This window comes from Panicum virgatum, chromosome 2K (assembly GCF_016808335.1).
Source record: "Panicum virgatum strain AP13 chromosome 2K, P.virgatum_v5, whole genome shotgun sequence".
NCBI lineage: Eukaryota > Viridiplantae > Streptophyta > Magnoliopsida > Poales > Poaceae > Panicum > Panicum virgatum.
Window position 1 is genome coordinate 53,579,924 of NC_053137.1, and position 60,948 is coordinate 53,640,871.

Here is a 60,948-nt window from a genome sequence, read left to right on the forward strand (position 1 = left end):
CCAATTCTAAACATATTAGAGATGTAAAAGTCAGTTTCATAAATAGTATGTTTGAAATGACAAAACAGATAAAAATCACATAATTATTTAGGAAAGAACTTTTTCTAGATATGCTAGCAGCTAAAAAAAAGTTATAGCATGAGAAGAAACTGCACTTATGGTAAGGTTGTCTAGAAAAAAATAATACGGTTCTACTAGCAGCCATAAACTTACGATTTATGATGATGCTTGTTGATTAAAATTGTGAGAATAAAACAAGTTTTTCATTTGAAAAGTTTACCAGTCTTTGTCATGTCAAGGCGTGAAACACGGGCAACATGGTATGATCCTCTTGTACTTAGTTCCTGAACACTGAACCTACATAGACCTTCAAGAACAACAATGTATGTGACCCTTCCACTTGGCTTCTCTACCCCTCTGGAAAGGTGTAAAGCTCTAGCAGCAACTCCCCTGAACATGGAGGGCAAAGAAAAGTTAAGCCTAGATTGAAACAAAAAAATGGATAAGGTGTATCAGAATAGATAAAAGATGCATAATATAAGTTATCTATAAGCCATCATATTTCATCTTATTATGTAATCGTAGGTTGAACGTAGCTTAAGTTGTAGCTGGAAATGGCAAATGTCCAGAGTTCAACTAATCTTTTGTAGGAGGAAGTAGGTTGAGCACACATAAACATGGTGTTAACCTATGATTAATTGTGCATGAGTGGAATGGAATGCACCCTCATATGATTAAACTTGTTAACAAAAACTGCAAAAAGTTCCTGGGACAGATAACCATGTGAAGAATATTGCTCACTGCCAATCCATTCAGTCAATTTACTTTATCATAGACCACTGCAGGATAATAAAGAAACAACAATTGGCCTCCATCTAAATGCAGCATAACACCACATAGTAATATCTACCAACAGTCAAACGTGTTCATAACCTAGTTCACGATAAAATACATGGATCAGATAAGCAAAGATGCTGATGTCACACACTTGCTGTGCCAGTGAATGGGCTCCTTCCCATTCTTTGTGTCCTGCTTTGATGTCTCCACCGGAGAAACGCCAGCCTTACTGCTTCCCTCACCTGAATCACTGCCCACACCTGCAAAAGTAATAACAAATTAGTAAGTAAATGTATGTCCACAGTGCCCACCACTTCGCACATATAGCAAAATTCGAAGCTTTAGCGTATATCTCACCAGGAGACAGCAACGATCCAACAGCTCCAGCCTCCAAGTCCCGCACAGGAAGTACCCCGATCAGGCCCTTCTCCTCCTTCTGCCAGAGCTCTTGCTCCACTAGCTTCACACTGTAGAGCAAAACAATCACGAAGATGAAGTCAGAATCAAAGTCCAAAACAACCCGCACTTTCCCCTCTCCGTGTGAGTCGATACATTACAATAATACAGTAAGCTGCCTCCCAAAAGAAGCTCAACTACAAGTGACCAAACTGCACCTAGAAAAGTCGGGCACTAACCGAAAGGTGGAAAGCTGGACGCAGAATCTGTCAGTCTCAAAACCAAACTTGAATTCAACGAGAAAACTGAAAGCCCAAACTTGAATTCAACGAGAGCATGCAACAAGGAACTATAAATTTGTCCTCTCTCAAACCAGAAAACCAAATTCTACTTAATTCACATACTGCTCCAAAATTGAAGCATAACAAGCCGCAAATTCGTAGCAAGAGGAGTTAATTAGAAGCCACACCTGACACGTGCCTAATAAACAGTTCCGACGGGGAGAAAACCTAACGAGTTTAAAACGAAGTCCCTGAACTGAAAACCATGCGCCCAATACGCTGAGGGAACAGAGCGAATTAAGCCCAAAACAAAACTCGAATCCCACGCCGCGGCTGATCGGGCGTCTCTAGAAGCTCTCGACGGTTGGTGCCGGCGCGGGCTTTGCGCGCTCACCTGCTGGGGTTGGTGCAGCGGATCCGCACGATGGCGCCCGGCAGGAGCACCTTGTTGCGGAACGGCAGTATGGCGAGTCGGCCGGGCAGCTCCACCGGCGAGTCCGCCATGGCGGGCACTCGAATCGCGTCGAAGTCGAGGTGGGTGGGGAGGCGCACCGGCGTACGGCAGAGCAGAATAAAAAAAAACTGAAGAAAAATTGGAGAGTAAGAGGCGAAAGGTAGGAGATGACGAGGATATTTATGGGACCCTCCGAGCCGAGCTCTATTCATCAGGCTGGGTCAAGGGTTGCTTTGCGGTGCTGGTGGTGGGCCCGGCCGGCGGGCAAGGAGCCCTCCGGGTGCGAGTCGTTAGGCTCTCCGCAGTGGACTCTGGATCGCGCTCTCTACACGTTTTAGAGTTCCTTTTACCGCAAAAAAGTGCTGCAGCGGCACTCTATAAGGCGCTCTCCATCGTTGCGTGCGGGATTTCCGCGCGCCAAAGCTGGCGCGGTAGCGGCCGCTCTCTACCGGCGACGTGGCGTGGGGCCCGCCTCCGTCCGTTGCTCCCGAGCATCCCTCCCGCGCTCGCCCATGGCCGCCCCCGCCGCCGCGGCCGCTCCGCCACGCCGAGCTCGCCCGCGCGGGGCTCGCCCGCACCGCGGCGGAGCGGAGCTCGCCACGGCGGCGCTGCTCGCTCGCCTGCGGGCCGCTGCAGCGCCGAGCTCGCCCGCGCGGGGGACGGGGCGGCGAGCTCGGCGCCCACCCAAGGCAGTGAGCCGGGGAGGAGGGGCCGCCGGGAGGGGAGGGGCTCGGCGCCCACCCAAGGCCGTGGCGGCGCGGAGGGAGGGGCGCGGCGAGGAGGCCGAGGAGGAGGGGCCAGGGCGGAGTAGCCGGAGAGAGGGAGAGGGAAGACGACCGCCGGTAGCCGGCCCTGCTCGCCTCGCCATGGCCGCTCGGAGGGGTGCCGCCCGGCCGCCGCGAGGCCCGCCGCCCCGGCCCCACGCCAGCCGTGCCGGGCGCCGAGGCCATGGGAGGAGGCGGGAGGAGCGACGAGGAGGGGCGAGGAGGGAGGACCGGGGCGCGGGGAGGCGAAGGGGCCTTCGGTGCGGCGCGTTCCCCGCCAGGCCCACCGCTCGCCGGCTCGAGATGGAGGGGAGGGTGGGCGGCGCGCGGATCCGGGGAGGGAGCTCCACCGAGCCATGGCCGCCTCCGCGCCTGCCTCGCCGGTGCGCGCGGGCCTTCGCCTTCGCCCGCCATGGCCCGCAAGGCCCGCCGCAGCTCGCGGCGGAGGGAGAGCGGAGGGAGGAAGGGAGGGGGAGGAAGGCCGCCGGAACGGAGGGAGGAAGGGAGGGGGAGGAAGGCCGCCGCAGCTCGCGGCGGAGGGAGAGCGGAGGGAGGAAGGGAGGGGGAGGAAGGCCGCCGGAACGGAGGGAGGAAGGGAGGGGGAGGAAGGCCGCCGCAGCTCGCGGTGGAGGGAGAGCGGAGCTCGCCTGCGGGCCGCTGCGGCGCCGAGCTCGCCCGTGCGGGGGGAGCAAGGCCGCCGCGCCATGGCCGCGAGGGAGCAAGGGCTCGCAGGGGAGGGGGAAGGGGGGGAGGGGAGCAAGGCCGCCTCGCCATGGCCGCCGGCGGAGGCCGGGGGAGGAGGGGCGCGGTGGCGGAGGGAGAGAGGAGGGGGAGAGAGAGGCTGCGGGGGAGAGAGCGGGGAGGGAGGGCGGGGTAAAAAAAGGAAAAAAAAATACGACATGTGGGTCCCACGTTGTGGTAGTTGGTATAGAGAGTGATATAGAGAGTGAATGAACGCGGAGAAACTGAATATAGAGAGGAGAATCTCGATGACTAGGCAGGAATATTCCTTTTAGAGAGTGAATTTAGAGAGTGACGAGTGCGGAGAGCCTTAGGCCGGCAGGGGGGGTGGTGCTGGCGGTGGCGGTGGCGGGCCCGGATGTCAGCGAAGGGCGTCGACTCGCGCGTGGACGTGGCGCGCTGGTGGAGTGGAGAACTGGAGATAAGGGTTGGCGCCGCGGGATCGGCTGCGGGGAGGCAACGACGTGGCCGGGACGTTGTCGCGTTGGATTGGCTGAAAAGTGGACTGTTCGTCTGGGGTGCTGACGTGGAGGATAACTGGTGGACTAGGGTTCGTGTGCGGTGTTCCGCCAGCTCATATCGACAATTCGTGTGGTGCGGGTTCGTTCAGACCGCCGTAACGGTTGGGAAACGGCACGGGTGCCGGGCGGGGCTCAGGCGGCAGATCAGGGCCGTACGTTGGTGGGCGATCGGAAGGACGGCACGGATCTTTAAAGCGTGCACGTGGACCGGTTGCTTTGCCATCCTTTTTTTTTTTTGAGATTACCTTCTTGGTGCCATGTGGACCATGTGATCTGAAACGTACAGATTGGATCGTCCCTTACTAGAGTTTGAGCAAGAGCAATCAGGGCCTCAGGCTTATCTCAGCTGGAAATCGATGGGGAAGGACAGTGACATTGTACCATAATTTTAGAAAGTGGTCGAGGTGGCATTCTTACCACTTTTAGAAAAAAAAAACCCAAGTACTTAGTTCAAGGTATAAAGTTTTAGGGTGTATTGAATATATGGCGCACATTTGGAGTATTAAATTTAGACTAATAATAAAATTAAGTATAAAATTCGCCAATAAACCACGAGGTAAATTTATTAAGATTAATTAATATGTCACTAGCACATATTTACTGTAGCACTACATTATCAAAGTATGGACTAATTAGACTTAAAAAAATTAGCTCATAAAGTAGTCGTAATGTGTGCAATTAGTTATTTTTTGATCTATATTTAATAGACCACACATGTGTCTAAACATCCGATATGATGGGGTAAAGTTTTGGAAAGGAAAGAAACAAATCAAATACTGCATTGTCGAGAGAGATTTTTTCACGTGAAACAGAAGTCGAACTCTCCAGCGGTGGATTCATAGCCGCAAGTCCCACCAATGGACTATCTCGAGCAGTGGGTTCATAGCCGCACGTCCCACCAATGGACTAACAGCCCCCGCATTCTTACCACTTCGATCGGAAGATCTCATCAAACACTGGGATAAAACATTAAAACATATGTTTTATAAAAAAAGTAGGGAAGTTTCCCTTGTTGAAAAACACACACTAAAATGCAAGGTGGGCAAAAAAATTGTTACTCATTGCATATTAATCTCTATCTCTACTATTTTTAAAACAAGCAATATTTTCTTAATCCGTCAATCGGAATCCGAATAAATCAATCAGAACCCTAATCGGAACGCGGACAACCAATGCTTCGCGCGCTTATATGTGAGAACACAAAGTTGATAGTATCACTATGCTAGTGTATGTGTGTAAAAGGGAAAACATTGGTCTTGCCCTAAATACAAAATATTATTACACACAAGTTAGTTATTTTATTACTATAACCCCTAAGTTGAGTAAAATACACATTCGCATCACCCCCGCTTACAATTTCATTCTCGCTTCGCATAAAAGGATTAACCTCCAGGTTGGAATGCATTTGACACTTGGGTTTATATGTTGGTGAATCTTACCCTCAACTAGTAAGGTGTGACAACTTCTCACACATATCATGCCACTCACACACGGGTCACTAGTGGGCTCGAATACATCCTAGATCTGGATGCCACAATTACGAGTCTTGAAAAACTTTGGACTTCAGCGGGGCACCTAGCTGAAAGGATCTCAGATGTCGCCTAGAGGGGGAGTAAATAGGCGTTTTAACAAATTCTGCAAATTACAACACTTAAAACAAATTGTCAGCACACTGACCGGTCAGGCAGACCGGTCAGACCGATCAAACACTTAGATGCTGAACAAACAGACCAACCGATCAGACCAGTTGGGATGACCGATCAGGCCGGTCACTTGCAGAACCTGCACAAATATCAGAGTTTCTCCCCTCCTCGAGCTCTAGCACTAAAACAACTTGATGTAGTGTTCCTGCAGGTGATTATAAATATATTGCAAGTCCCTGCAAACACAGAAACAACACACCAAAGTAGATCGATGCGGAATTATAAAACAAATGCTAGAACTCAAAATAGTGAGGCAAACCACAAGAGAGACAAAAGAATTTGTTTCCCGAAGTTCAGATTTACCACCGTGAATCCTACGTCTCCGTTGAGGAACTCGTTGGGTGTGAGTCTCTTTCAACTCGATCCCTTGAGTTGGATCTCTTTCAACCACTTCCCCGATTCCACTATCTTGATGCTTTCCACCAAGGGGGCAAGATCACGCCCGCACAGACTTACCACTGCTCACCACAACGTTGGGAGCTAACCGGTGATGCCTAGCCGTCTAGGAGGCAATCCTCCAAGAGTAACAAATGCAAACTTTGAAAGCTTTGACGAATCTCGAGTGCTCAAGTTATGGTTGCTCACTTGCTGCTCAAAATGGAGCTCTCACAATGCTCACCAATCTCACACTTGCTCAATCTCTCAACCCAATGCAAAGATATGCAATCAAAATGGCTTAACTCACAAAGAGTGTTGGGGAGAGGTAGCTGGTAAAGAAAATACTTCTAAGAGCTCAAGAAAGGTCAGGGAACCAGCAGCCCACGCAAGAGGGGCTGAGGGGTATAAATACCCCACTTCTAAAATCTAGCCGTTGTAACTGTCAGTTCAGGTCTGACCGGTCTGAGGGACCGGTCTGACCGGTCTGGGCCAGAGAAGTCCAAATCCAAGTTAATGAGCTCTACTTGGTCCACCAAGTCTATACTTGATCATCCAAGTAGCACAAAGTTAGTTCTCAGGAATTTTCTCTTAGGATTCTCACTTGGGGTGACCTATGAGCACTTTTGACCATGTCAATCAATCAATGTTGCATCCCTCTTGATAGTACGGAGTACCTATACTCAAGATTAAATATCAAACACAATTTAACCACTTGAATCTTGAATCATTTCAGATTTGCCATACTTTGATTTTCTTCAACTTTGGGATTCTAACATTGCACAACCTTCTTTTGAGCAAATCCATACTTGAGCTAGTGACTTAGAGTTCCAAATCATCTTGCAAAACTGTCCTTGAATACTCAAGTCACTCCAATAAAATATTTGATGCATTCCATTGCTCCTCTCAATCAAGGCTTGGATATGATACTTCGAAAACCCCCACGGATACTAACACTTCACCTTAGCATTTGCACACATGGTAAGCCATCGCTTCACCAAAACTTGCTTAGTCTCTCGCACTAGTCATCTCGATTGGCTTCTTTATTACTTACCCTTGCCATGTTGAGCTAAACTTTGCACATCAATAATGAATTCCATATTTTATTCATATATCTTCATTTCTTTGTCTTTGTAATCATGAGCTTTTGATCCTTAAGACAAGACATGCTTTACTTTGACAAGCCATATTTAGAAACCACCAAGTAATACATGAGCACTTGTTTCTATCTTTCCTTCATGATGTGCTTGTCTTACTTCGTAACCATGATTGATAATTTTAAGCATTGCAAGCTTCACAATATAAGATCAATATGTAGCACATAAGTGTATGTCTTCTCTTTTTGTTTAACTCCATGAAGCCTTGCAATAATACCTTCAATAATTTTATATCACAAATATTCTTCAAATATGTCAAGTTATAAATAGAAACCATATATCAACATTGCATGAACACTTGTTTCTAATTTCTTATCACAACATGCTTGACTTTGTTTAATAAGCTCTCTTTTATTTGATCCCTTGATTCATGAGTCAATACATAAATTGATACAAAAATAAATCCATGCTCATGATATCTCAAATAAAGCGTTAGTCCTTTAATCATGTTGTCATTCAATTCACCAAAACCCATTAGGGACTTAGATGCACTTTCACCAGCGCTTGCTCTTGATTTTTGGGGCGAGGGACACATCATTTGTTTGTTTTCGCTGGAAAATTTAGCTCTGCCAATGCACCAAACTCGTGCCTCCTCTTTTCTTTGTACGTGTGTGTGGGGGTGGGGGGAGCTTGGCACACATTTGTTTGTGCTGAATGAATTTTTCATCATGCTTCTTCTGATGAAGACTAGGCCCGATCTTCCGAGAGGTAAAGGTACGTTCGATTGGTGGAGAACTCGACATTGACGATCCAGTTTCAAATCAGCAAGATTCGAACCCTGCAACCGCCACACCACTGCTTCGTTGGTTATCAACCAAACATAACTTGATTGACCTTGCCGAGAAGACTTTTCTGCAAGCGAATCGAAGGACACAAGCAAGAAGATGTAAACACACAATCTGATATTGCAAATATAGATGAAGCGAATCACAAGAGGGGTTCAAGAACTCAATTCCAAAGGACTAATCGACACAGTGGAGGAAATCAAGAACGAGGGCCTTAGATCACAGTAAAAGGACTTGTCGCCACAATTACAATGAATCAATCAAAATTTCAAAGCTGAAAACTTGAATTAAACAAAACCCGAATCTAAACAGCGGTGGCTACTGAGTTTTAATGACTAGGGGCGAGTTAGGGTTGGGGCGAGCTGAGGAGGGGGCGCCCACAACATGGGCTAAGAGCGCGACACATACAAAACCTGAAAAGGCCCAAAACAGATGACACAACACCTTTCCGTGGTCTCACAGAATGATCCACAAGGCTTCTGGAGCTAGGACTAGAACCAAAAGAAGTGTCTCATCGTCATCTAGGGGTGGGCATTTAAAACCCGAAAAAACCAAACCGAACCAAACCGAACCGAATAGACCGAAATGTCGGTCTATTCGGGTTCTCGGGTTCGGGTTCGGTCCACACTTATGGTTTAATTCGGGGTACGGGTTCGGGTTCGGTTCCTAGCCTCCAAAACCCGAATAGACCGAATAACCCGAAATTCATTCAAACTCTTGGTATGCCATGATATCTTATGTGATTTTTGAACTTATTAGCTAATAGTTGTTATCTCATCTTAATATTTGTATGTCTATTTCATTATGCTATTTTTTCATAGTTACTTATCGCTATTACTCGTACTTCTATTTAACTATTCATTGCATATATTTTGATTGAAGATGAGAGTGTGTTTATTATTCGGTTAATTCGGTGGACCGAATAGACCGAACCGAAATATTCGGTCTATTCGGGTTCGGTTCCTAATTTTGTCTTTAAAATTTTGGTTCTCATTTTTTGAAACCCGAAATTCGCAAAACCCGAATAGACCGAACCGAAATACCCGAATAGACCGAATGCCCACCCCTGTCGTCATCTTTCCAACGCATCCAAGATCACCTCATTTGGACGCCGTATGAGGGAGTTATCACCGAAACCATGCATGGATGTTGGCTGAATTCGAGACGAACGCGATGACTGAGTTGGTGACGATTTGTAACTTGGGAAAGACCATGGCATGAGCGTGCCCAGCATGACGATGTCCTCATCATCTCCGTATCTCCTAGAAAACCAGGATAAGGAATTGAGGATTTATCGTATGATTTTTAGCAAGGTTCCTTCTGAAGTTAATGTGGAGAAAAAGAAAAGGTTTTTGTATTTGGCTTTTATATGTGTTTATTTATACTCTGCTTGTCTAGTTTGTCGATCATGGATTGAAGCCGAAACAAATAGACCCTACCTGCAGCTTGGGTGAGTAAGATTATTCAAGGTAACCTAGATCAAAATCTGAAAAAGGTGGAGGAGGATAAATAAACGCATATAAAAGCCGCGTATAGTATAAATAAAACAAATGGATTGAAGTCGTTTTATTATGAAACCGAACAAGCCGCGTATAGTTGAATTTGAGAACAAAACGCTTGCTTGATTCATCCAGAAGACTAGAACGTTTAAAATCCACATAATCTAAATTTAGAACCAATATATACGCACATCTAGCTTAGTACCTCACTCACGACAACCATCTAACCAAAAACAAGTGCAACACCTTAACGTACACAACACTTCACAGACCGACTCTGAACCCAGCCGGAGTCGTCGTCGGACCCTTCGTCCCTACGTATTCAGGATTCACACGTGCAAAGGGTCTAGCCGTCGCCGAACAAGGTGATGATACTTGGGGACGGGATCGGACAAAAAAGCGCACAGCGAGGACGCGTCAGCCGGCACGCACCAGACTGTGCGTCCAATCAATCAGCCGGCGAGAAAGATTGGTGTGTTTATTGGTGTGTTTAGTTCGCTTAAAGTTGCGAAAAAATTGTCGTAGCACGTTTCGATTTTATTTGCTAACTATTGTCTAACCATAGAATAATTAGTCTTAAAAGATTTGTCTCGTCATTTACAACCAAATTGTGCAATTAGTTATATTTTTTAACTACATTTAATACTCCATACATATATCGTAAGATTCGATGTGATGTGCGTCAGTGAAAAATTTTGGGAATTTTTCACGGAACTAAACATGATGATGCGCTTTGCTGCCGTCATCCAATAATCGTGGCCGTAGCATCACTCTACAGTCTACACTATCCGCGCTTGATGAACTTCGCATTGTTCAGACGGCTGCTGGGCAGCGATATAAAAATACGCGATGCCTTGGATGGCCACTGGCTCCACATCAGTACGTGCCAGCTTGGCAGGCATGTCGACGGAGACTTTACCTGACCGGCGGCTCTAAAATATTACAGCACGAGCTCCATGGCCGCGCGACGACTCCAGCAAGTCGACGGCTGGTCATAGCCTCCTCCGGTAGCACAATCATGCCTGCTTGTCTTAGGGGAAAAAGACTTGAAGCTGAGGGTAAGATCTACCAGATGCAGCCATGCAGCGACTCGCATCACATACAAAATGGTATGTGGCAGAATCAAAGACTTCAGACTGCGAACGCCATCGCCGCCGCCGTACTGGGAAATTCCACCCAAATTCAGGGGAAGAAAACGCGAGCAACAATTTGAATGCACGGCCACAAACAAGAGCAGCGCACGCGACGACACAAGTGGTGTGGGTACGATTAGGCAATCATGTGACGCAACTAGCAGAGGCGGTTCATCGACATTATTGGAACAGTCGACGAGAAGCCGATGGGCTTCTGCCACTTGACGGACCCGAAAGCGAAGTTCATCAAGCGCGGATAGTGTAGACTGTAGAGTGATGCTACGGCCACGATTATTGGATGACGGCAGCAAAGCGCATCATCATGTTTAAAGCATGCATGACGGTAGATGCATCAGCGACATCCATTCACTTCGTTGTCCCTAGCTAGGCCCGGCCCTCGCCACGGTCCATGGCCGCCGGCCATCATGGCCCTGTCCTGGCACCGGAGCATCTCACCTTCGCGGCACAGGTGGTCCTGAAACTCCTCCTGGAAAGTGGAAGTCTCATCAAAGTTCTGTAACTACTGATGAACAGGAAAAACACACAAAAGGAACACCCCAAAAATGGGACAAAACTTTTTCTTATGGTACGCGACTGTGCGAGGTTGTTAGGCTTTCAATGCACAGCTCGGAGTGCACAGCTTGTTAGGCTTAGAGCAAGTATTATGACATGCAGAGAGCCGGTGAAATGTCGACGTTGAAGAGAGAAGGTATGAGATAGAAGGCAACGGGCGAGCGGCGAAACACCAGCATTCAGAGCGCGCGGATGACTATTTGGGCCCGCCAGCGCCGCTCCCTCCGTTGTCAATTAGCTGCCGTCGCATTCGTGAAATAAGTGAAGCCAGAGCTGATGAATAAAAAATGCAGCACCTAGCTGAGCTGGAGCTCGTTTTTGCCGGCAAGCAGACGACGTTATAAGCCTTACTCTTATTGATTTTTCCTTGGAAAATGGTGATAAAATCAAGTCCTTGGTTTGGTATATTTTTATAATTCTTTTTGGATGATTTGGCATGTGACATGACGCGATGAGGCGAGAAACCGACTCAGCATCATGTCAAAGATCAGCATGTGTGCTTAGCAGTACAAAAAGCTAGTGATAAATTATGATCTCATGCAGATTCCGGTCATCAAATTTTCGACCATCAGTTATTTCTCAACTCTAATCTGTGTTACACGACATGATTACCGAGTCATTGCCACCATGGTACCCATACAGTACACTTTACCTAAAAACAAATATCATTAGCTCAGTGTGAATGATGCCAAACTCCTAGAAAATTTACTTGGCGTCATGCCTAATAAACCAAAATAATTTGAAGGATTGTGAACCGTAACAATTGACAAATGGCCCTTTGCTGGAAGGAACAGGAAAATGCGGTGCAGGTTCCTGCAGTCCTGCATGCACCCTTGTACGATATGCAGCCAAGTCACGTATTTATATTATTCCTGAATCCTGATACGATGCATACATCACTCATGTCTGGCTTATCTGCAAGACTCACTTCTACTGCAGTCTCCCGCTCGGCCGCTTGTCTCCAAGAATGATGTCCGATCTACCTTTCTTTCAGTTTCGTTAATCAAGTTCCTCAACTTTTGGAAATCTTCGATCAACTATACTAGGAGGGCAACCATGAAGTTTAAACAACAAACTTAGTAGAACACTGTCGTGGTGTGCAAATCCATAGCCGGAGTGCCGTAGTGCACCCGCCTAAACCCAGAGGGTGAGTACTCGGGGGTTATCTAGGATTAGCCCAATTTCGGTGGAAGAACGCGATGAACACAGCAGGTTTAGAGTGGTTCGGGCCGCCGGAGCGTAATACCCTACGTCCACTGTGTGTTGTATTGCTTGTGCTCTCAAGAGGTTGAGAACAGGGTTGCTCGGAGTGAATCCGAGCTTGTGTTGTGTCTGGCTTCCCTTGGCTTGGAGAGTCTCTAGAGTGTGCAGCGAGCGCCTCCCCAACGATGTAGTATAAGAATAACATACTGTACAGATATTATGGCGTTGCAGGCGACGGAGATCTAATGACTGGATTTCCTTGCTTTGCCCGTGGGAATCTTCCGTCCGGCATAGTCATGCCCTGTCTTGTCGAAACGGCGCCAGGGAGTAGCTTGCGGCGTTGCCTGCCGCGTAGCTGAACGGGCCATGTAGCTTGCGGCGTAGGCGGTATGATGAAAAGATGTCGTGATGTCGTATCCATTTAATGCGGCAGACGGGCTCTGCGCGGATGCGGCACATGCGGCTGCACTGTGTATCTTGGTAATATGCGGTCTACAGTGAGGCCTGACAAAGGCTGCCCCGCGTGCCGCGGCGGCAGAGCACGCCTCAACCACCCGCATTGAATGCGGTGGGTGGGCGAGTCTTCCAGCGAAAGACTCGCGCCCGCGCCTGTGGGACACGTGGCGCCCCCGGACCCCGCCCCGGCGGTATATTGGTTCTACGCGCGTGGGAGGTCCGGACGGACGCGGGGAGGTCCCGGACCCCTATGGGGGGTCCGCGCCCTCGGCTGTTGGCGCGGAGCTTCCCCTCCTCAAGGATACGTGGCGTCACCGGACCCGTCCCAGAGCGGGGAGCGGGTCCGGGGTCGTTGGCCCGGTGAGGTAAGATCCTGACCCGTGAGGCCCGGCCGCTCCGCCCCTTAGGGCGTAGTTACGGATGACTACGCGAGTCCTGCCTTGCTGCAGTAGGAGTGGGTATCCCTACTACAGGGTACCGACCATAGTCACAGGATTCGGGGTCGATGCCTCGTCCCTCGACCCGGGAACGTTGTTCCGATTCGAGGGTCGAGGTCGAAGAGGGTCAGTGTTCCATTCAAGGTTGGATCGTGTCCCGGTTTGAAAGGGGTCGCAGCCCCATTGCTAGCAGATTTAATTGGGCTAAGGTGGTTAAGGAATGTGGATTGGTATGGTTTTTGTTAGACAATGAACTGAGTACGTGTAGCATGGTCTAAATGTACTCTTTTATGCGTTTCTTATATGCTTATGCAGATTAGTTTCTTCATTAGTAGCACATATATAGTTTTTGTCTTTATAAAGACACAACGATCCGAAGATATCGACCCCGATGAATCAGGGTGGCGTTCTACATAATAATTTGTCGTTCCATAGATATATACCCCCTTCGTACCACAATTTTATAAAGTGACGACCCTCGACCCTCGACCCCGTTCCTCGACCCGGTCGACCCAGGGACTTTGTGACTATGGTACCGACAGTGGCCCCGGGCCTACCTCGGGAGAGGCGACGAACCCGCAGGTGGGGCCACTACTGTGATTTGGCTCCGCATAACTTGAAGCCTCCAGCGTTAGACTATGCACACTGCAGGAGTCTTGTCCGGCTTTGACCATCCATCGGGCCTTTCGCTGCCTCATCACATCGCAACGGCTTACTGACTCGTGGCCCCCATACACAGTGGTACACCTAGTCACGCGAGCGACGCTCGGCATTGTTGCGGCCGGGGTAAATGGAATATTTACCACCAGCGCAGTTCCCGAAAAGCCTGGTCTTGCCAGCGCTTCGTGCACGCACGTCAGCTCAGCTTCCGCCTCGCTTCGCGCACGGGTGACGGTTCAGATCCCGCCTTTTCACACCTTCGTTTGTTACCCGCCTCTCCTGACAGGCGGGCCTGGGCCCCCTTGTCATGGACTGGGCGGTTAACACCAGGCGTGAGCGTCGCTTGGCTTCCAGCGACGGTTCCGGGGCGCGCCGGATGGATCAGGCTTCATAAAGGGCCAAACCGCATTCCGCGGTTACATTTCCGCATTTGCCTTCTTCCTTCCAAACCTTTGCGCCCTTTGCCTTCGAGCCTCCTCGCCCCTTGCTCTTCTGCGCAGATTGTTCCTCGCCTCCATAGCAAGATGGTGTCCCTCATTCGTCCCCGTCGTTTCCAAACCGAGGAGGAACTGAACACGGTGCGCCACCTGCTTGGGTGGAGTCCACAGGAGACTGCCTGGGGGATTCGAGCAGGCTCGGTTCCCCTCAGCGATCTGCGCGCCGGGGAATTGGTGCTGTTTATTTCGCACAATTCCACCGGCTTGGGGCTGCCGATCTCTTTGTTCTTCATGCTGCTGCTGGAGGATTTCGGCCTCCAGCTCCAGCATCTCACACCCCACTCCATCCTCATGACGTCGATCTTCGTCCACCTATGTGAGATGTTCATGGGGGTGTGGCCCTGCGTCATTCTCTTCCGCCACTTCTTCGTCCTGGTGAAGTCCGGGAAGGGCAAGGATGAAGTGGGGGTGTCCTACTTCTAGACGAGGAGCGATTTGCGGACGCCCTACATTCCCGGGTGTCGGTACCCCAGGACTGGGGTACCCCCTCTTGCTGTGTCTAGGCAAGGATCTTGTAGTTATCCTTAACTATATCCAAACAGCCGGACCCCTGCGGTCCGGAGTCCTGTTCTCCCAGCAACGGCCCGGACCGTTCCACAGTTGGGAAAGGTCCGGAGACATCACGTGTCCCGGAAGAGGCAGGAACTCGTGCGCGAGCAGCCGGGGCTCCGGACCTCCCAAGGAGACCGGACCCCCGCAGGGTTCCGGACCCCTCATGGGGTCCCGGACCCCCTGTATAGTAACCGGACCCCACACTAAGGGAAGAAGTCGGCACCCCGCGTCGGGGTGGTCTGGAGACGCCACGTGTCTGCAAGATATGGCCGTTTGGGTTTCCATACTAACGTTCACCCACCATTGCATTTATTGCGGTAGGTGGACGTCTGCATTGATATGGCAGAAGCTGAGGCGTTTCATTGACCAGGGGACACTATTGATCGCGTATTACCAAGGCAGTGGAGCCACTGGCGCCGCTCATACCGCATCTGCCAGCCTGCCGCAACAGATGGATACGACGGATCGGCTCCGCCCATTATGACGCTACATAATAGCCTCAGCAGGCCACGCCGCAAGCTACGCTACTCCAACGGGCGCCTCGCTGATGGGACAAGAGAAGACCCCCCTGAGTCAGAGGAGCAGCAGTACGCATATCGGAGGAAAGATTCGCTACCACTGTAGCCACAGTCACGTTGGGCCCACCTGTCGGGGCATCAACGTTCTATGTATCCGCTCCCCCTTGATCTATAAAAGGTGGGGGCGCCGCTAGAAAACCTCAGGCTGGGGAAGAGCCAAGGCCAGCAGAGGATAGGTTCATACACACCACCAAGAACAATACATCTCCCAGTGGACGTAGGGTATTACGCTCCGGCGGCCCGAACCACTCTAAATCGTGTGTTCTTGAGTCCTTGTCTCAGCATAGATCCAGCCCCATCGCCTAGTACTTCCCCGAGTACTCCCTCACTGGGAATAGGCGGGTGCATTCCGCCACCCGGCTGTGGGTACCCCTAGAACCCCCACAACACCGGGCTTACTGGTGGGAAGTGGGAGGATTGGCGCAAGGAGTGGGTGATCGCCACCACCGAAGCCAACGAGCGCCTCGTCATGCCGACCGGGGGACCCGCCTCCGACCGCCAGTCTTGGAGGGCCAAGTCATCCATGCCATCGTAGTTTGACCCTGTGCTGAGCAAGATCAGGGCGCTGGCGGAGAGTGGCCTCACCTCGCTGCACGTGCTCGGGGACTTCCTGAAGCGCCGGATCGCCCCTCTGAAGCAGCGTCCGCGTCCTGCCTGGAGCTTCACCGGACTCCAAGACTGCAGCAGGACCCACCGCGGGGAGGACAACGATCTGACCCAGGAAGGCCTGGAGGTCGTGGTGCGGGCGGTGACGGGGGAGATCTTTGTCCCGGAGCCCCTGATCCTTCCTCAGGGTGTCGTCCCTCTCTGCGAGGTCTCAAGCCAGAGGACTACGATGCTGGCATCTCTGCCAACCCTCGACAACGGTGGGTTAGTGGCGCGCCAAACTGGGGGCGACCCAGACAGTGGGATCCGGATCCCCGGTGCGTCTGTGGAACAGGCCGTGCCGAGCGCCGCGGGGTCTGGCCCTTCTGCCAAGGGCAAGCAGGCCGTGGCTGGTAGCTCCACCGCGAGCGGTCCCAGCCAGGCCCGGAGCAGCTCTGGCACATCGCCGGAGGAAGCGAGCCGGCGCAGGTTGCACCGCAGCGACGGGACCCCAGTTACGGAGCCCGCTGCAAAGCGTCAGAGGACCGCTGAGGACGCGGGCCAGGGTAGCTCCCGGGCCCCCGGCTCACGCGGGACCCCTGGAGTAGCCGCGCCACCACCACCACCACCGGGAGGAGCCTCCCCCCGGCAGCAACAGCAGCAGCAGCCACGAGGTGCGCCTCTGCCGCCGCCACGGCAGCCACCACCATAGCAGGGAGGTGCCTCTTCCTGGCAGCAGCAGCCGTAGCAGCCCCGAGGTGCGCCTCCGCCGCCGCCACCACCGCCGGGAGGTGCCTCTCCCCAGCAGAAGCAGCAGCAGCAGCAGACACGAGGTGCGCCTCCGCCGCCGCCACGGCAGCAGCAGCCTCCACCACCACCCCCACCACCAGGGCAGCAGCAGCCACGAGGTGCGCCTCCACCGCCGCCACGGCAGCAGCAGTCGCCCAGCCTCCGTGGACGCTGGAAACCCGGCGCTTCGGGGTAAGTGTTGTTCCGTTCACTCTCCTTATTCCCGGTGCTTCACTTTTTACTGAAGGGCTTCTTCTCCTTGTTTGCCAGGGCCTCTCGCCCAGGCAGGTCTTCCGCCACCGCTGGCTCGTCAGCGGGGGTCCAGGCGACCGGCGCCTTAGCGGCAACGGCGGAAGCGACGACGGATGTGGGGAGCTCGGGTGTGGCGACCTCCGCTAACCCGATGGCGCCCCATGCGGTGGCGGCGGATGCGCCAGTGCTAGGCACAGCAACGCCCGACGCGGTGGCCTCGATGCCCCAGCTACAGCGGCAGACGCGCCGACACCGGGCTTGGCGACGGCGAGCACAGCGGCAGCGGGCGCGGCAACGGCGAGCACGTTGGTACCCGAGGTCCCGACGTCTGTGCCGGATATCCCCTCCCCCAGCTCCCAACCTGCAACAGAGGAAGAGCTGGAGGTGGTCTCTGGTAGGCGGCTCTTGCAGGGTCCCCTAGAGGAGGATGCGGTTCCCCTCCCGTGCTGCTGCCGCCCGGTCTGAGTTTGAGGCCGACCTTGAGTCAGGCTCCAGAAGGTGTTCGACCGGGAGCTCGCGGCGGCGGGACGGGAGAAAGCCCTGGCGCTGCGGGATGAGGCTATTGCCAAGGAGGATGCTATTGCTAAGGAGGAGGCCAGCCTTGCGGCCCAGCGATCCGAGTTCGAGCCTCGCAGCCAGGGACTCGAGGTCCGCAAGCTGGAGCTCGACAAACTCTCCGAGTCCCTGCATCAATGGCGCCAGGAACTGCAGGAGACCACCAGCCAGTAGGCTGTTGCCGAAATAGAGCTCGAGGGGGAGAGGAAGTCCCTTGCCCGGTGGGAATCCCTCACCACCAGCATGGAGCAGGCCTTTGCGCGCCAGCGCAAGTGTCTTAAGACCCTGAAGGAGTCAGCGGCACGGAAGAAGGCCTCGCTCCAGGAGAAGGCCCGCCAGCTGGAGGCGGCTCAGGCGGCACTAGATGCCCAGGTGCAGGAGGCAGTCTAGGAGGCAGTTCGGAAGCTGTAGGAGGACCAGCGCATGTGGGCCCAGTGAATCATCGACTGTGCGAGCGAAGCAAGTTCAGCTCTGATGCCACTTGGAATGAGTCCAATCCAAGTGGCGGAGCTGCCAGCTTCAATTGCTGACGCCCTCCCAGTGCTGAACTCTGCTTCAGATAGACTCCGACGCCTGGAGCCGATCCTTGCTGGCCACCTTGAAGCCGAGGGCCGTGAGCTGTGCCGGATGGTAGCGGAGTACATTTTGAGCTGCCTCCGGAGCCACGACCCTGCCATCTCTCTAGCCCCCGTCGTCGATGGTCCAGTGGCGGAGACGGAGGCCTCCGCTCGGGAAAGCGTGCGGGATGTCGTCGACTTCATAGCTGCTTATTTCAAGCGGGAGCCTGCAGATTCCTGAGCTGGACCATCACAGTAGGTGAACTTTTGTTTTTTGTGTTATGTAAAAACATTGTACTTGTTGAAATTTTAATAGATGAAAATTTCAACTTAGCTATTTGTCAGTTGCTCTGGTTTGCAGTATGCAGCACCCCAGCGCCCTGGCTCCCTGGTAGATAGGTTCAGTTATTAGAACATAATTGCCATCCGAGCCGAGAAGACGCTCCGGACCCCCGTATGAGGTTGAGCAAGTGTCCTTGGGCATAGGTGTAGCATAGATTGCAAGTCAAACGAGCGACTTATTCCCTGTATAGCAGAAAAAACTACAGAGAGGAAATACAAACTCACCGGGGTGGTAGTAATGATACTGCAACTTAGCTGTTTGACGCATGCAGAATCGATCCTTGTTGTCTGGCTCAAAGCGAACGCTCCGGGCCCCGTGGGAGACAGGCTCAGTTGTTTTGAGTCTGTCTACCATAGAGACTGGATCTCGATCTGCATGAAGCCTTAAAGCAGATGCCGGGACCCCCTGGTAGGTAGGCTCAATGATTTGAGGCTAGCTACCATCAGTCAAGGACTAACCTGCATACCACTTAAAGTCGAAGCTTAGTAGCAGGCCTGCGGGACTTATTTTGGACTGGCTCCCAAGCTAGTACGAGGTCCGGGGCTCCGGATACGCAGGTCCGGGCAGCACAATGCTTGTTATAGACTGGTGGAGTGTGTAGGCTTATGGTACGGAACCAGGCTAAGACGTTGCACAGGGCTCCGGACCACTCCAGGAAACAAACACGACTTTACTGGACCTGGCTCCGACGTTTCGGATCGCTCCCTAGCAATGGGTGAGGCCATTATGTCGTACTCGATCCTTTGAGATATGGAGCTGGAACTACCGTGTAGGACTTAGGAAGCCAACCCTTGAGCTAGAACGAGGTCCGGACCCCTAATTACCCAGCTCCGGGTACTAGAGCACTCGTTACAGGGTGGTGGAGTATGTAGGCTTTGGGTATGGAACCGACTAAACGGCTACACAGGACTCCGGACCACCCCAGGAAACAATCACCCCCTCTCCAGAGCAGGTCCCTAGGGGTCCAGACCCTCTCCCAGCAGCAAGGGGGGTCCGGACCTGGACAGCAGTCCGGCAACTCAATACAGATCTTAGCTGTAGCGACAAGAGGGAAAAGCTCGAGAATCGAAATGCGAAATAAAATTTTGACACAAAGACAGAACTGGGAGCAAATCTTATCTTTGCAACTTGATATACATGGCTTGCGCGATGGATGCCAGAGGCCGGGTTTATGATGGCGGACCTCTACCGCTCTGGGCCGCGCGTTAATGTTAGCCGATGGTGCGATGGACGCCAGAGGCCGGGTTTACGAGGACGGACCCCCACCGCTCTGGACCGCACGTTAATTCTAGCTTATTACAAAGGAAAAATTCATTTTCCGGCTCTGTCTAAGTGTAAAACTTACGCAGATGCTCTATATTCTATGGGTTGGGTAGCGGCACCCCTTCTTCTGTGGCAAGGCAAACGCATCCGGGCCGGCATACTTCTGTAACCTTGAAGGGACCCTCCTAGATGGGGGAGAGTTTGTGGAGCCCTGCTCGGTTCAGGATCCGCCTCAAGACGAGGTCCCCAGCCCGGAGCTCCCTACTGTGCACGAACCGTTGATGATAGCTCCTGAGCGCCTGGTTGCAGCATGCATTTCGGATTGCTGCTCGCCACCTTCGTTCGTCAACGAAGTCCACATCGTCACGCCGCAGTTGTTCCTGCATGGATTCGTCAAAAGCCTGGACCCGTGGTGAGCCCAGGTGAATTTCTGGGGGAAGGCATGCTTCAGCCCCGTAGACCAGGAAGAATGGGGTCTCCCCGGTGGCTCGGCTGGGTGTGGTCCGGTTGCCCCATAGTACGCACGGAAGCTCATCAACCTATTTTGCACCATGCTTCTTCAAGCAGTTATAGGTGCGGGTCTTGAGTCCCCTAAGCATAGCTGGATACCGATGTCCTCGCAGTACTGTTGGAAGAGTCTGCTTTTGAATTGGGTCCCGTTGTCCGTGATGATGCGGCTTGGGACACCAAATTTGCACACAATGGACTTGAGGAATGCGACTGCTGATTTTTTGGTGATGTTCACCACGGGGGTAACCTCCGGCCATTTTGTGAATTTGTCAATGGCAACGTAGAGGAACCGGTACCCGCCGACGGCCCGGGGGAACGGCCCTAGGATATCCACGCCCCATACAGCAAATGGCCATGAGGGCGGGATCATTTGCAGAGCTTGAGCTGGTGTGTGTATTTGCTTTGCATGGAACTGGCATGCTGTGCAGGACCTTACCAGCTCAGTCGCATCCTGGAGTGCTGTCGGCCAGTAGAAGTCATGCCGCAAGGCCTTACCAACAAGCGTGCGAGATGAGGAATGACTTCCACACTCGCCTCCATGGATCTCCGCGAGCAACTCGCAGCCCTCTTCCTGAGAAATGCACCGCATGAGGATACCATTGGCGCCACGGCGGTAGAGATCCCCTTCTACCACCACGTAGCGTTTAGCCAATCGTAATATGCGCTCAACAGACACATCGTCATCAGGAAGGATATTGACTTTCAGGTAGTCCCGGATCTCGGAGATCCATGCATCGGTAGCTCCCTGAGAATGTGGGAGTGGCGCTATGAGGTCTCCAGGGTCCTCAACAGCGCACACAACCCTGGGCGGGCACCACAGATGGAATGCCACCGGGACCGCTAGCTTCGAGGTGCTAGCTTGATCCCCTTCACCCAGTTCAGCAGGCTGGGCGGTAGGTCTCAGCAACTGTCTTTCGAAGACGCCCTCGGGCACGGATGCCCAGGTAGATGCTCTCGCGGAGAGATCATCTGCTGCTGAGTTGAATTCGCGGGGAACATGTTGCAGTTCCAAGGCGTCGAAGTCCTTCTTGAGCTTCCTCACGTGAATGAGGTATGTCGCGAGCTGGGGATTGTTGCAGCTGCAATCCCCTCAGACCTGCTTGATGATCAGCTGAGAATCTCCCTTCACCAGGAGCTGCCGGACCCCCAGAGACAGGGCTTGTGTCAGGCCAAAGATCAAAGCTTCGTACTCTACCATGTTGTTGGTGGCCTTGAACTCAAGGTGCACCATGTACTTCAGCTGATCTCGGGGTGGTGGACCTCCTCGATGAAGCCAACGTGTAGCAGCTTGCGGACTTCTTCACGGATGAAGTTCTGCCGCTCCACGGACTGGTTCTGAGGTTTCTGGCGTACCGGCGTGGCGTCGGTGTAGATCCTCAGATGGTGTTCGATCACTTTCCTGGGGATCCCGGGCATCTGTGACGGTTCCCAGGCGAACACGTCCACACTTGCCCGGATGAAATTGATGAGTGTGTCTTCCTATTTCTCCTCCAGGTTTCCCGTGATGCGGATGGTCCTGGAGGAGTCCACTCCGATCTGCACGGTCTTCACGGGAACATTGTCCGGATCAAACGGCTGAACCTTAGGTGCCTTTGTGGGCGCCCTGGCTCGCGAGGTGGATGGGTCCTCCTCGGAACGTGCAGCCTCTACCGCCAGAGCATGCAGTTTCTCAACTGCAGCGATGGCAGCGGTGTGGTCACCCCAGACGGTGAGGACACCGACAGGGGAAGGCATCTTCAGGACCAAATACCCGTAATGGGCAATGGCCATGAAGCGGTAGAGAGCCGGCCTGCCAATGATGGCATTGAATGGGAGGTTCACCTCCACAACATCGGACTGGACGCTCTCTGTGCGGAAGTTCTCCTCGGTCCCGAACGTGACCGGCAGAGTGATGCTCCCCAGAGGGAACACCGGATGTGGGCCCACTCCGGAGAATGGGCGAGAGGGAGTCAGCTTGGACTCCGGGATCTGCAGCTGCTTGAACGCTGCATAGCTGATGACGTTGAGGCCAGCCCCACCGTCAATCAGCACGTGATAGAGCCTGATGTTGGCTATGACAGGGGCGGTGACTAGAGGTAGTACACCAGCCCCAGCCATGTTCTCCGGGCAGTCAGACGGCCCGAAGGGGATGGTGGTGTTCCTCCACCTGTGGTGCGGTGCCGCCTTCGGAACCCCCAGCTTCGCCGAAAGGACCTCTCGGCGAAGGGTCTTCACGTCCCGTCGGGAGACAAGCTTCCAGCTTCCACCGTACATTACGTACAGCTTCTTGCGGCGGTCCTCGTTGTCAGAGTCGGAGTTGTCGTGGCTATAAACGCCCTTCAGCTCCCGAGCAGGGGATTGGTACCCCAGCTCCTTCTCCCCGACAGTGGTCTCGCTGTCGGAGGCTTTCTCCATGCCAGACCGCTGGCGAGGAGGGGGTGAGCCGTCCTTGGAGGCCTGCTCATGCCGCCCACTGACCCACTTCGCGAGTTTCTGGATCTCGCGGTAGTCAGCAGCGCTGTGGCGAGCGGTGGGATGAACTAGGCAGGAACCTCCGTTGCCACCTTGCGGGCACGGGCGCTTGCCATACGCATTCTGGCCCCCAGCCGCCGGGATGTGGCTCCCCGCGACCCCAGTTCTTGTTCTTCTTTTTCTTGCCACCGCCCTGGACGGTAGCCCCGGAGCCACCAGCCTTGGCGTCTCCGTCTTGGGGGGCTGAGTGCCATGCGCGGCCCTCAGCGGCCCTGGCACACTTGTCAGCCAGGAAGAAAAGCGTGGTAACGCTTTCCACCTCGTGCGTCGCCAGTTTCTCGAGCATCTTCTCATCACGTACCCCCTGACGGAAAGCAGTAATGATAGATGCGTCAGAGATACGAGGAATGGTACCCCGTACCTTGGTGAAGCACGAGATGAATGCCCGGAGCGTCTCTCCGGATTTCTGCCTCACGGCGTGGAGGTGAGCCTCCACACCATGCTGCTGGTACGCACTGGCGAAGTTCGCAGTGAACCTCGCACAGAGCTCCTCCCAGAACTGAATCATTCCAGGAGTGAGGTTCGTGAGCCAAGTCCGGGCTGGCCCAGTCAAGGCTACATGAAAGTAGCTCGCCATGACAGCGTCGTTACCACCAGCTGCTGTGATGGCGGTAACGTACACCTGCAGGAATTCCGACGGATTAGTGGTACTGTCGTACTTCTCCAGCAAGTGCGGGCGGAACTTGGACGGCTTGGGTGCCGCTGCATCCAAGTCAGCGTTGAGGTTGCGGCCCTCAATGTTGAGGCGGCGATCTCGCGCCCTTTCCACGGAGATGCGGGCGTCCTCACCCGCGTGCCTGCGGTTGAGCTCCGCCCGCAGGTCTTCTGTTCGTGCATCCCTCACCGTGGGGGAGCGCACGGATGCCGACGCACCACCCTAGCGCCGGTGGTAGGGTACCACCGCATTGCCAGGCGGAGGTCGTTGCCCAGTCCTTGCAGAACTGGGGGAGGCCTAAGCCAGATGGAGGAGACGGTCAACGTCGTCCCGCCATTGCCTTAGGGCGTCTGGGGAGGCTGCAGCAGCCGGAGGGGTGCGAAGCAACTCCCTAGCTGCCGCTAGCGCTCCGCCGCTCGCAGCTTGTGAGGGGACCCTTGACGGGTGCCCTGAGTCTTGCCGATGTGCAGCGCGCGTCGCTACCGACGGTGGCTGCTCCACGGGCACGGTTGCCCCTGGCGCAGGAAGGCGAGAGGCGTGTGGCGCGGATGACGCTACACCCTCCGTCATCTCCACATCGTCGTCGTGGTAGGAGTGCTCAACCACCCGAACCATGGAGATGAGCAAGAGATGAACTAAGACCAGCTAAATGCCCCTACCTGGCGCGCCAAATGTCGTGGTGTGCAAACCCACAGCCGGGTGGCGTAGTGCACCTGCCTAAACCCAGAGGGTGAGTACTCGGGGGTTAGCTAGGATTAGCCCAATCTTGGTAGAAGAACGCGACGAACACAATAGGTTAGAGTGGTTCGGGCCGCCGGAGCGTAATATCCTACGTCCACTATGTGTCGGATTGCTTGTGCTCTCGAGAGGTTGAGAACAGGGTTGCTCGGAGTGAATCCGAGCTTGTGTTGTGTCTGGCTTCCTTTGGCTTGGAGAGTCTCTAGAGTGTGTAGCGAGCGCCTCTCTTTTATATCTCAAGGGAGGCGCGTACATGGCCGTTGAGTCCCCGACAGGTGGGCCCAACGATGTAGTTTAAAATAACATACTCTACAGATATTATGGCGTTGCAGGCGACGGAGATCTCATTCCTGGATTTCCTTGCTCTGCCCATGGGAATCTTCCGTCCGGCATAGCAATACCCTGTCTTGTCCAAACGGCGCCAGGGAGTAGCTTGCGGTCTGACCGGTCAGACGCTGTAGTCGGTCCTGCAGCAGCCGACCGGTCTGACCGGTAGAGTCGACCGGTCTGACCGGTCCAAGTGGAATCTGAGTACAAATAGGGATTTTAATAGATTTAGATCTTATAATAGAATTTTTTGTGGGATAAGTCCACCCCACCCTAAAAATATAAAGGGTCACGGCCGATTAGAGAATCCAATCGATCAAATCAATACAACTTTTATCTTTTTACTTTCTTTTTGCCATAGCTTTTTCTGATCTACTATCTGTTATTCCTCCTTCGTCTCTACGTCGATTGAGGGCGTTCTAGGTGGCCTGCCGATCCTATAACAACCCTGCGTGCGCCTGCCCCAACGAGTCCTTCCCGGGCGACGTTCGTTGGTCTCGACGCCGGCCTGCCCGGCGACAACCGGTCTGACCGGTATACCCGACCGGTCTGACCGGTCTGAGCATCGGCGCTGCATCGTGCCGTCGCTCACTGCGCATTCAAGCGTTTTCGTGTATTGGCCCTAGTTCTGCGCCAACATATTTTGGCGACTCCGCTGGGGAAATGAAGAAATAAATCGGTTGCCATGGCCGGTATTCCTAAACCTGGTGAAGTTGATTCTGCCAATATCAGGAGGACGAATGCTCAACAACTTTCGGTCGAGCATCAGAAGATTCTTGATAGCGTCCAGAAGAAGATCAGAGAAAATAAGGAGAAGGAGATCCAGAAAATTAGAGAAGAGAAGGAGAAAGAGATCCAGAAGCTGGAAGAAGAAGCCATGAACTAGTATATCTCGCACTTCTCCATCGACCGGCAAGGGAAGGTCACGACGGATGACGCCTTCGACGCTTCACAGTTTAAGGTAAAATGCGATGAGAACGAACAGCCTATCCTTAATTTCGAAATAGCTAATGCTATAGATGATGATGTTTCTTCTCATGTGAATAATAAGTTGGAATTTATTGGCCAAAATATGCATGATATGTTTGACGATCGCTTTAGCCGAATTGAAATACATCTTGGTATGAAATTTGTCGGTAATAATGCATCTACATCTAATACCGATAGGACAATGTATGGTTCGGCGATTCTAACTAATAATGCTATTGTGACTAATTTGGCTAATCAGCGAAGCCGAATTAATTATTATGCATCACCTAACGTCAATGTGCCATATGGGGCATCAAGTTCGTTGCGATATTCTACACCGCCAAACTTTGCTCAGCCTAATAATACACTGATCACTAATCGGCTTAACGCGGATGATGTTGGATCAGGTAGTATTAAAGATGAGGTGATTAAGATATTTCCGCCAACTTTTGATATAGAGCCTAAAGCCAAATGCCGATCTTATCAAAGACCATACCCTGAGAATTACGATTATGTTGCATATCCTCAAGGGTTTAAAATTCCTGAATTTGTTAAATTCACTGGTGATGATAGTAGAACTACATTGGAGCATATTGGTCAATTTATTATACATTTTGGTGAAACTAGCACTAATGACATTTACAAATTGAGGTTATTTCCTTTATCTCTATCGGGTGCTGCATTTACTTAGTTTATTTCATTGCCACCCAATTCAGTTTTTACTTTTGCTGATCTAGAGCAGAAATTCCATGATTATTTCTTTACTGGTGAAACTGAATTGAGATTGTCACATCTTTCATCGGTTAAACAAAAAAATACATGAAGGTGTTTCTGAGTATATTAGAAAAATTAGAGATACTAGAAACCGATGCTATAGTTTGACAATTTCTGATAGAGATTTGGCTGATCTAGCTTTTGCTGGTTTACTTGATTTTCATAAAGCAAAGCTAGAAGAACAAGAATTTTTAGATGTTAGTCAAGTACTACAAAAAGCTCTGGCTAAAAAAAGTCGAGCTAAAGAAGCTAGAGATTCTCAAAAGTCCAACGAAAAACCTAATCGTCCTGTTTATGTGCTTGGGTGTGATTCCAATTGTTCAGACGATGAAGGTAAAGATGTTTATACCGCTGAATTTGTTTGGCCCTCCAATGATAAACCTTGCGTGTGCGGTTCTCTTAAGCCGATTCACAAAGATCGACAGGAAAGATTTACTTTTGATGTATCCAAATGCGAGAGAATATTTGATGAATTGTATAAGAATAGATACATCAAGATGTCGCATGTCATACCATCGCTTGAAGAATTAAAGCGGCGAGCTTATTGCAAATTTCATAATATTTTCTCTCATGCGACTAATGATTGTAATGTGCTTCGGAGACAGATTCAATCGGATGTTAATGAAGGCCGAATAATTGTTCGGCAAATGAAAGTGGATCAGAATCCTTTTTCTGCACATACATATGTGCTTGAGTTGAGTAATCCCAAAGTGTTAATTCGGCCAAATCAAGCCGAGTCAACAAGAGGGAAAAATGTAATTATCGGTGAAGAGAGATTTGAGCCCTCAAAATCTCACCAGGAAGCTCCAGCAAAGAAGATCCCTGAAGATTTATTGAAGGATTCAATGCTCGGGGGCAAGAACAGAAAAAGGGCACCAGGTCTGCTCAGACCGGTCTGACCGGTTAGGAAATCGGTCTGACCGGTCACTCTGGGAGTTCTGGAAAAAATTCGAAAAACTATAAGGAAAAAGAAAGATCGAGTTTTAAAGAACTCTTGGCCAAATATGAGAAGAAAGGAGTCGTCCAGAAGCAGAAGGGACGGCTAGATAAGGTTAAGGATACAAAGTCATCATCGTCTCAAGTGCAATTGAGTTTGAGCCAAGGTAATTTATTTAATGGGCCGATTGCTCCTTGGTATTGTTGGTATCCTTGTTATATGCCTTTGAATTATAGTAGGATGCACATGCAGTCATATTATATTCATTATCCTCCTATATATTCAAGTTTTGCTTCGCAAAGACCGATTAGCGATAATCTGGTCAAAAGGGACACTGATTGCAGCAAGGAGTGTGAGAAGAACATAAAACAAGATTCAAAATATCTACAGCCGAGGTGGTGTCTCTCAGGTTTGTCTCACACTCAAAAGAGGAGGTTGTAAAGTATGCGCAAGAAAGAGTCCATGGAACAGCAAGCGGAGGTTGTACCAGCAAAGTCGGCGACCATAAAGCCGGTATGGAGGCCCAAGCAAGTTGTTTCGTCGTCAGCTTGAAGAAGAAGCAAGATTTTGCCGATAAATTATTATCGCCCTTAGCACAAAAAAATGCCGATGTATTCATCGCCCTTAGACAATTTTGGTCCAGAAGAGTGTTCTTTGGCACGCAAGCTTTGCCAAAGAACAGGGGGGCATATGTTGACGACCAAAATTGGCATTAGATAATACTGACCGGTCTGACCGGTACGCCCTAGCGGTCTGACCGGTCAGACGCTGTAGTCGGTCCGGCAGCAGCCGACCGGTCTGACCGGTAGGGTCGACCGGTCTGACCGGTCCAAGTGGAATCCGAGTACAACTAGGGATTTTAATAGATTTAGATTTTGTAATAGGATTTCTTGCGGGATAAGTCCACCCCACCCTATAAATATAAAGGGTCACGGCCGATTAGAGAATCCAATCGATCAAATCAATACAACTTTTATCTTTTTACTTTTTTTTGCCCTAGCTTTTTCCCATCTACTATCTGTTGTTCCTCCTTCGTCTCTACGTCGATTGAGGGCGTTCTAGGTGGCCTGCCGATCCTATAACAACCCTGCGTGCGCCTGCACCGACGAGTCATTCTCGGACGACTTTCGTTGGTCTCGCCGCCGGCCTGCCCGGCGACAACCGGTCTGACCGGTATACCCGACCGGTCTGAGCATCGGCGCTGCATCGTGCTGTCGCTCGCTGCGCGTTCAAGCGTTTTCGTGTATTGGCCCTAGTTCTGCGCCAACACCCCCTTCGCATCTTCAAGGAAATTAAATTATCTCGATGTCTTTCATGCTAGTTACGCATTCCCCTTCTCAGATCAAGCCAACACATCAAACCCCCATCTCTCGTTACATTGCTCCAGTTAAGCACGCATCTTCCCTTGAGCAGAAAGCAACTGCTCTCATTTCTCTGGTAGTTTGGTCCAATCAAACTATTCTCTGGCAGTAAAGCCACCATCGGACTGGAATTGTTTAATTCAATTCAATTTTTAACGGTCGCAGTACTGATGACCTAGCCTAACAACAATCTTGGCCAGATTCGCAAAAACGACTGTAAAAACAGAAGAATATCGCAACAGGAATTCTCTAGATCTCGAACAAATTCTAACTGGACCGGGCCATTTTCTAACAATTCGGTATGCTTTTAGGTTTACTGAAAACGATGGATCAAATGGAACTAGTATCTTAGATTAGATTAGAGGTTAGAACAAGATATTGGCGAGGGAAGGAGGAACCTTGCCGCCGAAGAGAAAGACGCCGGCGAGCCCCGCGGCGGCCGCTCCGCCCCAGATGGTTGCCGTCGACGACAGCAGCGACCAGCCCCGGTAGATCATCTTCTTGGCTTCTCGCCGCGTCCCCCACACGACCACGACTCCGTCCCCTCCCGCTTCTCTTTCCCTGCGGTAGCAACAGCCCAAGTCCAACTGAAGCAGATTCAGCAGTCTCTTTTCATTCGGCCCACTAGGCCTGAGGTCCGTGGGCTTTTCGAGATGGCGCCCTTTGTGACCGCGCGGGCCGTCCGGGACTCCGGGTAGAGCAACTGGCACTCGATGAGTTCTTGGGCCTTAAAACACAGAGCTGCGTGCCCCCCTTTTTTTCATTTTTATATTTAAAAAAACAAAATTTCAAAAATATATGCCAAATAGAGAAATTTTCAAAAATGGGTGCCTGTCGCCCATCTAATTGGTAACAGGACCTAAATGTAAAAAAATTACATTTAGATCCTGGCGCCCAGGGCGCATTAAACAGTGAACTTGTAAAATTGATATAAAATCGTAGAAAAATCGGACAAATACAAACTCAACTGTTCTGGATTCTATGAAATAAGATCTACAACTTTTGTTACATAAAGTTTTTTATTTGATCAATGTATCTAAATCAAGAAAAATAGTTCTTTTACCTAGAAAAATCTGAAATAATTCATTTGGTCTTCTTGTGCTTATCTAAAATTTACCAAACTTTTTTTATAGCTCTTAGGAAAAAAATAATGGTAATGTAAAAGTTATGGTTTCTAATACTCAGTATAGCAGCATGGATAAATAACTCATTTAAACTAGATATATTGCAAGATCTAATTTAAAAACTTATTCTAGAAATATTTTCTGGGCCTACCAATTTTGTACAAGCCTATGCTCACCATATGCAACACTCTGGCCAAAGATGACATGCATCCAAAGGATGGATCTTGAGATTTAAATAAAAGTGCATTAAACTGGTATTTAAAATAAAGCAAGATACATTGATCAAATGAAAAATTTTATGTACCAAAAGTTGTAGATATTGTTTCATAGAATCCAGAACAGTTGAGTTTGCATTTTTCTAATTTTTCTATAATTTTATATCGATTTTATAAGTTCACTGTTTAATGCGCCCTGGGCGCCAGGACCTAAATGTAAATTTTTTTTATATTTAGGTCCTGCCTCCAACTAGATGGGCGACAAGCACCCTGTCGCCCATTAGGCACCCATTTTAGAAAAGTTCCCTATTCGACATATATTTTTGAAATTTTATTTTTTTAATATAAAAATGAAAAAAGCACTGCGTGCTCTATGCCTCTATCTCGAGGCAGAAAGTCGAGACCTGTTTGGTCAAGATCGCCGTGCGCCCGTGCTCACCGGACTGTCGCTGCAGCTCACCGGGTGCGGTCAATGCTCCAAGGTTTCTGCAGATGGTCAAGCACAAGGGCGACCTGTTTGGTACTCAGAGCTGTCTGTTCGTCGCCGTCAGTGGTTCCATTCGAAGCACAGGCCATCAGAAATTGGGTGGTTTTCGAGTTCCCAGCAAATTCATTTTTCACCAGAAAAAGTGCACTTTGTTATGGGTGGACTCTACCTTTTCACCTGTCTTTTGTCACAATTCAGTATACAAGAGCGCAACCACGGTGCGAAATTCATTCTTTTTAAGAGCCAGTGCAAAATTCTTCTAAAATCTCACTTTCGAAAGGGAAAGGAAAACTCCAATCCGCCTAATCGTCTCTATGTACACAAGTTGTCCAAGTAATGTGCCCGAAAAATATTTGTAAGCCCCCCGCCACTCACCGACACACACCCAAAACTAACACTGTGTGTGCTGTCAGTGTCATGTCTGACGACAGCCGCATTTCAGTCTCCCTTCCATGACCAACTTCGAGTCTCAGGGCTGTTTAGATCACAACTAGTAAACGCAAAAAAAAAAAATCACATCGAATGTTTGTACACATGCATGAAGTACTCAATGAAGTATATTTATAAAACTTTTTGTATGGATGGGTTGTAAATTGCGAGACAAATCTAATGAGCCTACTTAATTCATGATTTGCAACAATGATGCTACAGTAACCATCCGCTAATTATGGATTAATCATGGATTAATTAGTATCATTAGATTCTTCTCGTGATTTACAACCCATCTGTGCAAAAAGTTTTGTAAATAGACTTCATTTAGTACTTCAAATTAGCAAGATTCCATCGAAAAAAAATTTGTGTTTCATCTAAACATGGCCTCAAGCCAACCAGAGCCTTTGCCGTTGCCGGCGATGACACCGTAGCAGCATAGAAATAGCAATCACCTCCTGGACGGCGCGGCCGCGTCGCCTCTCTTCCCCCTGACGGCGCCGGAACCGGGTGCCGACCGGCTATCCGGCTCGGCCGCCTGCACGGCGCGCCGGAGCACCTCGACCACCTCGCCCATGGTGGGCCGCTCCTTGGCGGTCTTGAGCAGGCAGCTGTCGGCCAGCTTGGCGATCTCCCGCGCGGCCTTGGCCGAGTACTCGCCGCGGAGCCTGGGGTCCATGATCATCCGGAAGTTGCGGCTGTCCGGCGGGAACTGGGCCACCCACTCCAGCATCTTCTGCTCCGCCGCCGGCTTGTTGCGGTCCAGGGACCGCCGCCCCGTCAGGATCTCGTACAGCACCACGCCGAAGCTGAACACGTCGCTCTTCGCCGTCAGGTGCCCCGAGTCGACGTACTCCGGCGCCGCGTACCCTTGCGTCCCGACGACCTGCGGCACCAAAATCACGCCACGGAGCTGTCAAAACTCAAACAAATTTTTATCGCGGTAGGCAGCAGGTTTGACATATTCGTGCTATCTTCACGTCCTGCGTAAGCATGGCGTCTAGCGCAGGTTGTATTTGGAGTCAAATGCAAGTGCCGTGCATGGAAGTATGGAACGCGTCGAAAGAAAGCCAAGGCGCAATTGACAATGGAAGCCTAGGCGAATTGTGTTGCCAACGTACTAGGGTCAGAAACAGTAAATGGTCATCAGCTGCCAACTCTTGACTGACTAGTCCGTGGGCCTTCAGTTCCTTATCGAATTGATGGATGAGATGAGATTACTCCCGGCAAGACCGAGGACATACCGCAGTTGAGACGTGGGTGTTTGCTCCAGTTGGTCCTTCCCGGGCTAGCCCGAAGTCTGACAGCTTGGCTCTGAAGTCCTTGTCCAGTAAAATGTTCGACGTCTTGAAGTCCCGGTAGATTACCTAACCAAAACGCAAAATTGGGGATTGAGATAAGGATTAGCTTTTCTGAATCAAAGACTGGTCAGTTGTCAGCAAACAAACTAAGAACAGAAGTACTGCGGCCCACGTTACAAAACAGGAGACGATGAGGTCTTAGCACTAATGTTAGCCTGAAAAAAAAGGGTGATATTTTGTACTTGCTTGATGGCTGACAACAATCAGCTGGAGAACTCTCTTTACTAAAGGCACTTGATGCTAGACAAGGCTGGAACTTTTGGTACAATAGCACAGCTAGAAGAGAAATTGGATACGTTGGCTGCATGTCCTGAACATTGAACTGTGCTTTCAGAAAATGTCGACAAAGTTGGTTGCCTGGAATCTTTGAGGCAAGTAGACAGGATGGCTTTCGCTATCTAGGACGCTTTTCCATTTCAAAAACCATGAAAGAATGAACATAGACTATTCTTTGCAGGCAATGGTGCAGGTTTAAAGGGTACCTGGACTTCTACCCCCTGATGCAGGTAGGCCAATCCTTCTGCAGCACCCAAGATAACCTGAAGCCTTTTGTTCCACGATAGAGGAGGATTAGCTCGCCTGAACAAGTGGTCTTCCAAGCTCTTGTTCGGCATAAACTCATAGACCAACAATCTTTGTGCCCCTCTTTCGGAGTCAACAGCACAATATCCAAGTAACTTTACAAGATTTGGGTGCTCCAGAACACCAAGAAATTGTACTTCTGCCAACCACTGCTTATGTCCCTGGTACAGCAAAATTCAGAGAAACTGCAAACTATTAGAAAACACAAGGATGTGCAAATAGATATAGTATAACCATATAAACATCCAACGAAGTAAGGAAGCAGCAGTGTGCAAATATTTTAGTCTAAGAACATTAAGTAGACACTAGGGAACTAAATACTCAAAATAGTGCTTCATTCCAGAGAATTATTTTTAATTGATATGATACATCGTCACTTCCTTTGTTCAAGAAGATAAACTATATAGCTTGAAACAGTCTTGTATTCTAAAGGCAATCCTTTGATCGATTCCCATTGACAGCAGTGTCAGTTGCAACTACCTCAGGAGGAATCAGCTTCCTTTCGGAAAGGTATATCTTTAACACCTAAATGGATATATTATTACTTAATTTGCAGGAATAAGAAATTGCATTTCACCACTTTGTGTTGATGAAAAACATCCAAACATGCAGACTAAGGAAGGAACAAAACAGATACATTAATTTTACCAAATCAATAGCTTATACTCCCCTGCAATGATATATTTTACTATTGATGATCAGTCAACATTCAGAAAATCAGGTACTCTCAGTTGCAATGTTAAACAATGAATAAAGAGGCATCATGGGCAATGATATAACTGACTTTTCTTTGCAGACTGGTGTACCGAGATTTGGTCTCTTAGTAAGTAGTAGTCAACTATGATTAGCATCATGAACATATAGGTTGCCCAGCAAAGAGCTCCATTCTATCGGTCTCCTTTGATTGAGTAAATTCAATACTGCAATTTTGAATATGACTAGATGGTTGGTTGACATCGTTTTCTGGACATCATACTTCTCCTCTGAAATATGAAAAAGTACATCCATGGTTTATATGGTTACTGCCAGCTCTTTTTTTGTATGAGCGTGTATTTTTAACATCCAGATTTATCAAAGTACATTTATTTTTCTCCACAGCTGGAGATCACACTAACGAAATAGTAATCTATTTATTTCCCCTCCATTTAGTTTTCCAAACAAAAGGCTATGAGGTGTTATCATTGGTCCTGTATTGCAAATATTACAACAGGCATGGTGATCTTCTCCCAGCTACTTAACAATTAATCATTTGCAAATCGACAATTACAAATGCCATCTGAAGTGGACTGAAGTTCTTATGGGATCTAGTAACACCCATTGAAGGGGCTCATGAACTCTAAATATCTTTTCAACCAGTATCAATCTACAAAATATTGTTTCATAAGTTTGTCTTAACGTGTACACATTGTCCAAGTGCAAAAGCAATCAAGTGTGTTCTAGTCAATACGACTCTAAGTGATCCTGGAAAGTTCTTCTTTACACTTGTTTTTCTCTCCTCCTAAATTGTCTGTATCTAGAGAAGTCCAAGTATCCTAACAATGCATACCAGTATCAACAAACACCATATTGGCAAATGCATAAATCAAACTATATGTAGTTACTTATGCATCTTTTTCATTCAGCTATTTAAAATTTTCTAAATATTTTTGCTGAATCTGGCAGAAATGTGCACTGCTCCTGCAGATAAACAGGTTGAAACATAAAAAAGAAAAAATAGTTGCAAAAACCATGGAAGCTAAACTGCTTAAGAGCAGATTTGCTTTCTGCCCGCATATTTATCATCTTCTCAAGACTCTCAGCAATTGTTGGACTAGCCAGCCATTGAAGAGTATCAAGAGAAACATGAAAGTCAGTTGGTACCCCTCTTTTTCTGAAACATGCAAGAGATCTCCCCCATTCTAATTCCCGCGAATTATTTCTCTGATCCCACCTCTTCTCCGACAAAACGTACACGGAAAACCTGCCTAAAAAAACGCCGTAAATGTAGCGTCCACTTCTGAATTTTGTTTTATCTAGCGACACAAGTTATCACGGGAAATAGACCAGAGTGGTATGGAGAACTGACTTCAGAGTCGCAGATGGCATGCGCACGCCCTGGGAGGTAAGGCAAGAGAGATGGCAACAAGAGGAGAGAGAAGAGAACAATCAAGCAAGCAGAGCACGTACGCACCTGCAGGCCGCGCTGGTTGAGCTTCTTGACGGCGACGGGGATGCGGTCCCCCCTGCCGTCGGCCGCGCGGACGAAGCCCTTGTAGACGCTGCCGAAGCCGCCCTCGCCGAGCTTCTGCGCGCGGCCGAAGTCGGCGGTGGCGGCCTGGAGCTCCTGGTAGTCGAACACCCGCAGCTGGCCGTGGCCCCGCTCCTCGTACAGCGACGAGATGCTCCGCTGCGACTGCGACGAGGCGGCCGACCCCGCCGACTTGCTCACCGGCCGCACCGCGCCGGAGTCGTCCGACCGGCTCGTGCTCACCCCCGACACCGTGGTGGTCGTCGCGGTGGCGGTCGCCGGGCCGGACGACGCCGACGCCGACGCCCCGCGCTTCCCCGACGACGCCCCGTCGCTCCTCGACCTCCGCTTGAACCAGCCCAGGCAGCTCATGTCCCCCCCCCCCCCCCCTCGAGTCGCCGACACGACACACGAGCAGCTTCTCGCACCGCCGCCGCCGCTCCCTCCGCCGTGCCGCCTCTCAGGGGCAATCGGAGGGTGCGCACCCACGCCTCTTTGTAAGACGCGAGGCTGAGCAGGCGGTGTGAACGCCGGAATGGGGGGACGGTCGGACGGAGCAGCGCAGGAGAGAGCGCGCGGCGACAGCGTGGAAAGGATGGGAAAGCCCCGGCACGGGGCGCGGCGCGTCCGCGCGGGGGCGCAGCTGGTGTGGTGTGGAGTAGCGGTGGTGGTGCCGTGCGGGAGAGCGAGCGGGGCGCGCGTCCTCGGCCCCCTTTTGTGCAGCGCGTCCTGGCCTCGCGGGTGCGGGGGGTTTCTGGTGGCTCGTCACGTCCGGTTGCGGGGCGACGCGGTGTGGTCGCGCGGACGGGTCATACCTACGCATGGATGGCGACGGCTCTGGGGAGAGGGGACATCCGGACGCGACGAGCTGGGAGTTGGGGCGGCCCGTTCAGGGGCCGGAAAGAAAAATCTTGCGTTACTTACAATTGGGGTCCAGCTGTGCTTCCGGGTTCTGCTGAAGCTGGACTCTTTTGGGGTGTGTTTAGATCCTACAAAATTTCCAAATTTTCCAAATTTTTCATCACATCTCCTATCACATCGAAACATTAAATATAACAAATGACTCATACATGGAGTACTAAATGTAGTTAAATAAAAAAACTAATTGCATAGTTTTGATGTACGTTGCGAGACGAATTTTTTGAGCCTAGTTAGGTCATAGTAGGACAATATTTACCACAAACAAACAAAAAGTGCTACAGTATACTACAGAGACCGATGCGCCTTTTTCTCCCGCCTTTTCCCCATCTAAACACAGCCTGGTCTCTTTTGGATGTTTTTGGCAGGTGGGAACTCTGAGTTGTTTCCTGTGTCTTTTTGTGTTTCTGCCGGATCCTAGAATTGGGCCGTGTTTAGTTCCCTTCCCCTGTAAAAATTTTTTGTGACGGAATCTTATTAATTTGAAGTACTAAATGAAGTTTATTTACAAAACTTTTTGCACAGATGTGTTGTAAATCGCGAGATGAATCTAATGATGCTAATTAATCTATGATTAATCAATAATTAGTGGATGGTTACTGTAGCACCAATGTTGCAAATTATGGATTAAGTAGGCTCATTAGATTCGTCTCGCGATTTACAGCTCATCTATGCAAAAAATTTTGTAAATAGACTTAATTTAGTACTTTAAATTAGTAAGATTCCTTCGCAAAATTTTGCGTTTTTGCGTTTACGGGGTGGGAACTAAACAGGTCCTTGGTTTGCGAGTGGAGATCTCTGACAAATGATGAGACGTCGGTGGGGATGGTAAAGAAAAGGGCACGCCATTAGCTAGCTCAATCAACTTTGAATCTCCAACTAGTGTAATCAGAGGGTGCAGCACGTTTGAACAAAAAGAAAAAACAGGAGGGATAAAGGGCCCGCGAGCAGGCCTTTGCTTGCCAACAGCTGGCGTGGCCTGACGACATATCTTGGACTTCCCTACGACTTCGTGGTCCATGAGATCCACCATGATCGACATGTACCAAGGGTACTTTTGATCGGCTTTTGATGCCACACCCGCTCACGACAAAAAAAAGTTGAGTTTAGAGTTTAGACCGTGCAAAATTGCTGAACGAACTAAAGGTCTAAAGCACGCACCTGAACCGTTTTCTCCTGCGCCTTTTTCCAATGAACTCAAACAACGGAAAGAGGGTGAGAAAGAAAAGGTGCGGACAGACAGCCGGTGCGGTGCGGGTGCGGCTTTCTCCTCTTCCTCGGAGGGAGGAAGACGACATTTACTTACCTGGGCTGAGCTCGCTGAACAGGTCAAAGCACAGGGGCACGCGGGCTGGCTGGTTTGGAATCGTGCGGGAGGCCCATTCAACGGAAGGCTGCCTCGCGTCGCGCACGGGCGGTGGGGCACGGCTGTCGGTCTGCGCCGGTCCACTTCTCGACCGGGACGGGACTGGCCTAGTGACGTGCATTTTTTGGTGGTTGGCTGGCTGGCTAACCTGTTGGTTGTTGCTTTCTGTCTTTCTGGAACCCGGCGTTTTGTTCCTAGGGACGTAATTGGATTGGATAAGAACGGATATTATCATATTAGTTTTCATATTTGTGTTTGAATATGGAGTTCGGATACGGATATAGTTAGTTTTAGCCGGATAAGATTGTAATGGATATTAATATCATAAAAATATAACTTTTGAGTATTCAGATACAGATCGGTTACAGATATTGAATACTCGGAATCGGAAACGGACGGATAAAAACTCTTTTGTCGGGTACCATGATTAGTGGCACCCTAATCAGGGGACTAAAGGGCTCCCCGCCGAGGCTCTCGACGGCGCCCCGCGCTTCCGCCTCGCTCGAGGGTAGCGAGCCTGCCCTCGAGAAAGCAGATCGTCTACGTCCTAAGGAGCTGAACAGCCAGACCCCTGGGGTCCGACTCCATCTCACCGGACAAACGGTCCCGGACCCGCTTCCCGCTCGGGGACGGGTCCGGTGTTGCCACGTGTCCCAGAAATGGAAATGCTTAGCACCTGTGGCCGAGGACCCGGACCCCCGCAGATGGGTCCGGGACCTCCACGTACCTATCCGGACCCCCGTGAGCTCTCGGCTCAGCTGTCTGCTCGGGAGGGGTCCGGAGCCACCACGTGTCATGCGGACGCAGGCGCGGGCACAACCCTTCCGCTGGAAGCTCCCTCACCCACCTGTATTAAGTGCGAGTGGTTGAGGCGTGCTCTTCTGACGCCGGGCAAAGCCACCCCTCGACATAAAGGACAAACAGTCCTTCCACTCACCCGCCCGCCGTGGGGAGGCATTAATGCCAACCACTTCTCCACAGCACCTGGGTCTGACGGTGCCAGGCCGCCATCCCACACAGTGGTTGTGACCGGAGTCTTGTCCGCCAACTCCGGTCACTGCTCTACCATTCCGGACGCTGTGACGACACTGTGGGAACCTGCGACGCAGTGCAAGACGTGTTCAGCACTGCTCCAGCTACTATGCTGCCAACTCCTCATGCCTCTTTCGTACTTTCCCTTCCGCGGAACCCCCGAATGGCATGGGCACGACTCTCGGAAGCGACTCCGGCCTTAACCAGGACAAGACCCTGGCCTGCAGGACCTTCGGAACGCCGCCACGCCGCCCGCTGGAGCCGCCAGGATGCCGGCGCAATCCTCGCAAGACCAAGGACGAAGCCCAGGATGACTACCACGCCCGGCGCCATACCCCACAGTGTACTACCCACAGTGCTCGACCACTGCACCTCTGCGATTCGAGGAAAAGACGACGACTTTCATGACCCCCTGTGCATGTACACCGTCCCTCCTTGTGTCTATAAAGGGAGGAGGCGGGCGTTCCCTTAGGGGGGTCGGCCCATTCGGTAGGACACAACGCTTCGCACTACTAGCAGAGCACACACACTCCTCTGAACCCCGATATTGGCACTCGCCTCAATCAACTCCTCCTCTAGCGGAGACTTGGGAGCTTCCCTCCCTCTCTCGCCTCGCTTGTACCCCCTACTACAAGCACTCCCGGTGCAAGATAGTACAGTGCTCTTGCACACCCCTTTGCTAGACGTACGGCCCCACGGCCGGAACCAGGATAAACCCATATGTTACTGTATTGCCTCTTGCATCAACATCTGGGATGGGGAACACGCAGCAGCATCACTGGTTGGGTCCGGACGGCCGGGTCAGGGCACCGACAGTTGGCGCACCAGGTAGGGGCAGCGCTGCGTGACATTTTCTCTTTTGTTCCAATTTGATCTCCAGGGATGGCGAGCAGATCCAACCCATTCCCCATGGGCGCATCGGATCCGCTCCCAGCAGTATACGTGATCTGGTTCGGGAGTCTTGAGTTCAGAGCAACCGGCAACGGTTACCTCATGGAGCTCCTCTCACCCAGACGCAACCCTGACACTCCGACTTCACCAGCCCGACGCAACAGGCGCTCGGGCCAGCACTCGCGACAAGCGCGCGTGGAGCGGCGCCTGGCGGCACGCCTCAGCTCCCCCACGTGGGTTGAGGTTTCCATGTCACAGCTCAGCGTCGCGGCCGATGGGGCCACCGCATCGTCATCACGTGCCTCGGCGTCACCTACGCCGGCACCATCATCGACTGCAGCCCCAGAGCCTCCCAGGGGGGCGCGACTGCGCCGTCGCCCTTCCCCTTCGGGATGCCCAACGCTGCCACCTACACCTCTTCGTCCAGCACCAACTTCGCCGAGTACGAGGATCTGCCGGGTCATCACCTCCTGTTGATCCGCAACCTCATCGCATCGTCTCCTAACGACTCCTACCCCGAGACGGCGAGCTCAATCGCCGACGACATCAGCTTCTTCATGGACAACTTCACGGCCGAGGAGGCCGAGGACTACTCCGGGGTCCGCGACCCCGACGCCTTCCGCTCGTTCCAGCTCGCGGCGGCTTACTGCCTCACCTGTTCCGAGGACTCCAGCGAGGGGGATTACGATCCCACCCGGGAGTGCTTCATGGTCCAGCTCGCGGACGGGCAGGAGGACAACGCGCCGGGCGATGACGGGAACGGCGGGTGTAACAGCCCACGGACTGAGTGGGCCGTGCCAAATTCGTGAGCTACTGTAGCATGCTACTGTAGCATCGGGATTTAGTCCATACTGGAAGCAGAAGTGAACCCAGACCAATTTAAATACCAGGCCCAAGGAAGCTAAATAACTCCGGTTGCAACCTTTTGCGCGAAGCGAGGATGAAAGCGCAAGAGAGTTATTTAGCAGGTGTGATTTACTCAACGTGCAGAGTAGATCTTAGCCGTTATCCCAGGGCAGGTCGTTACAGCGGGGCAGATGCGCAGGCAAACCAACCGGTGGTGCCGGCTGCGGCCCCTTCTTCTTCGTCAAGTTCGGCGGCGCGACAGGCACAGCTGGCGCAGTCCAAGGAGCTTCAAGCCAAGCTCGACGAGCAGCGTCGGCAGACTCAGGAGCTGCGCACCGCACTCGAGCAGCAGCGCACATGCCCAGGGGGCAGCACGCGTTGCCCGGGAGCGGATCCTAGTCGACGACAAACCTCCGGAACTAAAAACGGCCGGCGAAAAACTCGTCACTGCGGCCTACCTACACCAAGCAATGCCCGAGCCGTCGACGACTTCGGGTCGCAACCTGCGCCGCGAGGCACAAGCGCTCATCGAGCAAGCTGCTGTGCAGCAGGCCGAGAGCTCTACGTCTCGCATGCGCTCGATAGTCCCGAAGCAGCCCGGTGGGACTGCACGGCAGGACCACGAGGTTTCGGTGCACACTCCACCAGGATGGAATGGAAAGGCAGCCGCAGTGCATGATTTGAAGGCTCCCTCGGTGCACGACCGCATCAGAAAGACTCCCGCAAGGGAGAGACTCCACGACACGCGCGGACATGCCGGCGACGGCGACTCCCACTACATCATCAACGGCAGGAAGTACACCCCTCGACGGGGTGGACGCTTCGACCCCGAGCACGACAGGGGTGAGTCACCGGAGCCTCCGGGCACCCATGTGTTCAGCCGGGAGATTCGTACCGCTCCTTTTCCCCCACGCATTCGACAGCCCACTACCCTCGTCAAGTACTCGGGCGAGACCGATCCCGCAGTCTAGCTCAACGACTACCGCCTAGCATGCTAGCTAGGCGGTGCGACGGAAGACGCGGTCATCATCCGCAACCTTCCCCTTCACCTTGCTAACGCCACACGAACGTGGCTCGAGCACTTGCCCGCGGACCAGATCCACAACTGGGCCGACTTAGTCCAGATCTTCGTGGGCAACTTCCAGGGCACGTACGTGCACCTTGGGAACTCCTGGGACATCAAAGGGTGTCGGCAGAAGCCCAATGAGTCCTTGCGCAACTACGTGCGGCGCTTCTCCAAGCAATGCACCGAACTCCCCAGCGTCACCCACGTCAAGGTCATCAACGCCTTCCTCGAGGGCACGACGTGCAGGAACCTGGTGCACGAGCTTGCGTGAAGCCGTCCCGCCAAAACCAATGAGTTGTTCGACGCTGCCACCAACTACGCCGCCGACGAGGAGGCTGTTGGTGCCATTTTCGACGACAAGCCGAACAAGTGCAAGGAAGATGTGCCTGCAGAGGGCGGCAACGCCCCGCGCTTCCGCCTCGCTCGAGGGTAGCGAGCCTGCCCTCGAGAAAGCATATCGTCTACGCCCTAAGGAGCTGAGAAGCCGCACCCCTAGGGTCCGACTCCATCTCACCGGACCAACGATCCCGGACCCGCTTCCCGCTCGGGGACGGGTCCGGTGTCGCCACGTGTCCCAGAAATGGAAATGCTCAGCACCTGTGGCCGAGGACCCGGACCCCGCAGATGGGTCTGGGACCTCCACGTACCTATCCAAACCCCCGTGAGCTCTCGGCTCAGCTAGCTGCTCGGGAGGGGTCCGGAGCCGCCATGTGTCACGCGGACGGTGGTGAGAGCTTGTGGTGGCCCCTGTTGTCCTGTCGAAGCCTCAGCACCAAGTCCCCTTTGTTGAGCTCTCAGCGCCGAACTCTCTGCGCTTGATATCTTCGCAGGGACTGCTGATAGCGCGTAGAGTGTAGGAGCGCCACGTCTCGAGCCTCATCCACTTGATCCAGCGAGTCCTCGTGAGCTTGCTGGTTCTGCTGTTCTTGATAGGCCTTGAGCCTCGGTGACCCATACTCCAGGTCCGTGGGGAGCATGGCCTCGGCGCCATAGACAAGGAAGAACGGGGTAAAGCCCGGCACGTACAAACTGGCGAACGAAAACGGCGAAGTCCTCACCAATGCTTGGAACATACAGCAGCTACGCCGCTTCTATCCTTAGAGTTCCGAGCTATTTGTACATCGTGTGTACTCGCATTTACGGTTTCCCAAAACAATAAAGGAGTATGATTTACTTGTTTATTTTTGGGAAACTTTCCGGACCCTCGAGGGCTCGGAAGCGCACGAACACTGAGGTACGCATGGCTTTACCTTCGGCAAAGCCAAGCCTCCCTCAGAGGCTACTACGGGATGAACCCCCGAACATCCCCAAAAAATTGCCAACGTTTTTTCAAAAAATTTCCGTATCTAAGTTTCTCGTATACTTGGGAAAAACGGACGCGAGGCATAAGCAACTACGGTACGAGGCCGGCCGAGTCGTGGGGCCGCCTGCGCCTCCAGGATATGGCACCCCCCTCACCACCTCACGCCTAAGTCGCTTATGAACGCGAAATTCCTCGCAGAAGTTTACCAAAGTCGCATGCGAGAACACGGAAATAGAGTAGAGAAAATGAGGGCTCGAACACACAAGACCTCGATGGGCCACACTGTCGATTCATAAGTACAAATTACTTAATCTAGAAGTACTATTACGATAAAGTACTAACTCATTACATGGGCTCCGAGGTCCAGACTACCTACAAGTTATCATCCCCCCTTTGCGGGTCTTCAGCGGCATCGAATTCGGCTATGGGGGGATGTCGGCTTCCAGCTTCACGGCCAGGACGGTGGCGAACTCCTCGGCGGCGGCGGTGGCGTCATCCATGATGGTCGACGCAGCATCTGCATTGGCGTCGGTTGGGACGACGTACCCCGACGACACCCTCTGGAGGTCCATGATGTACTGCGTCGAGGCCACGGCGAGGGCTCGCAGGACACCAAGGCGGAAGGTGCTCTTGGCGTGCTCGGCGATCCGACCACCTAGTGCTTGTAGGTGGCTGATCACCGAGCTACCAGACACGGTGTCCTCCCCCTCGAGCTCCTTGCACACGCTCACAGCGGTCCGCTCCAGGTCCGTATATTCAGCCTGCGCCGCCATGAGCGCAATGTTGACTGCCTCCTTCGCCACAGTCTCGTTCGCCACTCTCTGCCTCAGCTCTGGTCAAAAGAACCAAGATAAGCTGCGATGAATTAGGATCCGACAACAGCGAAATCTCGAGCACTCACCCGTGATATTCTTTTGCGCTTCCTCCTGCTGGACTCAGGCGGCCTCTTCGAGCGAGGACAAGGAGTCCTCCTCCTTGAGGACGGCCTCCGCGTTCCGGATGGCCACCTCATTTTCCTCGAGGGCTTTGCCCTTTTCCTCAAGGGTCCCGGAGAGCGTGGCGACGGTCTCCTTCTCACGTTGGAGCTCGGCCTCCTTACCTTGGAGCTCGGCCTCCATGTGCTGGATCTCGACCTCCTTCTGCTCGAGCGCCGCCCTCACATGCTGCAGCTCGGCAGTCTGCGCCTCGGCCTCCTGAGCCTTCCGCTCCGCCGTGGTCCTCTGGGCGTCGTGCTCGCCAGCGGTTCACGCCAACTCTTCGTCTAGCATCTGCTGACGCGCCCCCAGATAAGTCATCTTGGTGTTGGCATCGATGTTCTTCAGCACCAAGTCGGCATTGTGCTGCCCAAGCCAGCGCATTTGGGAGTACAGCAGGTTCAACTCGTCGCTCTTTTTGCGCGAGATGTCCCTCAGCCACTGCAAGTGGAAGAGCGTGAATGAAATGAACAAAATCAAGGCCAAATACTAATGATTCCGGGGAGAGAGCCACCTACCTGGCTAGTCTGGAAATCCGTCATTCTATGAAGCTCTAAGGCGCAGTTGAGGTGGCCCAGAATCTGAGAGCCGGCCTCGAACTACGCCTTCCAGATGGCTTCATCCTCCTGCTCGCTGCGGAGAAACTCCAGAGGGACTCCGGACTGGACGATCGCCCAGGGACGGGGCCCCTCGGACGTCCCCGCATTGAGTACCTCCTCGGAGGCCTACGTGAACTCGGCAATCCGATCGGCGGCGCTGGCAGCAGCAGCAGGGTCAATATCCCTCGAGTCCCCGTACTCCTCGCTGCTCTCCAGCAGTTGCACCACCGGTGCCACGTTCTCCGGTGCCACTTGCGCCGACACCGCCGCAACAACCCCATCGTCTCGGGCCCCCGCATGCTCCGGGACGCAGGTTTCCTCCTTTGCCGGTGCCCCTGGCGCCGGCTCCTCCTCCGCTACACCCTCGACCCTAGCCCTCGGGGGCTCGAGGACGAGGGTCTCCACCCCTATTTGGCTAGCGGGGCGTTCCTGTATGCCGCCACCAGTTTCCCCTTCTCCTGCGACCGGCCGGGCGGCGCTATCCGCGTCGTCTCGACCGGCCCCGACTTCGACATCCGGCCGGGTGGCGTCATTTGCGCCGCCCCGGTCGACCTCCCCCTCGGCGTCAGCCTGAGCGGCTGTTACAGCACCGCCCTGGCCAGCGTCGCCCTGCTCTCCGGCGCTCGAGCCTGTTGGGCCTTCTGGGCCCCTCGAGCCATCGCCTCCTGGAGCTTCGCAGCCTCCGCCACAATGTCCACGACGGGCAAGGGCTGCGGTGCCGTGTGTGGTGTGGCACGCGCCCCGGTCTTGAGGGCCTTGGTCGGCGTAAGCGGGGCTGCATCCCTGGCGATGGCCCCGGAGCTGGTAATCAGGGAAGAAGCGCTGAAGTCAGCGGGATCGGGGGGCCAATTAAATGAATGCGAAGGATAAAATCAAAATCACTCACCCTAATCGGGCGCTCATGTTGCGCTTGCCCGAGCCGCTAAATCGGGCCCACAGCACACTGACACCTCTTGACGACTGACCTGAGGGCGTCGTCCTCAGATCGGCCTGGAGCCTCGAAGCCGTCTGTGCGGGCGCCTCCGCACTCACTGTGGACCCGCCGCCACCCGTCCACACCGCGGGCGTGGGAGTCCCCGTACCCATCGCCGGTAGAGACGACCTCTGTCCTGTCGCGGGCGCAGACGACCTCCCGCCCACTGCCAGCGTGGCCGACCTTCGTCCCGCCGCTGGCGTGGGCGATCTCCGCTCCGCCCTTACGAGGGAAGGATTCACCAATGACCCTGGTGTGAGCCTCGCCTCACCCAGTGTCAAGGGCACATCCTCGTCGCCGGCCCCTCGATAGACCGGCGGCGAACCCGCGCCTGTCACCGCTTCGTCGTCGTCCGAGAAGTTGATCTCGGCATCCGAGGGGCCCTCCTCCTCCTCGGTGGACTCGAGCGCACTGGGCCGTGGCTTCCCCTCCGTGTGCGCAATTTTGCACGCCTTATCGTGCTTTTCCTTCCTCTTCCTCTTCCTGGCGGCGGCCGCCTCCGCCGCGTCCTTCTGCTTCTTCACCGCCTCTGCGTGCAGGCGGTTGACTTCATGTTCCTCCGGGACCGGAGGCCTCGAGGTGTAGCCCCTGCGGCTCAACCCCTGCGAAACGCAACCAAGTCAGAATCAGGGAGTGGGGAGAGGAGGAGCACAAATCGGCAACGAATTGAAACTGGAACTCACCAAAGAAAGTACCCCACCTCGGCGTACATCTTGATCTTCCAAAGATCCTCGGGGTTGTCAGGGAACTCCGCCATCGCATTCCTCGCCCTTCGGGTAGCGACGTCACAGGGGAGCAGCATGGGCGACGTCCTCGAGCCCGAGGCACGGACCTCAGGGGTGAGATCGAAAATCGGCAGGCTCCTCTCCGTGAGAGGAATCACCCTCTGCCGGTGAAAGTTTGCGATGACGGCTGCCGCCGTCAACCCCTTCCTCGCCAGGTGCCGCAACACCTCGGTGAGCACTTCGAGCCTGGCCTGATGCGCTGGGGGCGATAACCCCAGTCCCACTTCTCCGGCCTCTCCCGGAGCACCTTATTGGTGAAAGCCGGGAGCCGGTTGCCGAAGTTGCGCAGGTAAAACCACCCTCGAGTCCACCCGGCGTTGTTCGTCGTCATCCTGTTGGGGATGTACAAACTCCTCTGGGTTGGGCGCAATGGAGCATTAGACCGCCGGTGCGGGCGAACCTCTTCGGCTGGCCCCGCACATTCTCAATGAAGAGCTCTCCACGGAACAAATGGATCCACAGATCCTAGTGCGCCTCGATCCCCAGATACCCTTTGCAGACAGCGACGAAGACCGCCGCCTGGGAGATGGAGTTGGGGCCGAAGTTGTGCAGCTCCACCCCGTAGTACTCGCACATCGCCCGCATGAATCTGCCGATGGGGATGCTAAATCCCCGCTCGTGGAGTCACACGAGACTCACGACGTAGCCCTCGGGAGGATTCGGTTCGGTCTCCTCTGGCCGCGGGGGGATCCACGCCGGCCGCTCCGAGTTGATGTTCACCGGTAGCAGCCTGTCATCGACCAGCTGCTCCAAAACCGCCTCGGTGGCGGTGGACTTCCCCCACGACAACGGCTCCTGGACATCTGACATCGCTTCGAACCACTTGGGGGTGCGGGAAGGCAAGCTTTACGGCGGCTAAGGTGCGCTCTCGCTCTCTCCTTCTTCCTCCTCTCGCTCTCGGCTCTGGGCTCAGGATGCAGGGGAGGCAGAAAAGGCAGGGGAGACGAAGGCAAAATGGCCAGGTGAGCCCAAACAATCCCCTCTTCCCTGTTTTTATTCATCAAAACGGGCGGATACACCACCGTGCCATAAATCCGCCGCATTCAATGCTGTAGATTTTGCCGTCGTTGACGGCTGGACCCCATGACCGCGGAGTCTTCCACGCGCGCACTTGGCAATAATTACGATGTGGTAACCGATGGGCGCAGCGCAACTGTAGCACTGTACTATCCGTCAGCCGCCACCCACGCCTCTTCGCCTACCTAAGGCAGCCGCCTGAAAAGGCGCGCCCACACTGCACCGTATGTACTGGGCCACGTCGCCCACGACCAGCGAAAGACCTGTGCGCACGGCCTACGACTCCACGCCGTTTTCGAACCATGACGGAATGTTCCTTTAGGGGGCTCTTCACCCTCGAAGGAACCTCATTCCGAGGCCTTACTGATCAGGGGTTCGAAGCCTGGCCTGTCGAGGGTTCAACAGGCGCCCCAGATCACCAGAGTCATGGACTGCATGGATGTGCCGTACAAGCTACCCTCGAACGCGGAGTTCGAGACATCCTACGCAGTGTTCAAGGCCAGTCGAGGGTGCCTAGTAGGGGGATCCCATCGAGGGAGAGCATCGAGCCCTCGGACCCTATCGAATGGGTCCGAGCCCCACCTAGCGAACCTTTGCGAGCGCTTTATGTGACGTGTCCACGGACCACGAGCCGACCCTTATCGAACGGGGCACGGACATCCTCTTGAACTACCCGATAACAGCTCACCGAAGCAGCCATAGCTCGTGGCCCGGGCATGGGTAGCATGGTGCGTTTCACCCCACCTCCCTGCGAAAGGGCGACGAGGGTCGTAATAAAAGTCGAGGGTTCCCCAAATGCCTTTACGCAGGCCGGGGCTCGGGGGCTCCTCGCACACTGCGGCTCAGGCCGCACCCTCGAATGGATCGACGACCGTCGATTATGAAGTTCCATGCGTTTAACCAAAACTCCCACTCTTAACGCGCGCCTGCCAGATGGTTCAGCTGGACACTGGGTCGCTGTGCCAGCACGAAAAACACCGAGGCCGGCTGAAAGGAGTGCCGATGCCGGCTGAAAAAGACGTTGGACGGCAATCTCTGTGAAGCAACCAAGCAGGGCGATGTTTATAGCCCTTGGACGAGTGCAAACACTCCTCCAAGGCCTCGGGGGCTACGCCCGCGGGTGCGCTGACGCGCCCCCGCGGAGGAAACTTCATACATTCGAGGACCAAAATCCTCTGCAGGGGTGACGCTCACCCTTACACCCTCGATCGTCCTCTCCGTGAAGGAGAAGTAGACTTCATTGCTCTTTACAAACAAAGATTACAAAGGGTTACCGGCTCGAAGCCGTCGAAAAGTACAAACGCGTTGCCACTTGCGTGGCAATTTTTCCTGTCTTGGGGAGGAGCGAGCGCCGATGAAGAGCACCGAGTCCTTGGCCAACAACGCGACCAGGCTGCTCGGGATTGCTAGGAGCAGCCCCCAGACCGCATGGGTCCGGCGGGATGCCCTCCTCCCAAGCTTTCTTCTAGCGTCTCCTCCACCGAAGACCTTGCGGGGGGTCAAGCTGGCGGACAGCACCCTCTGCACCATCTCCCCGGGAGCGACATTGTCGCCAAGAGAGACAATGCGAAGAACGGCCACCAAACATGGCGCCGACGCCGTGGTCAGGCATCTCAACGCCCCTTCAGGCTGAGGGACATCGCAGAGGCAGGACCCCTCGGACCCAGTGTTCTTCTGCTAATCCCACTGAAGCCAAGGGATGGGGAGCACGCCCTCTCCAGCTTTCCCTCGCCGCTCGCAAGCATTCTTCTAGCACCAAAGCCTAAAGAAGCCAGGCCACCCCGTCCGGGGGACGACCGTGAAAGGAAAAGGGAAGCATTAGTAGACTTAGGCGATGCTAGAAGTAAGAGCAGGGAAGTTGGAGAGGAAAGAGGGTCCCACGATCCCTATTTATAGCCGTATCGGGCGCCGAGCTTTAAGCCTGTCGCAAGGGGAAGGCCTGGACCGCCCGTGACGGTGCGACACCCCACGAACAAAAGATGCCCTCAGTTACCGTGCCGAGACGTGACGAAACAACACAAAGCCGAGCCCCTGGGCGCTGAGCAACCCAGCATCTGTCGAGCCCTCGAACGGCGCGTCGTAAGGCGACCAGGGAAAGCAGGGCTGAGACCTTGAGCACGGGACAGCGCGGCAATAGCACCAGCTGCATAGCAGCAGGCGCCATCATGGCCCTGACCCGCTCAGCGCGCTGACGCGTCTCGTCACCGAAACAAGACAAGAAGGACTGCACGCGCCTCGGAGTACTCTTTCCGCAGGCACACTACCCCGACCGGCGAGTTGTCACGTCCGCCAGACCAGCACCCTGATGCGCCTGGCGGGAACGCAACGCCGATCGATCACATCATGGGGTAAAATCGCCGAAGTACCCTTTGGCCGAATCCCCTGACTCGACCAAAGGCTCGGGGGCTACTGTCGGGTACCATGATTAGGGGCACCCTAATCTGGGGACTAAAATCTCCCTTAAAATGAATGCATGCTAGGTAACCGGGCCCACGAAGGCCTGCAGCCCCCTTCTAATTTGGAAGAAAGGAAAGGACTCAAAGAAACTCAGCACGCGGCCCACTTACGCAGTGCGGCCCGTCCCAACCCCCTCGGACCCGCGGGGTGATCTCCGCCTCGCTCGAGGGCTCCCCGCCGAGGCCCTCGACCGTGCCCCGTGCCTCCGCCTCGCTTGAGGGTAGCGAGCCTGCCCTCGAGAAAGCAGATCATCTACGCCCTAAGAAGCTGAGCAGCCGCACCCCTGGGTCCGACTCCATCTCACCGGGCCAACGGTCCCGGACCCGCTTCCCGCTCGGGTATGGGTCCGATGTCGCCACGTGTCCCAGAAATGGAAATGCTCAGCACCTGTGGCCAAGGACCCGGACCCCCGCAGATGGGTCCGGGACCTCCACGTACCTATCCGGACCCCGTGAGCTCTCGGCTCAGCTAGCTGCTCGGGAGGGGTCCGGAGCCGCCATGTGTCACGCGGACGCAGGCGCGGGCACAACCCTTCCGCTGGAAGCTCCCTCACCTACCTGTATTAAGTGCGAGTGGTTGAGGCGTGCTCTTCTGACGCCGGGCAAAGCCACCCCTCGACAGAAATGACAAACGGTCCTTCCACTCACCCGCCCGCTGTGGGGAGGCATTAATGCCAACCACTTCTCCACAGCGCCTGGGTCTGACGGTGCTAGGCCGCCATCCCCCACAGTGGCTGTGACCGGAGTCTGGTCCGCCAACTCCGGTCACTAGTCTACCATTCCGGACGCTGTGACAACACTGTGGGAACCTGCGATGCAGTGCAAGACGTGCTCGGCACTGCTCCAGCTACTATGCTGCCAACTCCCTATGCCTTTTTCGTACTTTCCCTTCCGCGGAACCCCCGAATGGCATGGGCACGACTCTCGGAAGCGACTCCGGCCTTGACCAGGACAAGACCCTGGCCTGCAGGACCTTCGGAACGCCGCCACGCCGCCCGCTGGAGTCGCCAGGACGCCGGCGCAATCCTCGCAAGACCAAGGACGAAGCCCAGGATGACTGCCACGCCCGGCGTCATACCCCATAGTGTACTACCCACAGTGCTCGACCACTGCACCCCCGCGATTCGGGGAAAAGACGACGACTTTCATGACCCCCTGTGCATGTACACCGTCCCTCCTTGTGTCTATAAAAGGAGGAGGCGGGCGTTCCCTTAGGGGGTCGGCCCATTTGGTAGGACACAACGCTTCGCATTACTAACAGAGCACACACGCTCCTCTGAACCCCTATATTGGCACTCGCCTCAATCAACTCCTCCTCTAGCGGAGATTTGGGAGCTTCTCTCCCTCTCTTGTCTCGCTTGTACCCCCTACTACAAGCACCCCTGGTGCAAGATAGTACAGTGCCCTCGCACACCCATTTGCTGGACGTACGACCCCACGGCCGGAACCAGGATAAACCCGTGTGTTACTGTATTGCCTATTGCATCAACATCTGGGACGAGAAACACGCAGCATCATCACTAGTTGGGTCCGGACCGCCGGATTAGGGCACCGACATCTTTCAGACCGGATCAAATTCAAATACGCCCAGAAAATATCCATACCATTTAGTTTCTTAAAGCGTTCTCCTATGATTGGCGACTAGTTTCTTAAAGCGTTCTCCTATGATTGGCGACGCCCGAGCCGAGGAAAGAAAGAGCAGAGACTAGAAGTCTTGGATGCGGCAGGGTCTCCGGCTCGCCGCCATGGGTTCACGGCAATTGTGGCGTGGAAGACTCCTCCAGCTCGCCGCCAGCCATGCGTTCATGGCAACTGTGTCTTGGAAGACTGCTCCTCCGGTCGTGCCAGCCACGGCAAAGTTTTGGTAACCACCAAGGGATCAGCGTCAGAGGAATCGCCGGCGTGAACCGCAGGGCACAGGTTTTCTTTTTTTTCGTGTGTGTGTTTGTGTGCAATTTGTCCCATGACATTGCCGTGGTTGGTAGCTTATGTAGGTTTTGATGTCATCGTTCGCAATAATACGGTCACATTGCCTCAATAATGTTGCTCATGTGTTCGTATTCCGTATATGAAATGATTATACTAGAGAGAGAGGGAGAGAGATGGTTAGCTTGCAACGATCGCCGACCGGCCGTCTCCGTGCGCCCCGGCAGGTGTCGCCGCCTGCCACGGAAGCGTGGCGTGCGCGTAGAGGGAGGGGGGAGCCGCCCATGCCGCACGCCACTGCTACAGAACGACACTGCTATAGAACGAGACCGGCCACGGCTCCAGCAGATTTTCAATTTCACACGCTCCGATCAGCGCGAGCGCGACGGCGACGTCGGCGTCCCGGCTGACCTTGGCCTCGCCGCCGTTCACACCTCTGCTGGCCTGCCGGTGGGTCGCGTCCTGGTCGTCCTCCCCGCCCTCGCACGCCGCCGTGCAAGACCGATCTGGTGTAGGGGGGCCAGCAAGCCGAGAACATGATCCAAATCCCAAGAGACTCAACACATGCCACTGCCGCGTGGGCGTGGCACTGTGCGAGGACGATGCGCGCTCGTGCTCGTGTGGGTTTCCAGATCTGCGGCCGCATGGACGCCATCTGAATGCACTGAATGTGTTGGACAGAGACGTCAACCCGATCGGCAGGTGACGGCGAAGGACGTCGGTTGACTTGTTTCATTATATTCATTCATTGTGGCAGAGGCCAGCGACAGTCCCGTGACTGGTTCTTGCCCGGTTGTTTTTCTTTTTCATCCTTTTCTCGGCGAGATTTTGTCAACATGAGTTTAGTTTAGTTTTATATTGGCGCAGTAAGCTTTCTGCTCCCCAGTTCTGCCTCTTTAAATCAGATGCTGATCAGACTAGTCAATTCTACAGCTACAGCGTACTAGTAGTAGTCATTGAATTGGTGTGATGCCAGAGGACGATTATGGGTAGACATCTCGTTTTTCAGTGATCAGTGACGGTAACAGGGCTGCTGAGGCGGTCAATACAGTGCGCGTCTCGTTCAGTTCCAGGCCGCTTTCGAGAGTTGACGGAGCCGTCGGATTCTCTGAGAGCGCACGGCAGGCGCCACCGCGACGACGCGTCGGTGTCGAGCAGCGATCGATGTTGTTCTCGCCCTCATGGACAACACCACCGGAGCCCAAGCTGTTCCTTAATTGCCAAGTGGCAGGTAAACGTCAACGGCGATCGTGATCGACCGGATGCTCATGCGCGTTCGCTCGCTCGGCGTACGTGAAGACTGGGCGGGCACCACGCTAGGAACAGTAGGCAGTCAATGCAGAGGCTCCAACCCAGCGACACTGGCTCGATTCAACCACGACTCCACAAGATTTCGAGTTCATGGGATGCAATAGTAGTCTGGATCGTAATGTACACTGATGACATGTGACAGGACGCCGCGGCAGCCGGCAGGGTCGTCACTGCACCTGCTGCCCGTCGGGGCTCAGCTGCAGCCGCGACGAAACGCGGCGGACGGCGTCGAGCAGGCCCGCCCGCCCGAGCGCCACGGCCGCCTGCAGGCGCGACGCCGTCGCGTCCGCGGCGCGGGCCCTCAGCTCCAGGAGGCCGCGGTCGATGTCCGCCTCGTGCGCCGCCAGGAACGGGCGGAGGAAGTCGCCGTAGACTCGCCCTGCGCCCTGCAGCCGCGCAGAAACGGTTTCAGACTTGCCCCGCGGCGAGGAACGGCTGCAGATGCAGTGCAGAAGAAAATTTGACTTTTGTACTTGACTTGCCGTTGTGCTTGGGTGCCAGAGGTACACGACGAGCGCGAGCTTCGCCTCGCCGTACATGGGCAGCCACGAGAGCGCGCAGTCGGCGAGCCTCTCGAGCGCCGTCAGGAACGCGAGCAGAATCCTGTACGGCGCCGACAATGGGCAGTTCGGAATTCAGATTCAGATTCTGCAGAAGAGTTAAAGCCCTGTTTAGTTGCATCCAAAATTCCAAAATTTTACAAGATTCTCCGTCACATCGAATTTTTTAACGCATGCATGAAGTATTAAATCTACACGAAATAAAAAATTAATTGCATAGTTTGCTTGTAAATCACGAGACGAATCTAATGAGCTTAATTAATCTATAACGGGACAATAATTACCAAATACAAACGAAAGTACTACAGTGTTTTACACCGTAAAATTTTTGCAACTAAACACGGCGTTAACATGGAGCACCACGTGATTTTGCAGATAAATCTGAATGCTCGATAGGTTTGCGTACCAGTACTGGCACCAGAATCGCAGCTGCTCCATCTGCGGCGTGTTCAGTTCCAGCGTCTTGTAGCAGTCGTACGCCGGGTAGGCGTAGCCTAGGACCAACCTGCATTCCAAAGCAAAGAAGTCAAGACCTAGAAGATTTGGATCGGGGCCCAAAGCGAGTTTGGAAAGGGAATGAATTTGCAGGACTGCATATACATTAGAAGTCTGGTGATGAATGATACCGCCATCTTCAGTAATTGGAAGCACGGGACTCCGCAGCAGACTGTTCAAAGATTTAGCGCGTTCAGACGCTGAACATTAGCATACGCGAACGAGGCAACGACTGGCAATCAATGAGAGATGCCTAGAAAGTAGAAACAAGCCAGATTCGCGACGAGGGAAAATGGAAACGATGAAACCTTGCGAAGAACACTTCCCACGAATTTTTGTTAGCGCAATCAATTACCGTGCGGAACTACTGAAAGGGAATCAAAGGAAAGGATGCAATTCAAACCGTGATTCCAAGAACTGGGATAAACGCAAACTGAAACCGAAAGAGTCGCTTCTTTCTTTGGAAGCGGTTGTATCGGCGCGGGATGCCAAGGAGTGGCAAGCCGAACCGCAACCGCCGCGTCCGTTCGCGCCGTCGGGGATTGGGCTCCCGGAAAACGGTTTCAGCGGAAGCGGAACGCGGCGTGGAAGAGAGCCCACGAACGCATGGCTTTGTGCTTGTTTGGTAATCGTGGTCGTGGCTCTTCGTCTTGAAAAACTCGGTTAAGAATTTTGCAGCGTACTGTATGATTTCTCCAGAATTAACGCTAGTTATCACATGCACATTTGTGTGAGATTTTACCTTATAAAGAAAAACCTGCAAAAGAAAAATGCCAAGGGAAAATTTGAGGTAGGAGGACCCATCTGGAATGGATTGAATACAGTACAAACAGCACTCAGACAGTCCCAAACTTTTTTTTTTCAAATTGAAGAATTTCATTGGATCTTTCGAAGAAAAAATGTGCTGCATGCAAAAAAAAGCTTTTCATTAGTTGGGCCCTAATCTTATTTTGCCACCAGCTTCTCACATCCTTCTTCCTTCGGGACACAAAAAGGAAGAAACTTCTCATTGCGCCTCACCATGGATCATACTACTTTTTCACCAGCAACCATAAAAACACATGCTAGCAATCATGCATTGGCAGGCCATTGCCACACATGCTTCTTCCCCTATTTTATGTACAAGAGTTTATTAGAATAAAGTGATCAAGCTGTAAAAACAGCACGAACAGGTGCCCTTCATCTACAACTGTGAATTCACATGCTCAACGCACATTTCAGTTGAGAGTGCAGAGGAGTTTACAACCATTCATAGTACAAACCTTGAAGAACCACCTCACCACCGAATAAACAAATGAAATCTGTCCTAGAAATACATTACTTGTAGTAACAACCTTAGAGGTACACCAGCAAACCAGATAGGAGCACACAGCAAAAAAACTGCAGGAGCAGTACCATCAATTATACAAACAGAAGAAATGTGGCACTAACTACTACTGCTAAGTGCTAACCATCCATCTAAACAACGGCAGACAAGCTTCTGTCACTAATCGTGAATTACCATCGGCCTCGCCAAAAAACTGCAATTTTACATGCATACATCCATGTCGATCAAAGCCATTGCCAAAACATATATATGAGAGGCCTCTAAGAGTCTAGGTGAATGACTGTGCTACAGAGGAAGTGGTGACCAGACCGGAAAGCAGACCGACAAGAGTGCCACTGTTGTAAGTGCTGGACTCTGTCTGTACAGCATTATCCCGAGAGTCGACGAAAGTGTCATTCTGGAATGGACCACCTACCAGGGCGCCCATTGCAACATTTGGGTTTGGATTGGGTGAATGGAGGTACTGAAATCCTTTGCAGCCTGTTTTTGCATCTGCGGGGATTGACGCTCCTCTGTGGTGTACTTGCTGTGGATAGTTGCTCCCATATCCAACAAGGTAGCTAAGCTTCATAGGGTTGTCTCCCAAGATGTAATTAGCCTGGATACAACAAGACAACATAAATTAGAAACTTACACTGTACCTTTCAATTTACCGTGTAGTTTGTAAAACATAGGAACCAACAAATGTCATATGCAACAACATGCCCATCTAGAATAGTAGAATCTTAGTATGTCTTAAGGTTTTGCATAGCACACCTGTGATGCAGCAAAATTGCGTATATCAGTAGGGCTGTAGTACTTTCCACTGCACTGCACTTCCGCTGTCCGTGTTGAGAGCATGTAGTCGCTGTAAACAAGAGCTAGAAATGCAGAATTCGTGGCATGCTGGAGAGAATTCCACCCGCTTATCCAGATCAACCCTCCTGCAAAAGATTACAGATATGATGAAACTGCACACATACTCTACAGATTCTGTTTTTGACAAAAACCATAGAATCCTCCAGTGTCTTTTTAAAGGGGAACTTTAAGATCACAGCAAGGCAAGTGTCCTCGTTGTTAGCCTGGTAATATCAAAGATCAGAGGCACTACAATGTACCTCCAGTTCTGCTAGCAGTGGCTTGCGGGGAATCTGGAATCAGACCACAAATGACAGCTTCTGCAGTATCTCTATACGATTTTAACCCCTCATTTTCAGCATTAGATATCTGTTTGGAGCCAAAGAAATTTAATCTAGACAGAAGGACCTGCACAGAATAGACAATCGGAACTTTAAGCTCTTGTACTTGAATTCAGAAGAGGATTATAAAGATATGAAAGGAAGATCAGATAAGCAACTCGGATCCTGAAATGTAAATTCACTCAGTATAGCCCACACAAACCTGTGTGCCTGGATTTTTGTCATCCCAACTGAACCATGTTGGCCTTCCCCACTCAGCATAAGTTTTTCCATTCTGCACAGTTACATAACTGAGATATGTCTGGTCTCCTGTGGAATGATAGAGCCAACTTGCTGCCCATAGAAGTTCATCAACATAACCAGTGGAATTATAGAAGTCTTGGAGCTTTGGATAGGTTTCACTTGAGAGGCCTCTATAAGTATCAGCAAAAGTAAATAGCTTCTGGGCATGTTGAAGAAGCACATCAGAATACGTAGTATCACTGGATTTGAAGACCATTGAAGCTGCTGCCATAGCAGCTGCTGCCTCAGCAGCAACATCTGATCCAGGAGACTTCTTGTTAATCTGTGTGAGTGGTCTTTTCTCAGTCATTGTTTCCGGCCTTTCCCAGCAATTGTGGTCCAGATCAGGATCACCAACCTAGTAACAATCCTCTAAAAATTAGTTAACATGGTTAAACAAAATGAAAATGGTGTCTGTTGCATTGCAATATTGCTGAACCCGACCTTACCCACCCAAATTATAGTTTCTCAGAATACTCCAACAAACAAATAGGATATATATACACCAGTGCATACATGACAATTTTATTGGGAATAGTATTATATATTATGACATTCACACCTTACATGTTAAATCCGAACACACATTGCAAATGCATGCACCCGTTGCACCCTCCCTCAAGGGTCTACAACTTACATGCTCCAGCTTCACCCAACTCCTGATATAGGACCATAGGACTGCCACCCCACGTACAAGTCATCGATTTTCCTTAGGCTATCAGACGAAATAGAAGGAAATGGGACAATGGACCTGCCCCTGTCCCAACCATAGCCAAGGATCACAACAAACGTGTCAGTTTAAGCATACAAAGCAGACAACGAAGTACCTACCAACTATTAGGTGTCCGGATCATGACATCTGACCTGGGTTCTTGCTTCCTAACCAAACAAACTTTTGCCTTAACTGAAACTGAATGCCATCAGGCCCCAATATACCCACCCATAAGGCCATAATTCAAGAAAATGGCATGCCCATACTATTGAAGAACCATCAGGATGCAGGACAGGATGGGATCAATTTTTAATTAAATATAAATATAGCTCGTATTCGTAATGCATATGCTTAAAGGACATCCAAGTGATTTAAACAAATACTAAGCAACTCTAACCTGAATATATAACACATTGTCAGACGGATGTGCAGCGATAAGGAAATCTGTAATCCACTTGAGTGCATCGAGTGCTGGGTCCAGTTGCTTCGCCGCGCTCATCTGATCCCCATACTCCAGAACCGACCAGGCAAGCACAGTCGCAGTGAATGCCATTGGGAAGGTGAACTTTATATGATCCCCAGCATCATACATTCCCTTGGAAAGATCCAGCCCCGCTTCCTTCCCATCAGTAAGTGCCGAGTCCCCCCGCCACGGGATCTGGTTGTTCTCCAGCTTCCCCGCTGCACAGAAACAAAAGAAAGGACCAGGTTCAGTTAAATCGGTAGCAAAGTGTTACAAAAAATATTGCTCATTCAACATTCGAGGGACGCAATTAGACATTGGAGCCCCCAAGGCACCAAATCTATAGCAAAATCAGCAAACACATAAATCAAAGCAGCCAATTTGGCAGCCGGAGGGTTGAAAATTCGAGTGAGATTTGGGAGGCCACACTGTCCACCAACTCCAAGACAGCTCAAGAAAGAAGCAAATCCTACGGCCGCGGCATTTGGTGAAGCAATTCCAATTCAAAGAGTCGAAACCATTATGAAAAGGTAACCGGAATTGGTCCACGACTAAGAAAGAGTAAAGACATCCCTACTGGGACTTCATTGGCAGAATTCCAGAAATGGAGTCTACGAAACACCAAAATCAGTCAATGGCCAGTCTTGCCACCTCCAAACGTGGAGAAGCCACATCTACACACGCAAAAGGAGCTTCCTCAGAGGCGGCAAGGCCTCCGGCGCCAGGCGCCAGAAAGGCGTCGCGGCCTTTGAAAGCGGAAGCCACCGAATCGCGAAAGCATTGCATTGGCTAAACTAAATGGCTAGTTAGCAGTCGAGCTAAGCTACTCACACTTCTGGACCTGGAAGAACTGGAGCGCGACCCCGAGCGCGTCGCCGTACTTGGAGTCGATGGCCCCCGGCGGCCCCGGCACGGGGAGCGGCTTCTTGTGGTGCCCCTTCCCCCCGGGCTTGCGCTTCATGATGGCGAACATCGCCGCCGTGGCCACCAGCGCCGCAATCAGCGCCACGATCAGCCACCCGCAGCACCCGCGCGTGTACTTGGACCCCATCCCCCGCCGCCTCCTATCGCATTCGCCGGGCCGGCCGCCTCCACGAGTGCCGGGGGCAGGTCGAGACCTCCCGCCGCCGCCGCCTTGTCTCGGCAGCCGGGCGTCGCGGCGGATGCGCTCGCGGCTCCGCTCGTCGGCTGGCCGGGTTGGTTGGTGGCCGCGGTGTGCAGACCCGGGGAGGAGGCCGGAGTAATAAGGAATTGTTGGGTGCACGGTCGCGGAGGAGGGAGAGGGAAGCATTGGGGTCACTGTCCGTGGGCCCGCGTGGGCATGATTGGCGCGGTGGGCCAGCACCGGCAGTGAGCGGAGCGGGTGTGGGGCGAGGTGGGTGTGGCGAGCGGTGAGGCGTCGGGCACCGACAGGAGAGCGGCCGCTGCGCTTCGGCCGGGGAGGAGGGATCCTCTGTGCTGCACTGCCTGGCTGGCTGCTGCGCTGCGAGTGACTGACCGCGGGCAGGGCACGGTCGCGTACTCGCGTTGGCCTTTCGGCGCGCGCGCAGCCGCGCACCGCGGCACCGTGCACCACCGCAGCCGGGGACCCGTGCGTTGCGTTGCACGGCGAGGAGCAGCAGGAGCGTCCTGGAGCTGGGGCAGCTGGCTGGCTGGCAGGCGCGCGCTGCCCTGTCCTGTTTCGCCGTAGCCTTTCACGCGCAGCAAACAACAGCGACCGGCTATCGCGAGCACAACCGCAACCGTACTGCGAGCTGCCGCGGCCGCATCAGTCGAGCGCGAAATGCTAATGGCCTGACCTGATCTGATCGTGCTGTCTGAACTTCATCAAGAAAAGTAGAAAGGCTAATGGCCTGCCACATGTTCGTAGGATCGTACCGTCATCCAGAAGATTTCGCATCGTCGCATGTTCCGAGTTCTCTTCTCTGGGACGCTAGAAATAGTATCATCGCCAGATGTGGCGGTGTGATTATCCTGACGGCACCGTCGGCGGCAACTAGACGATAAACGAGATCTCAGATCGTCATTCCACCGGAGATGATCCTCTGGCCCGTCGCACGGCAGGAGTCGCCGTCGCCAGTTCAGCTCCGCGCTAACCGTGGCGGATGGATTGGACCGCGGACGAGGGTTACAGGCTTACAGCCCATCGATCCCTGCGATCACACGCCACGACACAATTATGCTCCAGCAATCATGTGGGGCCGCGCCTTCCCCACGGGACTGCATGTGGCCTTGGATCAGAACGATCGATCCCAAGTAGGGTCCCAACCAACTCCCAAGGATAGGAATTTGAGGATGCGTCCCTAGGTGGAATATCTTTATGCGCAATTCGAATCCCTTCTAAAATGCTCGTTCAGCGTCATGGGGAAAAAACATTTCAGCAGTGCTCGGTTAACAGGGCAGCAAAGCAGACTAGCAGAGTGCTACTGTTTTTGCAGCTGACTTGCGTATGGCTAAGCATTTATTGCTTACTATATGCTTTCTTAGGTCCGGTTTAGTTTCCACCCATAAACTCCAAAAAAAAAATCATATCGAATATTTCGACACATACATGGAATACTAAATGAAGTCTATTTATAAAAAAAATTTGCATAGATGGGCTGTAAATCACGAGACGAATCTAATGAGCCTACTTAATCCATAATTTGCAACAGTGATGCTACAGTAACCATCAGCTAAATATTAATTAATCATGGATTAATTAGCATCATTAGATTCGTCTCGCGATTTACAACCCATATGTGCAAAAAGTTTTGTAAATAGACTTCATTTAGTACTTCAAATTAGTAAGATTTCATCGCAATTTTTTTTTGCAAAACATCTAAACACAGCCTTACTACATTGGTCCTGTTTGGTTCCCTACGTGAGGGAGTACTAGGAAACTTTGACCGCTAATTACGGTGCTAAATAAAACCAGTTTAGAAAACAAACTCCAGAACCCTGCGCTAGGAACCTTGAAGAATCTAATGAAGCTTTTGACCATGTGATTAGAGGATGGTTATTGTAGTATCACTGTAGTTAATTATCAATTAATTATTGTCATTAGATTCGCCGCGAAAAGTTATACTCATTTCTAAAAAGATTTTGCAAATAGACTTTATTTAGCACTTCATGCATGCGAGATTTTTTTCTTGACTTGTGTACTCTAGGAAAACCAAAAAAGACCATTGTGGGTGCCCTCATAGCCATCGTGGCGACGGCAGATGCTGGCGACTGCAGATGTCTGAACACACTAGAGCTAGCTGACTCGCCCGTGGAGCTTTGCAAAACAAATCCAGCATTTTCGTGCTCTGAAACGCTTAAGGCCAAGAATTA

The 60,948-nt window shown here is 52.6% G+C and overlaps 4 protein-coding genes across 4 annotated transcripts in view; all 4 read right to left on the bottom strand.

Annotated features, from left to right (window-relative positions):
• Positions 1–2,138, bottom strand: part of LOC120685404 (lon protease homolog 2, peroxisomal) — a 7,457-nt gene extending 5,319 nt beyond the window's left edge. The window contains exons 1-5 of the mRNA XM_039967309.1: positions 1,909–2,138; positions 1,195–1,304; positions 989–1,097; positions 281–450; positions 1–6 (exon numbers count right to left, since the gene is read on the bottom strand). The exon at positions 1–6 is cut by the window's left edge and continues 86 nt beyond it. Of these exons, the coding sequence (XP_039823243.1) occupies positions 1–6; positions 281–450; positions 989–1,097; positions 1,195–1,304; positions 1,909–2,018 (505 nt within the window). The 5' untranslated portion in view covers positions 2,019–2,138. The remainder of the gene's footprint in view (positions 7–280; positions 451–988; positions 1,098–1,194; positions 1,305–1,908) is intronic.
• Positions 2,139–30,772: 28,634 nt separating this feature from the next.
• Positions 30,773–35,847, bottom strand: LOC120685408 (probable serine/threonine-protein kinase PBL19). The gene is made up of 4 exons (XM_039967325.1): positions 35,097–35,847; positions 32,827–33,087; positions 32,228–32,350; positions 30,773–31,869 (listed from the first exon to the last, which is right to left on the bottom strand). Exons 1-4 carry the CDS (start codon positions 35,523–35,525, stop codon positions 31,435–31,437), a joined length of 1,248 nt encoding a protein of 415 aa, XP_039823259.1. The 5' UTR covers positions 35,526–35,847; the 3' UTR covers positions 30,773–31,434.
• Positions 35,848–51,605: 15,758 nt separating this feature from the next.
• On the bottom strand, positions 51,606–53,808 carry LOC120695456 (putative HVA22-like protein g). Its single transcript, XM_039978701.1, has 5 exons — positions 53,777–53,808; positions 53,583–53,681; positions 53,099–53,219; positions 52,788–53,002; positions 51,606–51,939 (listed from the first exon to the last, which is right to left on the bottom strand). The coding sequence occupies exons 1-5, from the start codon at positions 53,806–53,808 to the stop codon at positions 51,606–51,608; spliced, it is 801 nt and encodes a 266-aa protein (XP_039834635.1).
• A 1,017-nt stretch (positions 53,809–54,825) lies between these two features.
• LOC120685412 (endoglucanase 24-like) lies at positions 54,826–58,939 on the bottom strand. Its single transcript, XM_039967333.1, has 6 exons — positions 58,465–58,939; positions 57,568–57,851; positions 56,379–56,816; positions 56,096–56,243; positions 55,755–55,921; positions 54,826–55,596 (listed from the first exon to the last, which is right to left on the bottom strand). The coding sequence occupies exons 1-6, from the start codon at positions 58,922–58,924 to the stop codon at positions 55,267–55,269; spliced, it is 1,827 nt and encodes a 608-aa protein (XP_039823267.1). The 5' UTR covers positions 58,925–58,939; the 3' UTR covers positions 54,826–55,266.
• Positions 58,940–60,948: the final 2,009 nt, after the last annotated feature.

Coding starts and splice junctions, on each gene's coding strand:
- LOC120685412 (XM_039967333.1), bottom strand. CDS start 58,924: ATGCTTCCCTCTCCCTCCTCCGCGACCGTGCACCCAACAATTCCTTAT. Junction 56,817..57,567: donor ACAATGTGTTATATATTCAG/GTTAGAGTTGCT, acceptor GATTGTTACTAG/GTTGGTGATCCTGATCTGGA. Junction 55,922..56,095: donor CACTGCTAGCAGAACTGGAG/GTACATTGTAGT, acceptor AATCTTTTGCAG/GAGGGTTGATCTGGATAAGC.
- LOC120685408 (XM_039967325.1), bottom strand. CDS start 35,525: ATGAGCTGCCTGGGCTGGTTCAAGCGGAGGTCGAGGAGCGACGGGGCG. Junction 33,088..35,096: donor TCAACCAGCGCGGCCTGCAG/GTGCGTACGTGC, acceptor TTGCTGTACCAG/GGACATAAGCAGTGGTTGGC. Junction 32,351..32,826: donor ATCAGGGGGTAGAAGTCCAG/GTACCCTTTAAA, acceptor CGTTTTGGTTAG/GTAATCTACCGGGACTTCAA.
- LOC120695456 (XM_039978701.1), bottom strand. CDS start 53,808: ATGGCGGTATCATTCATCACCAGACTTCTAAT. Junction 53,682..53,776: donor TTCATCACCAGACTTCTAAT/GTATATGCAGTC, acceptor TTTGGAATGCAG/GTTGGTCCTAGGCTACGCCT. Junction 53,220..53,582: donor CGATTCTGGTGCCAGTACTG/GTACGCAAACCT, acceptor GGCGCCGTACAG/GATTCTGCTCGCGTTCCTGA.